This window comes from Xiphophorus maculatus, chromosome 4, assembly GCF_002775205.1.
Source record: "Xiphophorus maculatus strain JP 163 A chromosome 4, X_maculatus-5.0-male, whole genome shotgun sequence".
NCBI lineage: Eukaryota > Metazoa > Chordata > Actinopteri > Cyprinodontiformes > Poeciliidae > Xiphophorus > Xiphophorus maculatus.
Window position 1 is genome coordinate 5,160,186 of NC_036446.1, and position 72,089 is coordinate 5,232,274.

The 72,089-nt window shown below is 35.6% G+C and overlaps 3 protein-coding genes and 1 long non-coding RNA gene across 5 annotated transcripts; 3 read left to right on the plus strand and 1 right to left on the minus strand.

The window, feature by feature from the left end:
- Positions 1-6,472: 6,472 nt before the first annotated feature.
- LOC102238154 (excitatory amino acid transporter 2-like) lies at positions 6,473-19,124 on the plus strand. 2 transcript variants are annotated; one of them, XM_005809482.2, is made up of 11 exons: positions 6,473-6,659; positions 9,683-9,822; positions 11,668-11,820; positions 12,574-12,824; positions 12,929-13,037; positions 13,503-13,629; positions 13,723-13,956; positions 14,806-15,000; positions 15,332-15,466; positions 15,880-16,090; positions 17,028-19,124. In XM_005809482.2, exons 2-11 carry the CDS (start codon positions 9,693-9,695, stop codon positions 17,097-17,099), a joined length of 1,617 nt encoding a protein of 538 aa, XP_005809539.1. In that variant the 5' UTR covers positions 6,473-6,659; positions 9,683-9,692; the 3' UTR covers positions 17,100-19,124. The 2 variants fall into 2 exon arrangements, with proteins under 2 accessions (XP_005809539.1, XP_023187745.1); XM_023331977.1 differs by lacking the exon at positions 17,028-19,124 and having other exon boundaries at positions 15,880-16,333.
- Positions 19,125-19,285: 161 nt separating this feature from the next.
- On the minus strand, positions 19,286-22,776 carry LOC102238417 (mucin-5AC-like). Its single transcript, XM_005809483.2, has 5 exons — positions 22,645-22,776; positions 20,595-21,257; positions 20,443-20,487; positions 20,280-20,358; positions 19,286-20,187 (listed from the first exon to the last, which is right to left on the minus strand). The coding sequence occupies exons 1-5, from the start codon at positions 22,721-22,723 to the stop codon at positions 20,007-20,009; spliced, it is 1,047 nt and encodes a 348-aa protein (XP_005809540.2). The 5' UTR covers positions 22,724-22,776; the 3' UTR covers positions 19,286-20,006.
- Positions 21,268-27,642, plus strand: LOC111608353. The gene is made up of 3 exons (XR_002752619.1): positions 21,268-21,630; positions 24,044-24,189; positions 26,221-27,642. It is a non-coding gene; the product is annotated as an uncharacterized LOC111608353 (long non-coding RNA).
- A 5,332-nt stretch (positions 27,643-32,974) lies between these two features.
- Positions 32,975-48,939, plus strand: apip (APAF1 interacting protein). Its single transcript, XM_014472677.2, has 9 exons — positions 32,975-33,088; positions 37,380-37,448; positions 42,222-42,322; positions 43,715-43,763; positions 43,858-43,975; positions 46,420-46,555; positions 48,022-48,189; positions 48,334-48,442; positions 48,526-48,939. Exons 2-8 carry the CDS (start codon positions 37,383-37,385, stop codon positions 48,431-48,433), a joined length of 738 nt encoding a protein of 245 aa, XP_014328163.1. The 5' UTR covers positions 32,975-33,088; positions 37,380-37,382; the 3' UTR covers positions 48,434-48,442; positions 48,526-48,939.
- The last annotated feature ends 23,150 nt before the right edge of the window (positions 48,940-72,089 follow it).

A 72,089-nucleotide genomic window follows, 5' to 3' on the forward strand; every position in this document is an offset into this window, starting at 1 on the left:
AGCACTTCTCTGGTCAAACCATCCGTTCAAACAACTTAGAACTAGAACATCTCATTTCACTTGATGTTAAGTGCTTTGCCAAGAGGCACATTGACATATAACAGAAGGAAGATGAAATTGAACCCACGTCTCTACTGATCACCATGTGTCAAAATGCATCCAATTCTGACTGAGCTTGGTTTCTATCATTTGTGAAAGAATTTTGGTTCGGAAAGCTGCCAGAAGTTACTTCAACAATCTTATCAGAAGGCAAACATATTTTTATAATAATCTTATTATAAGATAATGTAAAATATACCATTGTTTTTGTTCTTGTCCTTGGCTTTCTAAGTTGTAATGCATAATTGCTTAAATTAAATTAAAAAGCATCAACAAAAAAGCAAAAACTATTTTTTTTCTGACTGTCATGAATAACTAATAATTTTGTAGTGAGTTGCTGTAGCTCCTAATTTTAATATTGAAATCAAGAGTGTCTCTGTACATATACAAATTTAAAAACACATTTTTTTGAAGTGCAGAGATACATAAATGCCCTTTTTTTTTTACTAACTTTTGATAAAACATGATTTGAAAACATCCCCATAATTTAGCTTTGTTTAGTGATATTCTGTTTCATAAGGAACAAGAGCACTGAAATGAATCGGAGTAGGAAATGCCATTTTCTGCTTCATTCTCAAGTGGAGGCATGATGGCAGAGCAAGTTAAGAGCTTCTTGTCCATATTTTTTTTTTTAAATTGTACATCTTCTGCATAAGTAAGAGCAATTATCTCCCTTAATCAGGAACTGGAGATGAGCTCCGGCTTTGAAATCCTGCTCTTCTGAGACAGATGTCGTTAAAATCAGCACTGATACATAATCATCAGTGGTGCACCGTGATTTCACTCCAAGCTCATGCAAAACATGGTTGATTGTTTTGAATGCATGACAACATTAACAGACTATGGGCAGTGGTGGGATATGCATGAGCAGTTTATAAATACTATATCAAACACCCTTAAATAAATTCAGATCTTTGTTAAATGATCTGAAGAAGGACAAATTTCTCTAAAATTGTTGAACGTTTAGCTGAATCTTCAGGATATTTAAAACAATGTATCATTTGAGCAGTGGCCCTAAAAGTCTTTGCAGAAAATCAGTGCTTATGGTCCATTTGCTGATTTGCAGTTAACTCAATTATCACTTTATGAAGTTTTTTTTTGGCTCATTTGTCTCTACCAATTAAATATTGGTATAGTGTGAAAAGTGTTTGGCCCATTTTTCAAAACCCATTCTAATTTTGGTTTTATGCCTAATTTAGATTCTACATCAGTTGCTTTGGGGATATTTTAAAAAATGACTGGATAAAAAAAGACAAGTGAGATGGAAAGGCAGAAGACAAATGACAAACACTAATTGCTTCATTAATTCTGCTGAGCGAATAAAAGACACAAAGCTCTTTGAGTTAATATTCCTTTGATTTGTAGAATAAATAGATCATGCATTCTATGAGGTCAGTAATTTACATAAAACAGCTGTCAGGATGATTTCCATCAAACATAAACCAAAGTTCCTCTGTAGTGTGTTTCTTCGATTTACTTCCTACATCTCAGATTTATTTTTTCATTCATACAGATTCAGTGTTTTTAATTAATCTAACTTTGATTTTTGTTGAAGCTTCTTAAAAACACAAACAATCAGATGAAGAGAGCAGAATACTAAATCTATTTGGAATTTAGAAAACTGTCAGCTGGTGAAGATGCTCACATGAAAACAATTTGTAGTACAAAAAAATAACATAATTTGTTATTTTTACTAACTTGATCTATTATTCCATCCATCCATCCATCCATCCATCCATCCACCCATCTCAGCATAATGAGTGCTGACTGGGAGCTAGATTCGGCTGATGCTACTTGAGTTATGGCATTCAGGTGCTTTTTTCAAATATTCATTCTAACATTGTTCAACATTTTAGACTTTTTTGCTATTTCCCATTTTAAAATGAAAAACATCAACTTCTTTCAAAATAAGGGAATAGACCAGCACAAAGGAGGGCATCATTGTAAATGATTGAAAAACTGCTTCAACCGTTAAATACTTTCTTAGCAAAAACTGACTGCTTGGATGTCTTTCAGCATGAGTTTCATGCTCACTACAGAACAAAGACTGCCGTTTGTAAAGTGTTCAATGATTTACCAATAAATACAAACTGTGGAAGAACCAGGATGTTGGTTCTGTTGGACCTCAGTGAAGCATTTGACACCGTCAATAAAATATTATTGAAGCGACTGTAGAGGTCTCTGGTACAGACCTGGACTGGTCCCAGTCTGACCTAAAGAACACTGACTTCTTTGTGTCAATAGGTAACAATTCTGGGACTCTTCTTGTTAAATTTCTGCATGCTCCCACCAGCTCAGAATATTACAAGAAATAAGTATAGTGATGGAACTTTCAGAGACACATAAAGGCAGTTACAAAGTCGATCTTCTATCACCAGAAGAATATTTCTAGGATTAAAGGACTAATGTCCCAAAAAGATCTTGAGAAATTCATCCATATCCTTATCTTGAGACAAATTGAATACTACAGCAGTGTCTTTGCAGGACTAAGTTTTTATTCACTAAAAATCCAAAACAAACTGATGGAAACCTGTAAAACAGCCAAGACACTGAGTTCCTTTAAACCAAGACTATGTTTGTAATGTTTGTTGCTTGTTTCATAACTGGCTTTCATGCTAATCACATACAATCTTTTACTTACTTAATTTACTTCTACTTTTATTTAAACACAGTTTTCTTTATTTTTCTGACCTGCTTTACTGCTGTGGTGAAAAGTGTCCCCACAGCATAACACTGCCGCAGCTTAATTTCACAGTGGCCAATTTGGTTGATGTTTAATGTTGTTTTTTCGCCACTCTGTCTCTTCCAAGTAAACCAGTTTAACATTGGTGCTATCAGAGCACCTTCTTCAACATGTCTGTTGTGTCCTCTACACAGCTTGTGGCAAACTATAGCATTCTGTCAACAATAACTTTGTTTTCTATTTTTCCATAAAGGCTAGTTATATTCATGACCAGTAATTGGCCTGTCGACATATTCCCCTGACTTATTTGGATCTCTGCAGGTCCTCAAAACTTACCATGGATCTTTTAAGCTCTTTATATGATTAATGGTCTCCTTCTCCTGCTGTGAGTTTAGATTGAGTTTCATATCTTGGAAGGTTTGCAGTTGTGCCGTCCTATTTTCCATTACTTACATAATGATTGAATTTCACAGCTTGCAAAATTGTTTTCTAAATAAACCACAATCTTTAAACTTAATCATAGCTTTATTGCTGAAGTGCTGTTTTTCTTTTTTTGTTCTTGTCCAAGACAAAATGACAAAAATTATGTGCAGAGGTAATTAAAATTACTGTAACAACAATGCTAGGCAACAAAAGGTGTTCAATTTATGAATAGAAAATAGATAGAAAAACCATTTTCTGTTTTCTTTGCACATCTTTAATAGCATTGCCAATAAATGTCAAGGTTACTGTACATGTGCAATATTATTTTGGATTTTACAGAATATAAATCCAAGCCATTGCTTTTCTGTTAAAGTTTCTATTTCTAATGGATGGATGGATGGAGGGATAGATAAATTAAGCAACTTTGTTGCCTAAGACATGAAGCAGCGTCATTTTCTTACTTTTTGATTGGGTATAGAGTGTCTTCTTTCAGATTAAACACCTTAAACACCTAGACTGTAAAAGAAATGTCTCACAATTCTGAGAGCTTTCGTCTTATAATGGTCGTTGGAATTGGTTTCCAAGGAGGTGACCCTGATAAATCCTGCAGCTATTCTTACCAAATATGACAATCTTTTCCTCGGTGGGAGTTCCATTTAAATTCTAATGTGAATGGTAACTTATCAGAATCCTCTAAATAGCATGCTCTGTAAAAGGTTAAAGAGGTGGCAAGGCTTGAGTAATGTTTTCTCACTGCAGTCTCATGAGAAGTCTGTTATTTGCTGAGCTGAAATAGTTTATGATCCTGAAAGTTTAAATGAGATCCTGAATGAATCAGACCAGAATTTTGTGCTGATCATCCTTTCTGCAGGAGTCGCGAATAGAATTTTTCTTTTCAAAGTTTAGTGTTTAGATTAAATGACAAAACATTATTCCCACACCAGCTCACTCACTGTTCCACCTCTGCTCTTCACTTTTATTGTTGAAGTATCAGCAAAACTGGAAAGTCAGCAGAATAAAGAGCAGAGACTTGAGACAAATCCCTGGGAACTCCCTGTGCTTATTTTGATAAAGTGCTGCTTCTTACCTCTTAATGTATTGCCTGCTGTGTGATGTGTAGAAAATCCCAAATCCTTTTGCAAAGTGAGGTTTTGTCCTTAAGCAGAGGAAATGTCATCATAACTGGGTTTAGGATAGCTGTGTTAAGACTTTCTGGTGATGTTAAGGAAAGGTAGAATCCACCCATGCACAGGGAATACATGCAAACGTCATGGCCTCAGGCCAGGATAGAAACCCAATGCCTTCCTGCTACAAGACATCAGTGCTAACAACTGCTCTATGAAGCCTCTTTATCCAAAAGTCTGGCATTTTACACTGTAGATTAGATTACAGCAAATTTCTCATATCCTTGACTGTGTACAGACACATGTCACTTACTGAAGGCTTAACACCAACAAGACTCCGCTTTTATTTTTTTTTCTGTTGCTCCTTCTTGATGATGATGCATCAAACAAATAGATTTGAATACTTGACTACTGTCTAGCATTTTAACCCCTGGGAAAGCAGTTGTGATGCATTTAAGTTTTCTCACTGTCTGCATGGATTTGTATAACATTGTATTATATTTATTGCGTCAATCATCTGTGGATGGAAATTTTTGTGCACAGTCATATGTAATACCTTAGAAATTTTTCTGAACTAAACTATTACTGACAAGTGACAAATAATACTTGCTGTGTATTTACAAACTGGATGACATAACCGTGAGGCCTAATGCACAGATTTACATTTCCTTCCTTAATCACACAAATTTTCAAAGTTTTGTCTACTTCAAGGATTTCACAGCTGTAGACATGTTCCCTGTTTCTGAAACATATTGGTGTAAATGTGCGCTGGAATTAGGATGGCTCAGGACAGATTAGTTAATTATAGACACCTGCTGTCTAAGCATGGCCTTGTGTTGTCAGGTGTTGCAGCATGAGGACGGCTCGTTGCAGTGGGAAGAAAAAGGTGGAGCTGCACGGACAAATGCTTTGCCATGTGCTCCGATATTGGCTTTTCCCTACCTGTGCATGCGCTGAGGTCTGCCCTGCAATAAAACTCTTCTAACATTTCAGAGCACCCAAGGATTTTAAAAGTTAATCATTTCGACCCCCACAAATTTCAGGAGAATTCAGACTGACGTACATTATTTGGAACACAGTTAATGTTCCAAATAACGTATAGCGCTTTTCCCACAAGTTACAAACAAATAAAAAATAAATGCTTTAAAAGTCAGTGGCGTAAGGTTGAACTTTTGATAGCAAATAAATAAATTACCCAGAGCCACTGAGACTAAGTGTCAAAGCCGGTTTGAGGAGATGTGACTCTGCAATGTTTGACATAAATAAGTGGTTGCACTGAGTCACTCTATTTGTTGCTGCCATGTACAAAGGGAGTATATTAATGAGCTGGGTCCATTAAAGCGATTCTGAGCTGAGAGCTGTACAAGAAGCCTTCCAGGCTTTAATGTGTGAGTACTACAAACAGTTTATTCTACTCGGTTTTAAATTGGTAAATTATTCCACAATTTGGTAACATTGAGTGTCAGATCTTACAGAGCTCTCTTACTCTCCATGGAAATCTGAAAAAAAATTATCCCAATTCAATTATGTATGTCTATTTTACTCAAAAGTAGCTGTTGTTGACATGACAGCAAAGACAATTGATTTTCAACAATTCTGAATTATGATTTAAAATGTGTTCAGTTGGTCTTTAAAAATAAATTAGAAATTCTAAGCTTCTACTTGGTTGGTGTCTTTCCTGAATCTGAATTTTATTTACATTTAGGTTTTGGAAGTGCAGAATTCATTCTCTTTACAATCTAGCATAGTATAAAATGCACATGGATATTGTGCTTCTCTTACCAATTAAATGTTCGAGCAAAACCCCAATTTTTCAAGTTTTGACCTTCTGTACAATCCAAACGTTATGCAGCTAGCTTTTCGTTATCACTTATAAGATACATGTTCAGCTTTTGGACATGCACAAATAGGTGTCAAAGGTCATCTGTGCATTATTGATTTTTAAGCAGGAACTCTGGAAAACACAAGAAACCAAACATATTCAAACTAAAGACAAAGAAGAAAAAAATGCTACCAAGGCTTTTCAGTTCTTCCCTAATCTTGGCAGGATGACTCCACCCTTCCTGTCGGGGAGCTTTCAGTCACACCTCCACTTAACCACTTTACCTCTGCACACGTCGTTGCAGCAGAAAGGGCAGGCATCTTTGACTTCGATTGTGGATTTACAACAAGAAGTGACCAGCAGATTGTTGCTGCAACTGAAAGGACTAAAATCTTTTTGACGGTTTGCTGATGATTGAGACATGACTTTGCAGAGGATTCCAAAAGTTGCATTGGTCGTGTGATATCTCCCAACAAGTGCAAACATTGTCCTGAATAACATACATCTGGTAAGTTTTATTGTTAAAATTGCAATTGCCGTTTTTACTTTGCAAATGACGACTAAACGTTGAGATGAAGCATCATTATCTGTGATGCAACTTTGATTCCCTCACCATGTGTGCTCTTGCAATGATGGTATACATCAATGTTTTTCATGCAGATATCTTGTCTTTTGTGATGCACTGGTAAATAACATGTTATTCAATCATTGTGTCCTGGACAAAGTGCATATATTATTTCCTCTTTACTCTTTACCTCTACCAAATCTGCCCTGCATGCTAATGCTTTGCTTGTGTTTCATAGTAACCCTATTGTTGCTATGCGACAATCATTTAGAAAACAGATACTACATAGACTACTGATCAATAATTAACATGTTAACTTTTTAATGTGAAGAAATGATATTTTCTATTAATGCACTGCTTGAAGTCTGTTATGCAGCTTCATGAAGTCTAATTAGCAATGTTCTGCATAAGAGATTCAGGCAGATGATGTTACCACCTTGACTTTTCATAGGAAGCCTGTTTTCTGTTACATAACTCAACCACTTGTGAGCTGGACGAGCTAATTTTATCCTTACTAAATCGCTTAAGTCTCATTACTGCCAGAGCACACTGTATCAGACAGCCTTGATTGACTTGGCAGTTGTCGTGTCCTCCCCTTATGCACTGCCTTTAAGTTTCTTTGTAAAGCAGTTATTCCAAATTATAATCATTTTGCAGTTTTCTGGAACAAACTTTCAGAAAACTGTGAAACAGCTGAAACACTGAATTTCTTTAAATCTATATTACAAACCCACCTGTTTAGAGTTGCTTCTGAACCATCATAAATGAAGCACTGACCAACATTTTAATGTGTTATGACGGCACTGGACAAATTATAATGTTTACTGACTTTCTCAATTATTGGCAGTGATGACTTCTATGACTTTGTATTTTTGTGTTTTTATGACATAAAGCACTTTAAACCGCTTTGTTGCTGAAATGTGCTATGCAAAAAAACGTTTGATTAAGTTGTTTGCAGAAGAGTGTTTTTAGTGAGCCACAACAACAGTGGTTTTATTGTAGCTTTTGTTGCTTACGTTGATGTTGCTGGTGTCATTGAGGTCAAGGTGGTTCAAGTGACCCCAGGGATTCACTGTTACATAACTGTGTACGTCTGTGTTCTCTAGGAGATTTAAAGGCTCCTCGGGGGAGTTGATCTTTAGTCAAAGAGGCTTTAGTTTAGACCACAACAAACCTTAGCTATGTGTTGCTTTAAGGACAAAATGAGGGTCAGAGAGTTAGAGAAGTACACATTAGGATGGATGAGCTTGCTAAGTGCAATTAGCATCCAGAATTTAATTTTCAGCATTCTGAATAGACTGTAGAATACTTTAGTGTTCTAAGACCTGCAAAAGACCTTTCAATAACAGTCTGGTAACACAAAATATCCTGGAGCCAGTTATTTATTCACATATTTATACATCTTTCATGATTAATTGTATATCTTCAGTACACATAATTTTCCAAATTTGCATTAATCATCATGCAAAGCTGATTAAACAAAGGCAAAGATAACATAGCCATAGGCAAGGATATCTGTGAAACTAAGCATTCTGTTTATTCAAATTGAAACATCAAACACATTATTTTGAAAGACAAATTATTAGTAACTTCTTTTCTGATATAATTCAGTTGTACTAAGTTTATTTATTCAGTGCCAATTAAAAAGAAATGTAATTTCCAGGCACTTCAAGTGGCAAAATGGTGACCTTCAATCCCTGTCATTAAGAGTCAGATTCAGTCCCCATTTAATTCATATAAATTCAGCACATTCAAACAAAGTCCATATGCAGTCATTGCATACACCTTCATTCAATCTTATAAATACTACAGTCAAATTCAGGGAACCAATGAATACTTAATGGTAAAAATATATCCAAGGCAACCTAGACAACTGCATTGTTGACTTCGCAGAGATTTGACCTCCTGACTAAGCATGTGGTGAGTGAGGGAAGAAATAACAAGAAACCAGGCTCAGTATGATGGGTTGTCAGCTGAGACTGGCTGTGAGGACTAGAATCAGAGGAAAAAAGTTCACACAAGCTTTCTATGGGAAAGTAAAAGAGAATATGTAGAGTAAATGGCAGCAATAGCTTCTGTTTGTGGCTTCATCTCAGAGGAAAGAGATAGTTCAACACAGAAACACAGGACTAGGCCTTCCTCCAGTAGCGGAAAATTAATAGCAATAATTGCAAATGACACAGAAACAGAAGGAATTATAATTATTTTATTTAATTTTTTAGAATAACAGTTGCTATATTTGAGAGCGTTCCTGAAACTTTTAAAGAGTTTGCCCAGATTAAGGAAACAAATGGCACATAGTTAAATTAATTTAGTTGTGTTTAATATTTTCATCACTTTTTCAATTATAAAATAGGGGAAATTTTAATCTAACAATTTGTCTGAGTAGCTTTAGCTTAAGATAAAGTCTAAAATCCAACCACACAACCTCTGCCATTATCTTCTATGAGCTGAAAAGAAATAATAAGTGAATAACATTGCACGAATGTTGTTAGTGTTGCAATGATTATTTAGAAGAGGACCAGAAAGCAGAACTCCAAAAGCTTTTTATGAGTCTACTGAGAAAAATAAAAAGTAGAGCCAATGGCAAACAAAACAACTGAACAGTTACTTAGCAGAACAAAGCAGCAGAAAGGCAAATATGAAGTCAACAACAATCATCTGAAAAGAACAAAGAAAAACATAGCGCACAAATACTGGAGAGAGGCTATAGTGGCTTGAATTGATTAACAAGAGACAGAACAGTTGGTAACAAGGCATTTAGAGACAAGATCAGGCACTCTAAAGACAACTTCAAATTCATATGACAACTGAGAGTCTAAACTCACATATGGATAAGAAAAAAGGAACCAAACCTCCTTGAATACAAGATTAAACCAAGAAGATGCTTCCTAAAACTGAACCAAAACCCACAGAATAATTAAAACTATCACTCCTAAATACCAACTCTTCTATGTATTTTTCAGTGCCATCAAAATGCAGAAGCAAGTGGAGGTCAGGATGAGCGAGAGCCACATAGACCCAATCGTGGAGACTCCCGAGAATCCATGCAGCAATATCTGTGAAAAGATAATGAAGAACATGGTTCTCACTCTCACAATCCTGGGTAAGTCTATTGTCCCCCTACTTCCATAAGTCTACACACAATCCATTTATCTTCAATTCTCATATATCCTGTTCAGGGACTCACAGGGGGTGGAAGCATATTTCAAACAATAGTCTGGTTTGACATGAAGTGGGTCACCAAAAAACGGGACTGGAGCAAGTGGATGGATTAAAAAGCTCCAGTGAAGATGGAGTGTTCTCTGCAGGCTTCAGAGTCTGCAGAGGATCAGTCTATGCCATCTTTTATTTATTTCATACCTGTAAATGACACGGAAGCAAACAAAAGTGCAGTAAACATTGGTGTTCATGTTTACAAATATTCAAAATATTCTACAAATATCCAAAGAGAACCCAACTATCCTGTTCACATAGGCCACTATTTCAGTTTGCGGCAGTGTATGAATTTGGTGCCCAGATGGGATTTCTTAAATTAGGACATTCAGATCATGAAATAATTGTCAAACACATGTCTGACTCACTGAGTGTGCACCATTTGTCCATCAGCAAGAAAATTGGTGCACAGGTTGGACGTGCACCAACCTGTGCCAGATGCCCCCATTTAAACCCACCGGAGAGAAAAGTTGACTCCCAGTTCAACCATATAAAGTGGGAGTTTCTATTACATCTAAGCTCTGATGTGTTCACAATGTGTGGGTGAATTTTTTTCTGATGTTCTATTCTTCAAAAAACACCTAAAAGGTTTTCTTAGAGCATCGAAAAAATATCTGAAATAATGAATAAAGTGAATGAATCAATGGGATAGGATGACTTCAGGCTGTGCCTGAGAGACTCCTGGTAGTAACTTTTATTATTTCGTGTTTATGTTATAGTGAATAATGTCATAATAAAACACAATCCTCTGAGAGGTCACCTCTGATCTTGCCCAGCCAGGAAACATTTTTCTCGCCATTTAAAAGCAAAACTCTTCCCACACTGCTTTGCCAAGGGATCTGCTTGACTATTAGGGAACATACTTTCCTAATCTAATTTGAACTTGTTAGCAAAGGTTTCGATTCAGTTCATCCTCCTTGAACATATTTTTGTGTGTTGTTTTGAAGAAGCGTCTGAAAAAAGAGAAAAGCTCCGTCAACTTTCATGATGGGAAAAATTGAAATCAATTATGAGTAAATCTCTCCTCCAGAACCAAAATCGAATTGCAGCTATTTAACATTGTGTTCATCATCTACCATCAAAAGCCACTGGCAGGATCGGGTGATAGCCATGTGTGTCCTATCATACCTACAGTACATGTGCAATCAGTGGAGAGCAACTGCTGCACCTGGCTTCAACAATTGCAGCAGCTGCTGCCTGTCTTTGGGCTCTGAGAGGAACTCGAAACATCAGAGAAAAATCCACCCACGCAGTGTGAACACACTGGAGCGTAAATATAAGAGAGTTCAACCTTTTGCATGTTGGAATCTCTTGTAAAAGAAAGAAGGTTTCAGAATTTTCTGGAGCTTATTACATTGAAATACACTGATTAATGGCCACCCTTTTCATAAGATTTCTTGCAATAATTCTTATTTATGTAGATTTCAGTGCAGGGTAGGTAGGAAAAGATCAATTAGATTAGTCACTACTGACTCACGAAATCTTCTAAATCGTTGCTCTTTGTTTATTACAAAAGCACTGCAATCACAATGTCTATGGAAGGCAAATATCTTGAAACTGCAACTATTATGCTGATTGTTAAAAGAAATATGTGAATAATATGAGATTCTGTTTGCGGAAAGGGTGTTGACATATTTCCTCTGAATATGTGTTTACATAAGGGTTCAGATGTTTTATTCCAGTCCGTAAAGTCACCAGGCTTTGTCTTTAATATGTTTCTTTCTCTCTTTTACAGGTGTGTTTCTTGGTTCCATTGCTGGAATGCTTCTACGGCACATATCACCCCTCCCTCCTGACGTTATAATGATCATTGCCTTCCCTGGGGAGATCTTAATGAGGATGCTAAAAATGCTTATTTTGCCTCTTGTTGTTTCCAGTTTGGTCACAGGTGGGTGAGATTCGGTGTCTGTGCGGCATGGAATGTTCTGCTGAATTTGCAAACAAGTGTCCTGAAATGAGGTCACACTGTACTTGCTGTAACCTGGGAGCTGGGTTGCAACAGGGAAAAAGACAGTTTGTGTTATTTTTAATTTTTAAAATTTGTGTTTGTTTCGCTAACTAAAATATTCTTACAAAGATTTTTTTTTTCTGTCTTAGGGAACTTATGAGCAATCTGTATGTTTTATAGCTGGTATTGTTTCCTCTCAGTTTGAAGATGCTTTTCCCTTTGAAACATTCGCAAGACAAAACCTGAACTGTAAAATGATTTAATTTGCAACATTAAACATAGCTCAGGGTATTGTTCTTGATGCTGCCTCTTCTATTATGACTTATGGCAGACAAAGTTTACATTGTAATTTTACTGTATGTTATAGTAACTTTAATTTGATTCATTTCATGTTGCTGATATAGTAACATATCAGCATTTAAATCAAATTATTTTCCTAGCAGCAGAGATTTAGTATTGGATGCTGATATTTGTTTTCTGTGTTGTTTCTATTGTCCTGCATGGTGCTTTATAAATAAACCTGGATTTGATTGGATGTAAAAGTTGTGACCTTGGAAAAACAGGAAAGCTGAAAAACATTTTCCAAGTATCAATTTTTCAACAAATATCTCTTAAACGTTAAAAAAAAATAAAGAAAAAAAATGTCCTGGATTTTTTTTTTTTCCTGAAATATATATTTTTTCTTTCCAACAGGACTTGCGGGCTTGGATGCCAAATCCAGTGGTCGTTTAGGCACCAGAGCGATGGTGTACTACATGTCAACAACAGTAATTGCAGCCGTCCTCGGAGTAATCTTGGTGTTGGTCATCCATCCAGGGAATCCCAAACTGAGAGCTAATCTAGGACATGGAAAAAAGAACGATGAAGTATCCAGCGTTGATGCTTTCTTCGATCTCGTTCGAAATCTTTTCCCAGAGAATCTGGTCCAGGCCTGTTTCCAGCAGGTAGGCGTCACATAAAGAATTTTCTCTCACCATATAACGTGATGTGTCAGCTGCTCCCACTTCTTTCTTTTTTTGCCTGTTTTTAAAATGTCTTTCTTGTCCAGATCCAGACAGTAACCACCAAAGTACCAGTGCCAACCAACAGGACGAGAGCACCTCCACAGTTCACAGTTAAGAGGTCACTTCAGTTCAAGAGTGGGATGAATGTCCTAGGTAGGTGCAAATTCAAAAATCCCACATTATGTCTGAAATAGGCTGACAGTGCCCTTAAAGAAAAATAAAACATTTTTCACTTAATTTTTTAGTTATATAAGAAAAGAAAAAAGCATATTTTTTAATTCAAATATTTGTAATGTATTTTATTTCTGTGTGTAAGCTTATAGCTAAGTAAGGTTTGTAAGAGCATACCAGAGAAAAACCTTTAGTCTTTTCATCACTAGTTGTTTAGATTATCTCTTTACATTTCTACATGACCTGGTTCATCCTCAGTTTAAAGATATACGAGTCTAATTAGGAGGTATGAATCAAACATAATGAACAAGAGCTATGTAGATTGAAATCCAAACCCTTTTCGGACTGACGGTTAAACTCATTATGATGAATAATGCAAGAGATAAAATGTGTTAAAAACAATCTTTCGTTCAAGCAAAATTAACATCACTATTATTCTGCATGCAGGGCTGATTGGATTCTTTGTGGCTTTTGGAGTTATAATGGGGAAAATGGGAGAGAAGGCCAAGCTGATGTTGGAGTTTTTCAACATTCTGAATGAAATTGTTATGAAGCTTGTGAATGCAATTATGTGGTGAGTGCAAGTTTTCTCTATTATTGTGTTTTGTGTGTTCATTCTGGAAAGAAGGGAAATTGCTTAACAATGTTACATTATATTTCTTTTCAGGTATTCTCCGATTGGTATCGCCTGTCTTATCTGTGGAAAAATAATCTCCATTGCTGACTTGGAGATGGTTGCAAGGCAGCTTGGGATGTACATGGTGACTGTGATAGTGGGCCTAATCATCCATGGAGGCATTTTCCTTCCGCTAATATATTTTGTGATAGTAAAACAGAATCCCTTCACCTTCTTTATGGGAATATTTCAAGCCTGGGTCACAGCACTCGGAACGGCATCTAGGTAAAATAGACTTTTGATTTTTTATGTTCTATAGTTTGAACTCTCTATCAATTGCTATAATATTGCACAACAATCATACAGTTATCTATGATAGCAAGATATGTATTTGGGAAGAAAACAATAAGGCTCTTTTCAGCAGAATACAAAAATTTTAACCTATTGCTTCAGTAAAATTGTATTTAATTAAGCTTTTTAGCATGCCTTATTTTACATAATAGTATCATAAACTTTTACCTACATAAATTCAACTTTGCTTCTAATTGTTTAGGAATGTAAACCATTTTGTTCCCTCTTGATGTGAGCTTAAGTTTCTAACTACCCACTCTTTGCCAAATATACAAAAAACAGTTAATTCTAAACAAGCTATTGTACTTTTTCTTTGGTAAATTTAATATCAAGGTTTAAACTGCGATTTTTATGCACTATAATAGTTTAGACTGAGATTTTATGAGAATCAACAGACTTATAGAGAATATGACCTGTGTAGAGATACAACAAACCACATTTTGGTGTTAGTTTCTGATTTCAGGCTTTTTCTTCGAACTCTTACTTTCAGAAACTGATTTTAGCAGAATCCAATTATTCTTTAAGAAATACAGTACATGAACATCTAATAACAACCTACCAGGGATCAATAATTATTTACAGCTGAAATATACGTAGATCAAGTCACTATAAAACTAAACAGACATTTCAGTTGAATTATACAATTTTATGTGGCCCTCTAGATAATTTCACATATTTTTTGTAATGGCTCTCTGTTCTAGACCTGATTAAAAATATATATGGAGTATAAAACCTAAATATCACTGTCGTCATGGAGAATGTTTTTGTCGTTTGATTGAACAGTGCTGGTACCTTGCCTGTCACATTCCGATGCTTAGAGGAAAACCTGGGCATTGACAAGAGGGTCACACGCTTTGTCCTCCCTGTGGGGGCCACCATCAACATGGACGGTACGGCGCTCTACGAGGCAGTGGCGGCCATCTTTATCGCTCAAATGAATGGGATTGAGCTGGACTGGGGCCAGATAGTCACTGTGAGGTGAGAATGTGGCTAGAGATAAATGTTACAGTTGGATTGTATTTTTTTTTTCCTTGAGTTTTTAAAATTGTCAAATCATGAATACCATTCATCATATTTTAATTTATTCTTCACTAAACTTACAATGTTCTCAAATAATTTAAACCAAGCAACCTTTAATTCTTCAAGGATTGGTTTGTTTATTTATTTATCTCTAGAATGTCCAGACTTTAGTTGTGAATCTGTTATTTATGGTATTTCTACTGCATTTACATTCAATACATGCAAGGAAAAATGAAAACATTCAGCCTTTGGCTTCACCTGCTAAGAAATAAATTTGTCTCCTGTTTAGCATGACAGCCACCTTGGCCAGTGTTGGAGCTGCCAGTATTCCCAGTGCAGGACTTGTGACCATGCTTCTGATTCTCACAGCAGTGGGGCTCCCCACTCAGGACATAAGCCTCCTGGTCGCTGTTGATTGGCTGCTGTGAGTTGTACACAAACACTGATTTCATTATTGAAAACTTAAGGGCTCAAGACCATGTTAGCATTAGTTTGATTCAAAAACTTAGGATTTTATAAGCAATGTAAACAGTTAGGTAATTTTAGAAAATCACATCACTATGATAAACATCACAATCATTGTGACTGATTTTTTTTAAAATATCAATTTAATGATGATATATAATGTTTATGACATCAAAACTTCAAAAAAGAGACATGAAGAGAAAAGAGAAAACCAACTGAAGATCAAAAAATAAGTGTTCAATATTTAGAACCAAATAATACAATTTTGGAGAGTTTGAACCATATCTATCTAATAGAACAACACTAATGTTTGTAGTTTGTTGTGATAATTTGCTCATATATTTTTTCTTTCTATCATTTATCAACATGCAGAGATCGTTTCCGCACCTCCGTTAATGTGGTCGGGGACTCCTACGGTGCCGGGATTGTTTACCACCTTTCCAAAGACGAACTAGACATGTATGATGCCCAGCAGAGTCGGATGGATGACTTTGAGATGGCAAAGACACAGTCTTTTTTTGAAAACAACACCAACCAGAATATGTATGCTCACCACAACTCAATTCTGATAGACGACTGCAAGGTACATTTCACATTAACGGACATAGAGACTTGCATGTAGAGAAGCCCCTCAGCTTTGTGTTTGTCCTATTGGTGTGCTTTCTTCTTTTCTTTTTTTAATTGATCCCTATATGTGTCTTTGGTCATAGCACTTGTGATATTTTCATTCATGAAAATATATTTATAAGTGGTGAAACTCTAAAATAAATATGTCCATATTTATTTGTTCACCCATAAATGGAACGAAAAAGCAGTTTTTGTGATACCAGGTTCAGCAAAAGCAAAGTCTGTACTTTTTCATTTTATTAATCAAGAAGTCTCATAAATACTAAAAATATATATATTTTTTAAACTTTAACAACACTGTGTTTTCTTGTGAATGCTTACATTTTACTTTTATTTATTTATTTTTTGTGGTGTCATTTTTATTTGCTTTGTCTAATTGGACATGTATTTATGGCAACCCTAACCAAATTACACTCGTCAATCAACAGACAGCGTTTTAAATTCTTTTGCAGCCAGTGGTATGCATAAAGACTGCTGATTCACCATATGTCATCGCTAGCGATGCACTACATTCATAAATGCCTCTCAGACTTATTTTTGTAGTTCTGTTTGTGTACAAACAGCAGATTTTGTTGACATTTCACTGCCTGTGTTTTACTATCAGTATTGTAATTCGGTTGGGGAGAGAATCCATAAGATACATGACCAACTTTGGAGAACGGTTTTGGTGTTCTCAGTTAGAGGAACATGTAAACAGAACCTCTGTATCATTCCATTTGTTTGTTTATGGCATATTTGACTTTCTTGGGGGGGGATTTGTAAACTAAAGTCTGTCAACCGGTTAACGCTTTGAATGTAATGAAGGAATGGCTTCTCTTCCCACAACCACTAAGTATTTGTTAATGATGGTGCCTTGGCCCAAATAGTTAGCTGTTCTTGATAATTGCTTGCAGGTCAAAAACGGCAAAAATGGCAACACTCCAGAGTTCTCTATTGTTGAGGAGGATCCATGGAATTTCAAGTAATGCAGATTCAGCACTTTAGCCTGAATTTGACCAGCTGTAACTTTCTGCGGACACTAACTTAATAAAAATAAACAAATAAAAAAAAGCATATATATTTTGTGAAAGGACACAGAGAGTGCAATGAGATGACACAGAATGGAAACTCTTCTGCAAGTCAACAAAGGGTTCCCTTTCTCTCCTGGGTAACCGCTGGAGGACGCTATGCTTTTGCATCTTAAATTTGATCTTACGTCTGCAAATCTATGCATGCACATAAACTGGAATGAACTTTTCTGCTTCAAGCAATTCTTCGGATGAGTCAAATAGCTGGCTGACAACACTCAGGACCTTACTCAGGGTTGCTGCATTCTTCCTTTCTTGTCAAGACGACTGATTTCTTTATTGTTGTGTTTAAGCACTTGCTTCATGGCCTAAGGGACAAAGACATGAAAATGGTGGAGAAATTGCCTTGGCAGTCAAGATTGTAACAAAGAATCAGAATGAAGTAAGAAATTTGCTGGCGAAATGCGAGCTCCGTCATGAAATATTTGACATTCACAAATGTGTAACTTTCATTGCTGTTTGATTTATCCAAAGGCTAAAAAGAACGTAGCCAAAATGAAGCCCTGCTTCTGCTGGCATTAACTTGAAGTACAGGACTGTAAAGCATTGCATTACCTCTGACTGTTTGATTTATGGGATTATACCTTCAGACACGTGGTCAAGCCTAAGAAGTGAAGCTTAAGACTTAAGACAGGGAGTGGCTTCTAAAAGTGGCAACAAACAGAACAGAATGTGTTGCGGAGAGGAAATCGGTTCCTGTGTTTATTTATTTATCTATTTCTACTTTATGTGTCTGTTCTTACATATGAACCAATGAGTGTCTGCTTGCCTGTGACCTCGGAAGGATGTTTGATTATTTCGGTGCATTTTGGGGCTGAAAAGAGCAAAGATTAAAAGGAAAAGAAAGCTAGTGGTTCAACAAGAGAAAACAAACAAACAAAGATTTTCTCTGAAAATCTAAGCAGGACATAGTTTTGTGTATTTTATTACAAACTGTTCTTTTTTCTGTGCTATATAACAACTTTGCCTTGAAGATGTCACATTCAGAGTGTGATCACTTTGACTAAAATATTTCTGGACTGACGTTGCTAAGCTTTTTATTGGACTTAAGTTCACCCGATACATTTGCAGAGAAAATACAGCATCTGAGGATGGCTGGGCCTTCTCACAAGATTGTATTAGATTTTGTAGATTTTTCACATCAGATTTGCATATAAATAACAAGCTTGTAATTGGATCTAGACTTAATTATCTATGGTCACATCTGTTTAGCAAGTGCACACTAAATTCTGCCTCCAGCACTTTAATACATCCAGCACTGTAACAACAAGGTCACTGAATGTTGTTTTCACGTTTTTGAGTATCACAGGCTAAAAAACTTTAATTGATCCTAGCAAACAAATGGATTATTTTTTATAAGCAGCAGCTTATACATCCTTGTTTAAAGTGCCTGCTTGCACTTTGTGTATATATTCACTTTTAGAGATATACAAATCAAATGTATAGACTTGACTTTTTTTGTCACAAGTGTTTTTGCTATTCTAAATATTTCTAAAAAAAATACTATTCTTATTAACAGTGTTAAGCAACAATAGAGCAATACTATTTCTGTACTTATTTATTGGCCTAATAGACGTTTTGATGGGCTGTGAAAGAGTAAGATAAAGACGTACTCAAACTATAACTTTTTTTTTATAAAAAAGAGCAAATTTTATGACAATCCCATGAAGACTGTATTTTTAGGTTCTGATTCTGCTGAGGTGGCTTTGAGTGTGTGTTCAACTTAATGTTGGCAGCTATATTATGCCTACATGAATAAAACCATCAAGCCCTCTGATTTGTATGGCTTTGTCACCTTGAAAGACTAACTGCATAATTTTATTTATATTTTTAAAATCAGCCATATGTGAAATGCATCAAAGTTCATTTTTCATTGGTTTTCTGATTTGAAATATACATTATTAGTGAGTTGGACTCATTTTGTTTTTGTTTACTTTTATCATGTAAAATTTCAGATATATGTTTTCATTTTTATTCAATGCATATATTGAAGAATAAATAACATTTTCCCTGTTCATAACATTGGCTGACTACATGCAAACAGAACTGAATGGACTTGTACTGAAGGATTTGTCCAGAAAATAGTGTGCGTAAATCTTTTAATACATGTGTGTACATATTAAATAAAAACACAGATAAATATTTACCGATGTGTTTCTGTTGTGTTTATTTCCTGTTTGACGTGGGATGCAATGAATATTCTGCAAGTGCATTTCACAACCTTTGAAGTGCTGTGTGGGAGAAGGAAGAGCAGTGGAGTTAGCAAGCTGAGCTCCCAGCTTGCAAAATGAAAATGGGAAAGCAGCAGAGCAGTTTCATATAAGTTAGAACTCACAATACATTATTCAATAAGATTACTGTCAAGACTCTCAAATAATATTAAAACAAATACACATTTAAAAAAATAAAATTGTAAGAAAGTAAAAAAAAAGAGGAAAAAAATAATATACATTGTAAAATCTTTCCTTGTTGAAATGAAATAAACTATATTTGTGCACCACACATGAACGGTTGTCTATCTTACAAGTAATAAAAAAAGTTGAATATGGCAATAAATATCTCAGCAATTTTTCTTTTTTTTTACGTTTCAAGAACAGATCTCATTAAAGCTTTTGAAAGGCATCATTAAAAAATAAGAAAAAAGAAAAACAGAACACAATTTTGACTGCCAGATAAAGTCCAGAAAAAAAATTCTGATCAAAAAAACAATTCTGTCAAGTTTTGTTCCTCTGTTCAAATTTTATATTCTTTAAGAAACAGTCTTATGATTAACAGCTGAGTCTGCATAGGGTTGGTCTCTCAAACTCAGTCTTGTGAATAATGGTCAGCAAGATCGTCCAGTGGAATAACCGTGTACTCAGTTTCCATTCCATTCTCTTTGGGCTCTTCTTTGTGCAGGAAAGTCTGCATCTCCTGCTCCCTCTTCTGGTTCGAAGCATTAGTTTTCTTCTCAGTTGTCTCAGATGTCTGCTGTGGACCATTCCATCTACACATTAGGAAGTCAACAAAAAATTAGTTCAGCACTTAAAGAGTGTAGAAGTAAAAATAGTGATTGGTATTCTAACAATTAGGTCTTACTTCTCTCTGGTAGCAATGGCAGCGCAAAGAGCTATAAGTGCAGCCAGAGCAACTAGAAATGCAAGGATGATGATCCAACCTGTACAAATGGGAAAATTGGTTATTTTAATAGCATTAATGAGCCACAAATATATTATATATTACAAACTATGCCTAAACTTACCAGGTGTGCTGTGTCCTTTGTGCATGCTTTCATCTTCTGTTGATTCTTAAGAAACAGAACAACTTAGAATTAAACACTCTCTAGGACAATACAATGCTGTTCTATCAAATATTTAATTTATGTATAATCATAATTATTTACAGAAAATTTACCATGGGGGCGATGAACTTGTTCTGTTGAAACTCCATCGGTAAAGACCTCATCTTGATTTGTTCTCAATATTCTGTTAAAGTTACTGCCTATTGGCCTTATAGAATCTTCAATGGATGGTGATTCCACAGACTCCATTGTGGAGGTAGGGGTTGATGCAGTTGAAGCACTCGGAGATGTTGTTGTGGGACCTAAACTGAAAACTGAACTCTCCCCATCAACATCTGCTAGGAAATCTGTGCTCGTCTGTTGAATCATTGTAGATAGCTTCGATGATTCTGTTGTAGGGGATTCAGTGAAGCTACTTCCCTCAACTGGGGTTTCTAAGGTCACTTGTGGAGATGGAGAAATAGTTCTAGTGATTTCAGGTGTTTCAGTTGTTGGTGACGTAGGTGTCCCGAGGAAACCACTGCCCTCGCTTGGGTCAACAAAGAATGTCTGCAAGTTGTTTGTGGTCGTTTTGTGTGAGTCAGTTGTAGAAGTAGGGTAGAAACCGCTGCCCTCAGGTAAGATTTCCAAAGATGCCTGGGATGCCTGAACTGTTGTATTTATTTTGGGTGGCTCAGTTGTGAATGAGGGGCCAGCAAAGTGTTCAACAAGGAACCCATCAGTCATGGCCTCTTCTAGAACGTCCTCCTCTGGCCTGGCAGGGATCTGGGTCATAGCTAGAACAAAGAGAAAAATCTATGGATAAACTGATATATTTATAAACTGGTCCTGACATGAATGGAAAGGAAAGTTAATAAGCTCTTTTATGTATTACAACCTTGAACCATGAGTTCTAGTGTTAGCTTGTTTTACACTCTTCTTTGACATGAGGTGTGGTGGGAACTAGTCACACAGGTTAATGGTGATTAACCTGTGTGACTAATATCTGGGTAACAAAAGAGACTGGCGCTTTGACAAAGCATCATTCTGAAAATTTGACACACCTACTTCATCGGTACAATAATGACTAATGAAGTTACTTGACTTTTACTAGAAAAGCATAATTGTTAAAGAGAAGGCAATAGGACAAATAATGGAGCAAGCTCACTGGTAAGCATGCTAATGTTTGTTTTGTCCTTACAAATGTAAATTTGTGAATTATTACATGCTATTTACATTTTTAGAAGATAAAAGTTTGCTTCTCATTTATATGGATTTCTTTGTTTAAGTTGCAAAAGTGACATTTCAATTTGTGTTTAATAATGTCTTATTGTTGCAACATTTCAGAGATTATTTTTTGGCAACAGACAATTGTCTCACCATACCCTGACTCATAGTCACTGATGGTGAGGAGTCAGAATTCACATTTATGACATTTTTATTTATTTTGTTTGTTCTCTTCATTGCTCATTTTTACATAGCTAAAAGGTTGAAGGATTATTTTACATCAATTGTTTTATCAACAAATTGATGGTAAAATTTAAAAGATATTGCATTAATACTTTTAGATATTAGATAACAATACCTATACTAATGCAAAAAAGGTAGGAAACTCTCCATCACTGAAAACAATAACCTGGTCTGTTACATTAAAAAATAAATGAAAGTTAAGGGCCTTAACTTTAAATAGTGCTCTTTTTCTTTTTTTGCTCAGTCATGTTCAGATAAGGTGTATCCCCCCTCTGAGATTAGTTGTTGCCCAAACTCGTGTAACAACTATTTTCTGATATTTGGTTTCACAGTAATCAAGATCAACACATAAATGCACCTCCTAGAGCAGCTCACAATTTTTTTTTACAAAGCCCTCTGTGTGTTCTCTGGGGGTGGCGTTGAGATTTGAGCAGCAGCTAAGAAATATGACTCGTGCAGGAGTTAGAGCTAAAATACACAGAGAATTCTGGCTACATGCTGAGTCACAGTGTAAAGTTAAAAGACTACCTACTATAGAATAAAAAAATTTATTTGCTTTGGCATACTAAAGCATGTTCAGAATTAAGTGACAATCTCTTAAAGCTATTTTTTTTTACTTCTCAATGAATTGTTACAATTTTATCATCAACAATATTCTAATAATATATTATTGATTTGAAAATTAAATATTATAGAAAGAAATATATATCTTACAGTCGATAGGTGAGGAGTGGATCAAGGCAAGAAGTCCAAAAAAAACAGCTGGAAGAAGATTCCTCATCTTCATGTTCATGAAGTCAACAATTAGCAAGCTTGAACTTTGTAAGTGTGAATCTGAAGCGAATGTATCAAGCCTCTGCTTTATATACTAGCAGATGGTATCACGTCAGAGATAAGGTAACAGACAAGCACTCAGGAAGGTAGACACACCTGTTTATGAAAGCACCTCCTCCACTCACTTTCTCACGCTTTTTCCTTCCTCCTTAGGCAGAACATGACAAAATGCACATGATAAAAAATTCCTGTTTCCTTTTGGTTGTACAACATTAAAGAATATGCAAAGAAACACCACAAAACATGCCGTAAGGCTTTGTCATCTTTCATATAGGAAAAATTACTTCAAAAAAGATAAGTTAAACAGCTCTTTGATCTGTTTTTGTATTCTTAATGGTAGTTAATAAAATAAATATATATTTATTATACTCCTTTTTCTGATGTATGTCGCATATAGTCCCAAGTTTAAAACAGCTGTGAATAACAATGAAAAGTGATATAATACACTAACGTTTTGGACTTAAAACAGGTTCAACACCCAGATTGTCTTTAAACAATAGTGTCAGAGACAAAAACAAAACTGAAATTACACAAAGGACAAAAAGGAACAGGAACTAACACATACAGGCACTGTGGTGATCACATAATATTGGAGTTGGAAAGTACATTTACGCTTATAAAGGGAGTTTGCTGAGATGATACAAGCAGCAGCATACTTCAAGATTTCTTCCTGTCCACTCTTCTTCAGCAAATTAGCTTTTGTGAACAAGCTTATCTCTTCTTCCAATTTTTTTTCTGACGAATTGGAAAAACCCATTGCATAATTTGGCAAACAAGAATGTAATCTTACAATAAAAACTGTTTATGCTAAAATCATGATGCATGTTGCCTTTGTTGTCACCGTAGAAACTGGCAACAAGATTCAGCTGCAAGTTAGGCTTGACATAAGAAAATATATTTGCATATTTAGCGACCTGATGAGTGATGATAAGTACTCCACTTTATGTAGCATTTTAATTAGGGTATGGGAAACACATTGAAACTATGCCTGAAACTGTGTGAAACTGCTTTAACAAAAGTGCATGCTCTCTCTATATTGACTGTTCAAGTCTTCAGCACATCATAAATTATGTTCAGTTTTGGAGACACATCAAACAACACACCCATCTCATTGCATTTTCTTATTATTCCGTCTTCTGTCCTTCTCATGTCACAGAAGACACAGGAACTTAAATTCCCCATTTTCCCTTGCCTTTGCTTCTAACCCTTTAAAGCTGTGATTTTTGACTTAGCTTGAAAAGTTTTGCCACAAACTCAGCTCTTTATCATCCCCCTGCAGGTTGTGTGTACTGTATACTACATAATGGCTGTTGTGATACGCTTGCACTTGACAAAACTGAAGCGTCACAGAAGAGCTGCAGCTTCAGGCTATCTGGCTCATACATGAAGTTGCGACATGCGTCATGAATTACTCAGCATGAGTGGGTGAGTGCTTGTCCAAGCTTGTATTCCACACCCAGCACAGGCTCTGCTTTCTGCCACCGGAAAGAATGGAATTTTACAGCATATTAGCTGTGATGCACAACATAATGAATAGGTTCAGGCGCAATACTCGCCTTTACATGGGTGTAATGGTAAGTTCTCTGTGGCTAGACTCTGCTGTGATTCTCAGTCAGGCTCACTTCATGGTTGTCTAGTCAGTATGTAATACAAGATAGATTTCAAATTACGTCACACAGGAAAAAAATAAGTCCTGTGATGTAAAGCATGAGGAAATAGAGTAATGTTACATTCAACGCAGGCGCTTGTGGAATTCTTTTGTTTTAGCTTTGTTCCGCACTTAAATGTTTCAGAACAATGATATGTTATAAAGAAAGAAAAAGACAAACCTGGAAGTAATTGCCTTCTGTTAAATACCCATACGCAGGCCTGCTTTCTGCCAGACAGTTAGAATAAAGCGATCGATTAAACTGAACTTGTGATACAATAAGGATAAAATATGTAAACACATTATGCCTTGATCTGACGGCCTTCATGAACAGATGAGAAACAAAGTCACTGTCGCATTTATCGGATTAGAAGGACCCAAGTACTCATTAGGTTTGGGCAGTAGTTCCATTTTCTTGTTGCCCTATGAAGGTGCAGCTAACTTTTCACCATTAAAAAATGGAATTATTATTTATAAAATAAAAATAACTTCTTATTTCCTCAACATAGTGAATATTTTGTGGATTAAATATGTTTATTTTATAATTTTATTTCTTTGATGATGATCTACAATATTCAAGTTAAAACACGGCATTGTGATGGATAAACTGACCATTGCATTACTTAAACAAGTACATTGTGTAGAAATGTCAGAATTGTAAGAATTTAAAACATCAGAAGGTTGATCCATTTGAGATGTAACCTCAAGACCCAAACTTCAAAGGTTCATCTGAGATTTGGGTGAAATGGTAATGGCACAATCCTTTTTCTACAGACTTCAGATGTTTGGACTTGAAGCAGTATTTAATTTTGCCTGAACAGTTTTTTCAGTTTTCAAAAGCAGGCTTGGATCTGAAGCAGCAAACACATAGCCCCCCGGGTTATGATGTTTTTCATTAAAAATTCATTATATTTAAGCGATGGAAAGCAAAAAGCCAGTTTCTCAAAAGCAGTGTCTGTCCACAAGCACATTTGGCCAAACAGCTTATTTTTAAGGGTCTACATTTTAGCATACACATCATTTTCTCATGTGAATTCTTCTAGCCATTATCATAAAGTTTCAGACTGAATATAGAAGATAAGACGAAAAAAGTCCCTTTTCCCGTTCTTGCATAATGAATTATATGAATTGATAAACACTTGCAGGAACCCTTCAAGGGCATGTCCAATGGCCTTTCCAAGCCAATTAGCAGCTGTCCTCCCTCATCCTCTGCTTCACCGTTATCTCATGTTTCATGGAAGCTAACATTGTTCCAATGTCCAAAATCCCGAGGCAACTGAGCCCAGTGACCTGTGAACAGCAGCACTCAAATTTGCTACCACTGTGAAAAAGAGGGAGAAATATTAGGGGTCCAGTTTGTCAGTGACCTGCATTAAAAATCAGAGGCAGCATGCAAATCCTGGATCACTGTAAACATTTCTGAAAAATAAGAGCTTGTAATAACTGTTTTACATATAAGGTTATACAAAAAAATACTTGAATGTCTCACCTCTGTGCTTTCAAAAAGTTTAATCCATTAGTACTGTAGCTACAGGAGAGTGGGAGGAAAGGGAACGAGTGTAAACAGAAACCACAAAATAAAATACAGCACTTTATTAGATCCACGTCCTTCCATTTCACTCAGTTGTGTCAGCTGCTGGATGCAATTTTAACTTGCCAAATCATCCCGCGCTGCCTGGCAGCAAAGAAAATGATCTGTTTACATGGGAGGCAAATGACAGGGATTACCCTTAATGATTTATGTTGGCAACCATATGGTGTGTCTTGACTATGTTTAAAATATCACTGCCTCTTTCTAATTCTCCCAGATGGTGAAAAGCTGAGTGTGAATGCTACATCGGAGGAAATCCAGCTGACTGCATCAAGCGCTGCCTTTACAGCAATTTCTCGCTCTGGACAAACATGCTGTGTGTTTCATCTATAAAAACCGACCGTAAATAATGGCCACAATAGTTGGCCACCCTCCAGGAAGGTGCCACCTTTAAGGAGAAAAAACAGGCCAAGTGAAACTTCTTTGAACAGACAAAATAAACAGAGCGAAAACAAACAATCAAAGTTAATGGACTTGATAGATGTAGATGATGCATAAAAGGTGTGAGGCTTAGAAGTAGAAGAACCTTCTCTAAATCCGAGAAATGTCTCCTGATGAGCACAATTATCATGTCATTGTGACTTCTAGTGTTATAACAATAAATGTCACAAAACACTGTAATAAAATTTTAAGTCTTTATTACTCATCCTTGGCAATAAAAATGACATGCAGTTTCTATCTGCAGATGGAAACCAGACTACCCACTCACGCAGAGGGAAAAAAATGAACTTTATGCAGAAAGTTCCTGGTTGAGAGGTGAACCCAGAAACTTCCTGTTGTGAAACAATGCAGCCAGCAGCTGCAAAGCTCCCATATCAGTCCTCAGCACATTATTCCAAAAGAAGCATCCTTTATAATCTTTAACCATGCATCCCCTTCTAGAGATATTAGTGACTGGCTAATTAGTGACTAAGTGAGAATCACATACCAAGATTGTGATAAACCTTTCTTTCTTATAAGTCTTAATTTTTAAATATATAAATCTGTCCCTTTAAATTGATTTCTAAGTCATCATGTTGGAATGGTTTATTTTTAGTGATTTTGTTCTGACTCATCCATTAAAAATCTAATAAATATAGGTTTGGTGAGCTCTTAAGATCTCTATAGCTATAAGGAATTCATGAGAACACCAGACGCTGAATATTCCAATTTAAAAGGTATGGCTTTTACCCTGCCAATGCTTATTAAGGACCAGATGAGTAACATCCAGTCTAATAGCCCAAGTTCTAGTATTTGCACATTAACATGATCTTAGAATCACAAAGAATAAATTGTGTTTTATAAAAAGAAATTAGTAAAACTTATAAAACTTAAATTTTATTAGTGTTACATAAACAATAAAATGTAGACTCAAGGAAAACAATGCTTCTCTTGTTGATGGCAAACACTGATTAGACTACAGTGTCTAGAATAAATCAAACTAGGAGAGATGACGTGTGCACAGGTGAATGAATGATTGTAGTGTCAACCAGATTGGAGTTCTCAGATTAGATAAAGCCTAAACAAGTGCTGGCTATTCTACCTTTTATCATGCTGCAGCTGAGTTTTTTTTTTGTTTATGTGTTGTTTCCTCAAGAAATGGCCTCTATCAGTTGTACTGAACTCAGAGGTTTCAGAAAACACTTCTTGTAACAAGCTGACTTAAAAGCCAATGAGGAAAAGAAAGCTTGCTTTCAGTAACATTTTCCTTTTACTGATGAAATAATTATTAGCTTTTAAAAAATTTCTCAGTTTATCTTTGTCTGAATTTAAAATTAGTTTGGTGATCTGGAACATGCTAAAACAGAAGAAATTCCATAAGACAGCATTTATTATTTTTAAAGATTTTTACTGACAGCAATCAGGCAGAAAATGGGCAGAGAGAGGAAGGTGGGGGCGACATGCGGCACAGATCGAAAGGTTAGGAAGTGAATCCCAGATGGCTGTGTCAGGCACTTATAGCCTCGTTATATGGGGCGTAGGCTCCACCACTACACCACAGGCTGCCAGAGAGGGCAAATACTTCTGCGCAGCGCTTTAGCTTTCCCTCAGCATGAAGGATCACTGCTAAATCTGTGCATTACAATGTTTTTTTAATGGATGGATGGATGGATGGACAACATGTTTCAGAAATCAAATTCAAGCAACAAAAATCATGGTGAAATGAATTTTGTTTTAAAATAATACCTGATTTGACTCCTGCTGAGAGTAGAGCTTGATTAATTCTGGCAAAGTCTCTATGTTCTGCTGAAGGAAGTGTCAACTTTTGCTCACAAGCATTGCAGTTGATTAGTTTCAATAAATCAAAAACACCACACCTAAAGAAACATTTAACTTTTAATCTTAATGCAGAATCTAGACCTTCTGTGGGAAAGTACAACTTAAGGAAAACAAGTTGAGATTGATAAAGCACGATACTTTGTTTAATTCAACAGAGCTCAATGACATCAAGACTGATGTAACTCTTGGCTTCAGGAACAGTCAGGGTTTAAATCAGGCAAAAGCGCAGCAGACAGTTTTTTTTAACCATGTGTTATGGCTCCAAAGGTAGCTTGCAGACATTGCTCTGTAGATAAAATGACAGCTCTATTAGAGAAGGTTTATCTTTGAAAAGTCAAAGATGAAGGAGCATTGCCAATGGAAAAAAGAACTAGAGTAAGTTATCTTTCTCGCTATGACTACCTGATGTAATAACTTTAAACAACTTAAAACCAAAAAGAAAAAGCTCAACAGCCTTTAAAGTTGGTGCTGCACCACCTCAAATCCCCAGGTATGGATTAGCAGCATGGATTTCCAATAAAAGTGACAAACACACTGTCACACACATATATTCAGACTTTTGTCTGATTTGTGTGTTTTCTTTGAAAAATATATTATAGCATTTTTTTGTATCTTTTGTTGTTTTTTGTTATCAACTTTATACATTAAGACCGTTTCTGAGTCAATTAACATTTTTCTCATTTTAATGTTTTTCTTTTTCTTTGTCGTATTTGTGTGGTCATTTTTCCTACAACAGTATTCTTATTGGCAAGCTTCCGTGTCATGACATTTTCCAAACTTGTTCTGCATTGTTTGTATTTTCGGTCAAATCTGGAATCTCTTCCTCATATTCTCCAGATGAATAGATGTCTGTAGAATTTGTTCTACATGATTTCCCTTGAATAACTTCATTTTCCACGGAGAACATGTTCCATGTAGATGCAGAATTGTGCGTTTACAATTTCCTTGTTCCGGCTAAAGTTAGAAGTATCTTTCCCATGCATCCTAATCCATGATGACAGATATGATGAGATATGCATTGTCTTTTCTTGTGATCTAGTTATTCGGTGTTTTGTCTTTGGTCACTTCAAAGTATTTACATGTAATTTGCAATATTAGTTTTTTTCTCTCTCAGATTGTTACTGATTCCATTTTACTCCACACAAAATGTAGAATCATCAGTCATTGTAAACTGTATGAAACCTATTGTATCATCATGTGCTACCAAAACACAAAAAGACCAATACTTATGTCACTAATGCAACTTGGTAAAATCTTAACTCTTATTTTGCCAATGGCCTGACCTTATTTGACTTCTGTCAGAAAAAAAAAATATTGCTGTGATGGTTCTCACTGCTTACAATGTTTTTTGGAGCTATTATTTCTACAGTCAACCACAGTTGGAGTCATGCCATCAGGAAACAAAGTAAACAATAAGAGGAGTGCCTGATCAGAGCGCACGTCAGCCATTTAAGAAAGAGGTCCCACAGTTAGCATGTCAAGGCAAGTGTGCATGAAACAAACCTGTTTAAATGTGTAATAAAAAGAAATGGTTTGCATTTGGTTGCATGCATATACAGTACAGACCAAACGTTTGGACACACCTTCTAATTAAAATGGGTTTTCTTTATTTTCATGACTATTTATAAGGCAATAAATCCCACTTATTAACCTGACAGAGCACACCTATGAAGTGAAAACTATTTCAGGTGACTACCTCTTGAAGCTCATCAAGAAAATTCAGAGTGTGTGCAAAGCAGTGATCACAGCAAAAGGTTGCTACTTTGAAGAAACTAGAATATAAGGGGTATTTTCAGTTGTTTTACACTTTTTTGTTTAGTGCATATTTCCACATGTGTTATTCATAGTTTTGATGCCTTCAGTGTGAATCTACAATGTCAGTAGTCATGAAAATAAAGGAAACTCATTGAATTAAAAGGTGTGTCCAAACTTTTGGTCTGTACTGAATGTTTTACAAGTACAACAAGCATGCCTGTATTTTCTTAGAAGATGTCTGTGTGACTTCAGTAGTGATTTCAGAAAATACAGTTGAAACCAGATATTTACATACACTCAATAAAAAAAAGATATACATATTTTTTTCTCACTGAAGGTAAATCAAATTAAACATTTCCTGTTTTAAGGTCAGTTACAATTACCAAAATTATTTCTATTTGCTTAATGCCAGAAATAATCAGCAAAAACATTTTGTAGTGATTTCTTTGTAGCTTTCTACTAATTCAGAAGTTGACACAGATTTGTTTAGAATCACGCATAACTGTCTTTTAAACTGTCTGACTTGTTTCAAACCTTTTGAATTTACTTCCAGAAGCATCTCACACTAGTGTTTATGTCCCAATTATTCCATCAATTTTATGAAAATAACAGTCTCACATTATCATGCTGTCACTCCCATGCTTCACAGACAATACAAGCATCCCTGTTTTATTTCCAAATGTAATGATGACCATTTTTGTTAAACAGTTCCACTTTAATTTCATCAGACTAGAGAATATGTCTCCAAAAGTGAGAAATATTCTGAAAGCAGCGTGCTTCAGGTGTGGCCCTTAAAAAATCCACAGGTGTGCCTCCAATTATCTCAAATGTCTCAGATAATCTATTAGAAATTCCCAAAGCCATGATATCATCATCTGGGCTTTCTCTCATTGTGTAAAGAGATATTAATCATTCTGTATATAAACTTCTGCTTTTGAAGCCATTAATAAATAATTACGTGACATTCCTTCTTTCATTATTGTGGCATTTAGCAAATAGAAAATATTTTGGAAATTGTAACTGATCTAAAACAAGAGACGTTTGGTGTAATTTATCTTCAGACATTGTGAAAACAAAAGTGTATGCATCCTTATATTCTGTGTATATCTGGTATAAACTGAAAAAAAACAGCCATGTTATGACATTGTAAAAAGAACTTGGAAAACCTAAATAAACCAGGTAGTCAATTACCATCTTGTTCTGAAACCAATAGTCTGCTTTGTGTACAATAAAGCCTTCTCTTAGCTGCCTTAAGCTCCCGTTTAGTTACTTGTTCAGTTCCTTGGCGTCTACTTTAATTATCAAAAGTAAATCTCTCTGAACACTTCTTAAATATATTTCCTAACTCTCATTAAAATCCAACACCTTTTTCAATCAGTAACTGAAAAAAGGGAAGACTTGTTTAAGACCTCAAAGTCTGAACAGAAATATTTACATCATGTCTTTGAGAAGAATTTATTTGATCATTTTTCTTTCTTTTCATGAGATGCTGACTGAAGTGTAACCATTCTTTTTTTCAAAAACCTTCAGATTTGGTTTATTTCAGACAACATCAAATGTTCCAACATCTCATTATAATGATTTATAAGAATTCCAAGTGATTTTTCAAAATACAGATGTAAATATTTAAGCTGTCAGGTTAAATGAGTTGTGTCCAAGGCGAAAACAAAAACTGTTCACTTTTGACTGCTGCAGTGATGATAAATAGTATTTCTATCTTGCTCAGTATGTTCGTAACTCAGTAAAATCAAACAGAAAAAAAAGACAAAAAACAATTTGAAACTGACAGAAGCTTGTCTGTTCTGAGGCATTGAATTACCTATATATCTGTCTTTGTCACAATGATTTCTGTATTCAGTAGATTAGTGAGCTTTTAGATGTCTGTTGTCTTAACTAAAGTTACATGCTGTACTTAAGCTGCTTTTAAATGTGCCTTAACATCTATCTTTGCAGTGCCAATAAAAGACTTGAATGACACAGATTGAAAGCATATAATTGTAACTATAACACATGTGCCAAGAAAACTGTGGAAAAAAAATTATGGTCTTTTCAAGCAAGAAAAGCATGGTGGAGTGCTTCATTAGACCACATTGTTCTATGCCAAACCACTTTTTTGTGGGTTGGCACAAAAAGGTGCCAAACCACCCCTGGCAATCTGCTATTTACCATCAAATTTGCTTGGCAAATAGCAAAAAAGATAAATAATACATATAGATAGGTTATTATGGACATTTAGTTGCAACCTTTTGTGTGTCCTGTGTGTTTTCTATAACCTAGATGAATAAACATAAAGCAGTAAAGGGGCCAACACTATTCTTATCTTTTGTATTTGATGTAAATTAAGAATATTCTGATACATAATCTTGCAAAAAGTAATTTTTACCCCTTGAACTTTTCACATTTGTCATGTTACAATCACAAGCATTGCAGTGTTTTTATTATTTTATTTTTTTTCACTTTATGTGATGAACCAACACAAAGTAGTGTATGTTTATGAAGTGGTTGTTGTTTTTTTACAACTACAACTAAGAAAATTGCATGTTTTGAAGTGCATATCCATCTCCTTTTGATACTCCTACACAAAATCCAGTAGAGCCAAAGGTGAACATTTCAGATCAAATACTTTCAAGTCTCTCTTAAAGAAACACAATCTGAAAGTCTTGTAAAACAGTCCTGTTCCTGAACACATACGGCATCACAATACCAGGCTGGAGTGATGTAGCGATGTCCTATGGAAGCTGAAGCTGGGTCAAATCTCTTATTTCACATCAGGCAATAGGCTCGTTGTTGTATCCCCCAGGAGCAGGTTTTGGTTTTCTAAAACACACCCCTTGTTACAGATTCAGGTCTACGGAATGGAACACCGTAAAAAAGGGAGAATGTGTTGGAAGAGAGCGCTAGATTGCCTCAGTTGTACTGATTGACCATCCCACCTCGTCCCCTGTAAGCAATCTGTTGCGCAAGAAGACCACACGCGTCATCGACATGTTTGGATGTCGCACGTGAATGACGTCAGTATAATCAGTTTGTAACTTCGTAAATTTAATCGTAGATTTAAAAACCAAATTGCGGTAAGTATCTGTCCCGTTTATGTATTTTTAAAGTATTTTTTTACCACAATCTAAACAGCTGTGGTGAACTGCGTCATAATGAAGTTTCGCAAACCGAACGTATAATACCAGGATGTTAGCCTCGGCTGTTAGCCGCTATATAGCATCAAACTTAGTGGAAGGACAAAAAAGTCTGCTTTAAAGTGGGGACCAGCTGGTATATTACAGGGCTCTTGTACGTAAATTAGTTAAAAGCGTAATTCGAGGGAAAGCGTAATTCTTATTCAATAAAAATGGAAAAAGTATGCTTTGTTTTCGCTCCTTAGCCTAGCCACCTAAAGCACTATGATTATGCACCATTTGCAGCTGCTCTAATTTAGCCGGTGATATATTTTGTAAAAATGCAGCCATTGTAGTTTAATTGTCTGCTTTCGTGTGCTAAAAGTTAAGTGACCATAGTTTAATGGATTTGAGGAAAGGCAAGTTTATTTGTATAGGACATTACAGTTAAAACAAGCAAATTCAAAGTGGGTTAACAGCGCATATAAAGCAATAGGTAAAGATTATTTTACCTATTGAAGTTTTCAGTATCTCAATTTCAGGCAGATTGAGATATTTGCTCAATCTGTAATGCTTACGTCGTTTATTAAGTAAAATAAGACAAAAACAAACAAAACATATTACATTGCAGTGGCAAAACAATGATCAGTTGGAACACATATTAAAGGTAAAGGTAATTTTATTTATATAGCACATTTTCAGCAACAAGGCAATACAAAGTGCTTTAATTAAAAGGAAACACAAATAAAATAAAAAACCAAAAGAAAGCGCAAAAGAAGAAAAAGCTAATCCAAAGTAAGTAAACTAGATACTCCTATTCAGGGTTGCTAGATAAGTATAAGTAAGTATCCTCTGGTCTAATTCCTGTTCTAATTGTTCTGGTTTGGAAAAATAGGAGTCTAAAAGTAGTTGTTAAGGTAGTTTTTCTGGTTCCCAAGTACTAATCCCTGTTCTGGGTTGCTAAATAAGTGTAAGTAATCAATGATATTAAAGGCAACCCCAAGCAGTTTTGCTTTGTGGAAATTCACTGTTTAAACAGGTTTGTGAAATTTGTTCCAGATTGGAGGAGCAAAAAAACTAAATGCTGCTTCTCCATGTTAGGTTTTCTGGTTCAAGTCTGCTCTGCATCCCCAGAATCCGAACCAGAGTGGTTTGGAAAGTTGATACGACAACAGATCTTTAATGTATTGTGGTGCTAAGCCTTTCATTGATTAGCTACAGAGAGACAATCTAAGCACCAGAACTGGGGTGATGTGCTCTATTTTCGCAGTTTTAGTGAGAACAGCAGCTGCAGCATTTTGGATTAGCTGCAGCTGTCTAATTGACTTTTTAGGGAAACCTTGTAATTATATGAGGGCTGAATTTAGAATGATCCAGGAATGAGGACAGATAAAATAACTACCAAAAGAGAGTATATAAAAACTACCAAAAAGAAAAAAAATATTAAAATGCAAACCTAACAATAAAGACCAAGAAAAGCTGGCCCTTTATCCGCACACAGTCATTGCAAGATTCCCTTTATAGTAACAAATTGGAGTAAACATAAGTTTAGAATAATATACACGATTGCTTCTATATTATGAATCTAAAATGGAACGTTTATTTCAGCCAACACCAGATGTTGCAGTTATCATTTTGCCATGGCTACATTAGCATTTAATTTATTCTAGTTGTTCAGCTTAAATTGAATTCACAAGAGCTTTCTTAATTAGGAAATCCAGTAAAATAAACCATCCAAATATATCTGCATAGGCTATTATCAGATTTATGGAGCACTATTCCAGAGCAGTGTTGAATGTTTCTAACTTACATTTTCCTTCTTTCTCCTTTTATTTTTCATCATCACAATTTAAAAAATACTTCTAATGAGTTTAACCATTTTGGACACTAATTTCCATATTATGTTTGGACATCTAGGACAGTAATATCAACAAAACTTGATAATTAGTGTCTAAAGTTTTTTACAGCAATAATCAAAGTCCTCTTAAGTTATTTTGTGTTTACCATAAATACCATGTGGCGTTTATCCTACAGTGGATTTGCACACTAAAGTGAATTAGCAGTCATTATCGCAACGCCTGTGTCCACAATATTACTGTAACAAAGGGTAGCTTGGATGCAATATTTGGCAGACTAATATTTCAGGCGCCATGTATTAAATAAATCTGTGTTTTTCATTAGTATATTTGGCCATTTGTATAGTCTCATATCCCCACAGTAGATATGAATCCTAGTTGCCAAGATCAGAACTCTTTGGTATTTCTGTGGCATTGTGTGTGTCGCTGGAAATGAGAAGAGTGAGAGAAATGTGGGATAATTGTTTAATATTCAGCAATATTTGCTTTTGTTTTCCTAATATCATGCCGCCCTCTTCCTGAGCAGGTAGGATTAATCAGATGCAATTACATTTTATTTGCTGCAAGTTAATTTGTTTTATGGACCGAATTCAGTTATGCCAGTCATTTATATTAAGCTCCATGTTCTCTTCAGGTATGTGTCAGTTGGTAGTCCTTAAACTAGGATCTCCTTATTAAAGTTTCACCTCATGGTCATATTTCACCCTCTATAAAGATTTGCATACTATGTTTAATGTTGGCATGGCTTATCAAAGAGTGTATGTTCTGACACGTAGAGTCAGAAATCTTTCGTTGGAAACAATTCAGTTGTAAAACTATATAAGTAATAGATTCTCAGCAAGTGAAAACTGGCTTTTTATTAGAGCTGAAGGGCTCCACCTGCTTTTGACAGAGATCCAAGTTGGACCGAAACTCCCATTAGTTACACATTTCTGATGCAAGAAGAATGTTGGATTGCATTTTTCTCAAGTCACAATGATAGAGACAACTACTTACAACAAAGCATACATGGTCACTGTTTTGGATCCTTTAGTGTTTTAGAAATATATTATTCCAATCCAGATTTGTAATAAAAAGTAAATAACTTCATACAAGTCAGAGCAAAGAAGTTATATATTTTTAATCTCCCTTTAAACTACCTGCCATTTACAATTGATTGAACTTTGACTGGCCCTGACCCACACGATAGATTGTAGTGGCTGAACTAACATTAATTATTTTTTGTTTTCTTTTAGGTTATAAATTGTTGTACATATGAAATCATTAGATGCTATATGTTTAACTTTTGTTTCCTTTCACATTATTAGTTGAAAAGTTTGTAATGTATGGAAGACTGTTTCCGCCACTCTGGTTAAAAAAAAAAAAAAAAAAAAAATTATCTCGAAATTTCGATATACTATTGCGCGCACTCGAGCACACACACATTTCTTCTGTGGACAGTTAGAATATATGTACCGTAAGTTAGTTTAGAACCAAAATTTGTAATTAGTTTATATGTTTGGAATTGTTTAGATTACTTTGGTAACTGCTAGACCCTTCCATTTATTTGAGTAATTAAGAACACACCGGGTGCTTGATGGAGGTTTATTGTTTTGGGCAAATGTCCGGTGTGATGACGGGAGGTTTTTGTAAAATTATCTTTTTGACCACTTTTTGAACTTGAAACGTCAGATTAAGTTAACTTTCTTTTTCAACTAAGTTGTGAGAGATTTGTAGTAATTATTTTGTCGATATTTTAACAAGAAATAAAGCTTTTTTTTTTTTTTTTTAAATAATGAAGTCGAAAGTGTGTGCAAGAATCAAACCACCTGTTACCACCCACAGAACTGGGGGGTCCAGAGACGCAGCAGGAACCATATCTGATGGGGAAACGCGGATCGAGAGGGGATGCTTTATCCTGGATCTTGATAGTATCTTGAAATTTTGAGATACTATCTCATTATTTCGAGATGATTATTTATTTATTTATTTTTACCAGAGGTGGCAGAAACAGACCTCCATAGTAATCAAATACGAGATATTTTCTCTAGAAAAAAAAAAAAAGAGTACAAGTTTTCACTGTTGAGACTGATTTAAAATAACAGTGGGCATTTGCCAGTGGTGCACAATTGTCTGTCAGTTTAATACGAAACTACAGTTTCTGTCTTGTAGTGGAAAACAATGGAAGTTATAAGGAATTCAGATCTCCACCTCCCAGCTCTTCCTTGTTATTTCCACAGAATGTTTCCACTGGGTAATTAGTTGACATCAAGATGCTAAGTATAATAGAAGAATATTTCCTTGTTACTCAAGAGTGCTAATCCTGTTTTATTTGACATAAAAATTGCACAGACGTTTTCTAATGAGGTACTGAATTGTCATCTAATGCATTTAATGGTTTTTTTATTTTCTCACAGGAGATGTCGGCCTTGTGTGGGCCTAGCAACGGCTCTTCAGATGTGTGTCAAGATGCCGCAGAGAAACAAGCAAGTATAATATTACTCATAAGCACAATAGGCTTTGAAGCTTATAAAAAGAGAAACTAGAGAGTGGAGTAAAGAACAAAAGTTTATTTTTTATCCTTTGTCTACTTTTTAGCAAATAAAAGGTGAATGCTGTCTCAGCTTTTTTTATATAGCTGAATATATATAAACAGCAAATAGAGCATTTTCTTTTTTAAGCTAGCTAACAAAATAAAACAAAAAGGAAAAAGAGGAAATATGAGAATAAAAAAGGTAATAATATTAATGCAGAGTTGAGAACAAATGTGATTTTTAAATAACAGCTTGGAGATGTAGAGTACATTTTAAACAACAAATCCTTGCTACTATGAGTGTGTTGCCTGCATGCGGAAAGTAAAAGATGAAATACTAAGTGTGATCACAGTGATTGGAAAAACTAAAGGATACCAGAAGATGATAGAATGCTGTAACATAGTCCATTCAAAGCTGCAAAATAAATCAGGCTGTTAGAAACAAGCTTTATGTTCTAATAAGCTAGACACTAGCAAACATACAAGTGTTCCAGGATTGGCACAAGGATTATGAGTGGAAATCCAAGTTTACTTGACACCTAATTCAGTGTCAGGGATATACCATCAACCTCTGTAGACATGATTCCAAAGCAGACAAATATGTCTATTTGAGTTTCGCAACACATTTTCTGGTCAGATGTGACCAGTCTTAGTATATTATTATTAGGGGTCTATGAAGGAGTTAAGTAATTCTAGCCAAGCCGACCACAGTTCGCATGTTTGCATGAGAAAATGCCAAAATTCTGTCTGACAAGATGACTTCCAGTCTGCAGAAGCTTGGCAGAAGAGCTGCATGCCAGCATGTTAACGCCTCAAAGTACGGTGCCAAAATTACGTAAGAGCTTCTAAAGAACCTTACCTAAAAAAAGAAAAGAAGGAAAAATCACATCTCAGCCAAAATCTCAGCATAAACTGCAACACTAAAATTGTGCATGCCAAAGAGTAGTGAGAAGGGGGGAAAAAAAATCATTTCCTGCTAATAACCGGTTTACTGACCTTGGCTGCACTAACCGTCTCATGAGTCTGTAATTTTTTAGTGTAGTCAATTTGTTAACTTGTTATAGGAACAAACACACAAATGTCGAGAGATGTACTTACAAGTGTTTTGCTGCTACATCAACTGCTAATTAAGAAATGAGACAGCTGCGCTAGTTTCTGATGTACATTTTATGTTGTGAATGTAGATTATAGTAAGAAGATATTAGTAATTTTTCAGTCAGTTTAATCATCCTGATTAGTGTGTTTTTTTGTTGTTTTATTATCTTAACAAATACCCAAATTGAGATTCTTGTGATTTCAGTCTTCAAATTTGATTAAAGTTTTACTTTTAGCTACTTTTTGCAAATCCAGTCAGGTTACCAATTTTTTATTGTTTTACTACATCAATGCATAGTTGGGCTCTCTTTTGCCTTTAAAACTCTATTAACATTTTTTGGTATAGATTTAGTTGAGTGTTGGACACATTTGTCAGAGATTTTTTTCTATATTAACTTGACAACATCACAGAGTTTCTGCAGATTTTTCAGCTGCACCACATCCCAAAGGCACTTTGTTGTAATGAGATCTTGGCTTGTTTATGTGGATACCACTGGAGGAGTCATCCGTATGTCCCAAAAAGTGGTTTGAGTTTATTTTAACTTTGTTCCATGGTGTTTTATCCTGCTGGAAGTTTTAGAACAGAAATTCCAAATGTAATTCCAGTCCTCAAGGGCCAGAGTTGTGCAACTTTTAGATGTCTGTCTGCTTCAACACATCTCATCCTAGTGCCAAAACTTTGTATAAAAAAACAAGAGTTTGAAATGGCCATGTATTTTAAGCAAATTTATTTTCGGTTTGTCAAATTACGCAATTATCTGGTCAATGGAAACACAGCTAATGGCCCCTCAGGACTAGAGCAGGGATGTTCAAACCTTTTGTAACATGGACCAAGAGTTCTCAAAGGGCAAAAATAAATAAATAAAAAAAACCTATTTTAAAAACTGAAATCACAAAAAGCTTTATTGAGATATTTTTTTCTTTCCGTTCTGAACAATAATTTAAACATGGAATCTTTTCCTACAACAGGTTTAAATTGAATGCATCCAGACTTTTGTGTGGGTTTCCTGAAAACGTTTCAACACTCGTCTGTGATTCTTTGTCAATTTTGGAGGCTTGAAGTTGAGCAACTTGCTGTTTTGTAAGCACATGGAGGCCCATCTTCCTTGAAGCATTCGCCTTAATCAACAGCCCGCTCATTCCTCACCTGGCTCGTTTGGGTCTTTTGTTTGGAGTGGGTTGTGTGCTTGGTCACTTGAATCAAGATGGGATTGCTTATGTAATTTCTATGGAATGAGTTTCAAAACAGGGTTGCAGATTCTTGAAAGCTGAAACTGCAACCCTCCTCCTCAGTTCAGTGTTAAATTTTGTCTTTTGACTAAAATGGATTTCTTTATCTCTCTCTCAAGCTAACTGCTCTTTTTGTCCAGAATCTGGACTTTTGTCATAAAAGGTGTCTGCTTTACTCTTGAGGTACAACTGAAATAAAATGGTCTGATTTTTATTTTTTTGGAAATAAATGTGTAAATGGTTGTAGTCCAAAACTTCTAGAACATTTGGCATGTTTTCCTTATTAAGAGAAAGTGAACCAATTTACTAATTTAATTTGGACTTGATAGAAGAAAACTCAAAAGGATTGTCTATTTTCAGCAATAAAGACATGATTTAGTTGATTCTTTATTTGAAAACAGTTACTGTATTTAGCCAAATTTTATTAATTTAAATAAACGCAGATTTGGGTGTGCCAAGATCTGCTTTAATGTACTAGTCAGTGGAAAGATGTGGTATTATTTACTATGGAAAGGGAAAGCAGAAATCTAGATTATGAAAAGATTAATATTTTGTGCTAACATTTTTGCAAGAAGATTTTTTAGATGTGAGCCATAGTTTTGCCCTAATTAAAAACAAAAAAAAAAATCTGTGTCTTTATCAACTACCTTCACTGATGGGACCAATTTGTATCATTTAGGGGCTGCACTTTGGGCCCCCCTGGTGAAGAGTTTAATCCCATAAATTAGAAGATGAAAGAGTAGAAATGTTCAACACCAATCTTTAGGTACGCTGTCATGTTTAATTGATTATCAATTAGTAATAAACCCCTGAGTGGATCAAGAAAATGTTCTCCACATTTTTACACACCCAGCAGCCTGAATTGATTTAGAGCATATTAAATTCTTGTTTTCACGTTGTTTATGCCAGATTCTGACCTTCCTGTCTGAATGGTACAACTGAAATCCAGACTCAACGAAGTTGATGTATTTCCAATCTGTTATTGTCCAGTTTTGGTCAGCTGCCTATCTGTCTCATCACACCAGTCTGCTAATTCTCCTCTGACATCAATAGGGTATTTTTGTTCACACAACTGCTACTCACTGGATATTTTTTCTATTTCTGATCGCTCTCGTAAACCCCACTGATGGATGTTCCTGAAAATCCTAGCAGATCAGCAGTCTTTGAAACACTCAGAGCAGACTGTTAGGCCTTTAAAACGCTATTCAAAGTCCTTTAAATCTCCTTTATTTCTCTTTTTTGTACTCAAGTTGGACTTCAGCAAGTTGTCCCTGCTGTGTCTAAATGCCTAAATTCATTGAGTTTCTTGTAAAGCAAATGAAAAGGTGCACCAAGAAAGTGTCTCTTGAAGGTAGATTATGTTTTATTCTGTCTTTTTAGACAAAGTGAAGCATTTTCTACATAGTTAGTCTGGAATATAGTTTTCATAAATTATGAGCACAGAGTTCAGGAGTTCTTTATTACATATGCACTGATCAAATCATATGTAAAGTTGGGGTATTATGTATGTTTGAGAAATCCTTTAATCACCTATGGCCATGGCAGCCATAACCCCCTTTTCCACACATTTCCTCCTCAGAACTTCAGTCTCCGAACCAATTTTCTGCCTCACAGACCACACCTCCCCTGCCACGTCCCCACTCTACTCCTTCAGACTAGTGGCATCAGCAATCAGCAAACACCTGGTGGAGCTGCACATATGCCGAGCTCATCATATAAGCTACTTCTCGGCACAACGCTCCCAAGAACAATATTAAAGATTTAATGGAGAAATATTGTTGTGATGACATGCTGAAGGCGGAGTCTCTGAAAGAGCAGGAGTTTCTTAAAGCAACAGAGATCCAATTTCAAGGTGTTAAATTGCAAAGTCCAGTTTCTTTTAAGTCATGTTTGATTATAGCATTTTTATAACAATAGAAGTAAGGATGACCTGTTCCATTTTTTTCACTTCTGATACCAATGCAGATATCTGAGGTTTAGTATCGACCAATACTGATCAGATTCAGAAAATTGGTGCTGAATCGACTTAAATACACTAATTACTTCAAAAGCTTGGTCCAACATGTAAAAACAGAACTTTACTTTGTTCAGTCAGTGGAATTAGGAGTATAACAGTCAATTTAAAATAAATAAAGTGAAACTGAAAAAAACAATATGTTGATTTACTCTCTAAATTAAATGTATTAGTTGCTGGATTGTGCTATTAAATGGCACGCTGTGCCTGGAAAATAAATACTATCTCTTTGAAATGTGTTATTTGTCTATAAAAACAACTTACAAAAATATGTTAGATGTTATTGCTGCCATTTCTGCTGTTATGGCACCTCTGAAATGACATGAAATGACATTGTTCAGCCATAATTCCCGTATTCCTTAGTGAGCGGTTGTGTGTGTGTTGCAGGAGAAGGCACATCCCCGTGTTCTCATTCCCGAGTTATGCCGGCTCTTCTACCAGCTTGGATGGGTGACAGGGACTGGTGGTGGGATCAGTTTGAGACGAGGGTTCGTATATGGATATATTTTTTGTTCTGATGTCATATAACTTGTTGCAAATATCCAACAGTGCCAAATATCAAGTTCTATTTATGAATTAGCTGTATAAAGTTCAGTAGGAGGTCAGCTGTACCAAGGCAGCGTTTGCAAATTGAAGGTAAAAGCAACAAATCTGTCACAACAAACTGGAATTGAAATTGAAGGCATTGACAGGTTATTACTTACTTGAATGAAATCTGTGGTTTTGGCTGCTACAAAGAAAGTACCGCCCATTAGCAAATCTCTGTTTGAAATGTACAATTGCAGACATTTATTGAAGTCAACAAGGGATCATGATGAAACCTCCAATAAGCTAAATAAGACTCGCTGACTGCCGCTCTATGTGCATTGGTATTTCAGTCAGACAGAAAAACACTGAAACGCTAAAATGAGTCAAAGAAGAATTTCCCTTTCATCTTGTTTAATGACTATGCCTGAGATTCCCATATAAAATTCCTAGTCCCTCTGCAGCATAGACCATGTGCAGAGGATGTTTTTTCATCCTCTTCAAAAAAATAAAATAAATTAAATTTGAAATAACTCTGCCTTTAAAGAATGAGTCTGGGCCCAACATTTATTATCTCCTCATTGTGTTTTCAGATGATAAACAATTGGTTTCAAACAAGATTTTCACAAGCAGAGGTTAAATTGATCAAGCAATTGAGTGCATATTATCCTAATGTTATAGGATGATATTAAAAAAATGCTTTTTCTTTTGTATTGTGAGTGCAGGCTTGAATTTTAAGTCTCGATCCCCCAGCTGCAGTTTTGGTTTGACTCAGAAATGAGTCACAAACTAAGGCAGCCTTGTCAAACCATCCTATCAAAATCAATAAAATGGATCTTTATCTGGACACGTTTGCTCGATAGATTTCACTATAATAGCTTCATCCTTTGCATTCTATTTGGAAACTTAACATTCTACAAGATTATTTCAGAGATTTAGAGAAGATCATCTAGCACCTTTGATTTAATGCTGCAGTTCTGCATTTATTTACATTTCATTGCAGACTCTCTTCTATTAGGTGCTGCCACCGAGCCTGCGTAATTTTCGCAGCAAATTCAATGCAGTAGTGGGAGAATAAGATCTGTTGACATGCATAGTAATCATATTTATCTTCTATGTCAGTTGTTGACAGAAATTCAAATCGAATGTAACAGAGAAGCGAGAGTTAACATAATTTAGGATGTGGGGTTTGTAATGGGAGATTTATTTTTTTTCCACGTTTTATGATGGCATTTTTTTACAAGGCAGGGGAAACACAAGCTTAGTTCAAAGAAATCTTCATGCTCTTGGCAATGTTGCAGCTTTTTCTTTCTTCACCTGACAATAATGTTTAACCACTTCTCTATAAATCACAGTGATCAGATCTACATTGCACCATCAGGCGTTCAGAAGGAGAGAATACAGGTGAGCAGTTTTCAACCTGTTCATAATAAAGATGACTCACATTTCTCAGTAGTTCTGTGCCTGTTTCTCATGCTTTATCTCTGGTTGTATTCAGCCAGAGGATATGTTTGTGTGTGACGTAGAAGAGAGAGACATCAGTTGTCCTCCTGCTTGGAAGAAGTTAAAGAAAAGCCAGTGTACTCCACTTTTTATGAACGCCTACACCATGAGAGGTTAGTCACTCCTCAAACATGGCGTCCAACTAATGCTAACCTGTTTCTACCCATTTGTACCTTTTAATATGAACGTTACAAGTCATCCACTTTGTGAGTGCAATCATTCATTTTAAAGTTCCATAAACTTTAAACTTCAGCAAAAGACTGGAGGAGAATTTAAATTATAGGGTGTGAGGAATGGACCAGTCTGTGTCTGAACTGCAATTTGAGTTTGTCAGCGGTCATCTTATTCTCTTTTTTTTCTTACCAAAAGAGAGCATACTTTAAGAAGAGAAGGAAACTGGAGATTAAAATTGTATGAATTTTCTTTAAAGCTTGTTACAGATTTAACCCTAAAGGTTAGGGTCTATAGCAAACACATTGAGGGCTTCATTTGTAAATGAAAATATGGTAAGTGAAAGTTGTATTGATATAATATTTTGTGCCTAAAGTGAGTTATTTTGAATGAGAGCTGTGCGTTGCAATGAGTTGTCCCTCACTGTTATATTATTTATGAAATGGACAAGAGCCAGTTGCAGTTATTGAAGTATATAAAAGCTTTAAAGTGTTAGTTTCAACCGAATAACTTTCTTTCCTGCTTTTCTTACAGATTAAAGTTCTTTTAATGAGATGTCAGAGAAATTTCCGTAGTGATCAGTTTTCTCTGGTTGCATGGAGCATAGAGTAATGCAGCACTGCCTGTCAACTGGCAAAATGAAGGGTACTACGCTTTTTCTTTGTAACAAAAAAAACAAAGTCAGGCCTTGAAAAATGTTTCAGATGGTAAGAAGATTAAAAGACCTCACATATCACTGTTTTTAAAACTACAGTGGTAAGCCATGAGCAGCATATCTGTTAAAAAAACAACTGCATGCTGGCTACCTGAGCAGATAGCTTGGCAAATTAACCATGTAATGTCAGCCTATTATGCTTCTGCTGTTATTCTACAAAGAGACACAAAATTATTTGTGAAGCTGTTCTAATTTTTGGAATGTTTGTAGCTCAAAATACATGTCAGATAAATTTATATTTTTTCATTGGTAGGAATAATATTGTCATTTTCAGATCATGCTATGCTAGGCCTGTCGTGATAAACAATACATCAATTAATCGCACAATAAATGAAAGTTATCAGCCTCATTTTAATTTATCGCCTTTATCGTTTCTTCTGGCCTTTTTCTCGTTCTATTGATGACACTGGATGAAAAAAGGCTAAACTCCGGTGCTCTCCACTGACCCCTCCCTTCCTCATTTGCTTAGTGTAATGCCCAGTTCACACTACACAATTTTAGAATGGGCCGAACGTCGGCCTATTTTCAAAACCTGAGAGACCACATATTAACCACATAAAATAAAAATTGTAGGTGTAAGGGGTTCGAGCGTGCCGTGTGGTGTCCAACCACACCGCAAGAGCAACACACCACACAAGAACCGATTTCTCTCACCGACATTCAGATTTCAGACAGAAAATCCCGTCAAACCCACTATATCACACGTGAATTTACAGTGAACAAACACAGCTCATGACGTAGACGCAATAGTGATTGTGAGCTTATTTTAAGCGATAACAGATTTAACAAAAAGATTAATTAATTACTCAGCCAAATTTCGTGACAGGCCTATGCTATACATTTTTATTTTAAAGTTTTGTACAAATGCTGTGACATCGCAAAACAGTGTTTAGTCTAACCAAGGTTATAGTGCAATGAGGATCTCATATTAAATCATGTCCAATATCCACTGAAAATAAAATCACATCAGATGAGGTAAATGGAAGCTGCTACAAGTTGCCTGTTTATTATACAACTATGTAGGCTTAATGTTAGTGATCAGATAAATAAAATGTGCTGAAGGGAGTTTGAGTCAGACTGGTTTTGGATCCTGTTTTTTGCTGGTTCATTTTAGACTGAACTTGTAGCAACAATGTTCATGCTTGAAGACATGTTGCTTAAGTTTCCCTACCATTTGCCTGTATCACTTATCCTTTCCCTCTCCCAGCTGTGTCTTTGCTTGGGTTCAGAACGTTTGGGGAAAAACAGACGATTTAGAAGCAGTTGTCTTGCCCACGGCTAACCTGTATGATAATCACATGATAGCTAGCAAAAATCTCCAGGAAATGTTTAATAAGACCATAGGTTAATCTCACATATCTTACATGTGGAAGTTGTGATTTTAAGAAATGTCACAGTTTTCATAAAAAAGCATTAAAAACATTAAAGAATGTCCACTAATAAAGATAAAGTCAGCAATGCTCAGTATTTCAAAAAATCTCTCACTTCAAATTGACGGTCAGTCATTACAATTAGAATCTATCAACACACACAACTTAGCTTTTTCTTTCATATTTCACCATGTGCTATATTTTATTCCTTAAGTTGGACCATAAATAACATTTAAGAGAGAATATACCAGAGTACAACACTTAAAAACCTGAAATTGTTTTTCCCTTTGCTAAAACTCAGGGGCACAGGCAGTTATACACACCCACTCCAAGGCTGCTGTCATGACAACGCTGCTGTATCCTGGCAAAGAATTCAGGATAACACACCAAGAGATGATAAAGGGGATTCGTAAGGGCACCTCAGGCACAAACTATCGGTATGTAATCAAGCAGCAAGCATTGGTGAAGTCAGGAGGAAGGTTTAATCTCCTGGTAAAAGATTCGGCTCATCGGCAAATATTTGTAATTTAAATGAAAACGTGCCCTCCAAAGTTAATTTATCAATGTGTTGCTCTGAAGAAGCAACACATCTGCTGTGAAATTTTATGGTGGAAACTTTCACCATCCTGTGTTTATTTAGCTTTTTTTTTTTATTTTCTTTTGAAATCAATGGACTTGGCTTTTTGTCTTTCACCACTGCTGGGAAAAGCATAAATCACTGTACATCTGATTCACTGCATGCACATACTATTTCCCCATAATAAGTGTTTGCCAGAATTTTTTCTGACAGTGTGCCTATATGGGCCCGGTCTTGCCATATTTTTCCCAGTGAACCTGACGCACACTCATCTGATGGTTGATTGGATTTGTCAACATTTAAGACTTGTCTGCACTGCTTCTGTAATGTCCATATTGTGGTTTCCCACAGTTAGTGTTACCATTACGAAGATTTTAACCAAAATGAACTACTCAACTACCCAATTTGTTTTGTCTTTAACATAATGAAAATGATTGTTTAGCTTCACTTATTGCCTGGAACAAAAAATGCAGCAGACAACACAGGAAAAGAGAGATGTATATTTCTAATGACTGTTTAAGAGCAAAGCCAGAATTATATGTTTCTTGTATCAAAGAAATGTTATGGTAGTTAACATAACATTTCATTCACATAACATTCACAGTTAACAGTGAATTGTAAAAAAGTGCATGCCCTTTAACTTTCTTACATCTTGTCATGTCACAAACCAAAAAGTTTCATGTACTTTATGTGCTTTTCCAAACAAAGTAATAACAATTGTTATGCTATGAGACAATGCACAGTTTTTGAAATTTTTATAAAGATTCTGAAAAGTGTATCGGGCATTTATATCCAGCTCCCATGAGTCAAAACTTTGTGCAACTACATTTCTCTTTCACAGGTTTTTTTCTAGGTTTGTATTCTAATTAGCACAGTTTGGGAGAATGTTTTATGACTTGACCCTGCTGATATACCCAGGACTTTTTCTCATTCCTCTCTGGTGTGCTTCCTGGTCTTCATGATTCATTGTTCATTCATCCTTTTTTTCTAACAAACCTCTGAGGCTTTTCCAGAACAGCTTTATGTGTATAGAAATTAAACTATATGCAGTTGCCTCTCTATTTAGAAATGAGGTGGTTCCTGAAGAAATATAGACTTGATTTTAATCAGGAATATCAGATTCAAAGAGGCTAAATAGCAACACACTTTGCTCTTTTCAGATTGTTATAAGTGTATTGAAGTTTGTGGTTGTAACAGCCTGGGTTGTGGAACATTTCAAGGTGTGATGATGCTTTGCAAGGGACTGAGATTCTTGCTATAAAATGTACAGCTTCAGAAGGTTTCAATAATGCGTGCCTTTTTGGTTTTGATACTTGGCTTTTGTAGGTATGATGACATGCTGGTAGTTCCTATTATTGAAAACACACCAGAGGAGAAGGACTTGAAGGACAGGATGGCCCGAGCGATGGACGAATACCCGGATTCATGTGCAGTTCTTGTTCGCCGGCATGGCGTCTATGTTTGGGGAGAGTCTTGGGAAAAAGCAAAAACAATGTAAGCATTTATTTTTTCCAGCAAGTGTATCCCTAATAAATCAAATCTAGCATATACAATGTATTTGTCTTACTGTAGTTAAGCAAACACATTCAAATTCTGCTTTTTATGTTAATTATTTCCTTAAATCATTGTGTTTTTCAGGTGTGAATGCTATGATTACCTGTTTGATATTGCTGTCCAGATGAAGCAGTGTGGTTTGGACCCCTCAGCCCTTCCGGTGGAAGAAAAGGGAATAGTGTGACATTTACTGGTGCTTATTTTTGAGACATTTGTTACAGAAAGGTTAGTCGAGTTCAATCAGGGGAGCAGATTGTAATCATTTGCCTTTCACAGCAGCCCGCCTCAAAATGGATGAAATGTGATGGTAAGGGCAAATTCGGGGTTGAAGATCGAATGCCTGCAATCTGGAGGTAGCTGCAGGTACACTGTAAAGCACTGTGGGACAACTCACAAGAGAGTAGCTGTCAAACCAATGTCCTCAGGTTCAAATGCCTTTCTGTTCAAGCCTGGCTGCACTGAAATCAAGGAATTGCTGTATGTCAGAGAGAACTAGAGCACAGATCTCACTTAATCTGTAATACTTTTAACTTTGCCTCGGCGAATAAAACATGAGATGTCAGTTGTGACTTGATGTTTTTTTGTTTACTTATCTGTCCCTTTCATTTTTGTAAGCCACATTTCATATTAAACAACTCATTTACAAATGACACAAAACTTTGACCGGTGGAATAAAAATCACAGCGTACACTCGAGTGCCTGTGGTCATTTTGTCAAACATCTTTTACAGAAAATAACTTTCTGTGGCACGAAAGAACTCGTGCTGTGTTCGTGGACATCCTTTCAGTCCCGCTCCACCATCCCAGCAGCAGGGAAGCATGTTTAGCGCAAAACTTGTGCAGTGCCTGTAGATCCTTGCACAGCATGCGTTAAGTTGTGTGCACACTTATTTCTCATGAAAGGCAGAGCTGTCATTTTTTTAACAAGCTCCCTTTGCTGCCACTATCCCAGCGCTTCCACAACTTTACTCACTCAAAACAGAGCGCTGTCAAATGTGCCGCAGGCTTATTGGAGTGGTGGGTGGGGTTGGGTGAAGTGAAACCAAAGTCTTTTTTGTGCTGCCAAGATTTCTCACCTCCTAATGAAGAATTTAGATAAAGCGTCTTCCTAAACAAGTCCAAAAGATGCAAAAGACCGTCTGAACATCATAAGTATCTGGAAAAAAAATAATAAGTTTTAGATATTTTTGGTAGTCTAGAAGCATATTCACATTCAAGGCATTAAAAAATAAAAACATGCAAATACTCTGTACTCTCAAATGTCAGACTGGGGGGAAAAATGTCTTAATACTGGCAAATGTTGCATATTTCGTATTTCCAAATACTTGTTTTATTATGCATTTATATTAATATTTATGGCCTGAATGAAAAGTTTACTTACAGTCACATCAAGACTACAATATGAGCGCTCTGGAGGGACACCGGCACATCAATCACACATGGAACGAGGCCAGCTTGGCACAGAAATCTTTGTCACAGATACCTTATGATTTAGTTGAACTGCTGGACAGGTACTGTCATACAGTAGAAAAATGACCCACTATGTCTTTTTCTAAACTTGACCTGGTTTGAACATGACATTAAGTCAAGGAAAGATGGGGGTGGGTTTTATTGAGAGCTCAAGACAAACTGAGGTACAAAGTGAATCTGACTGCACTGTGGCTGCACTATGCTTCTGAAGATAAACCACTAATTCAATCTTAATGTGTGGTTTCAGGCTTAAGATGTTACAGTATTGGAAAGGTGTGTAACTAAAACAGTCAGTGATTTTAGAGGGGGAATTATGGGCATTTTCCAGCTGATGGATGACACACAACTTAAAATCAGTTACATTTGATGTTTACATTTTTATTAAAGGATATAAATTTTATTGTTTAATATTCACAAACTGATTTTAAGGAGAGAAAACAGTTTTCAGCTTCTGAAAATTACACAAGAAAGGAACAGAACCTGCATTGGAATTGATTATTGATGAAGCTGATATTTCAGGAATTATGTTAAGTGTTTGTATAATAATAATCAGTATGGCTGTGATTTTACTCACCATTTTTATTGTGAATGCCTTGGTTGTAGTGATCTAGGATAGTTCTTCAGCATAAAGCACATACATACCTGAACTAGGGTGCTTTTTATTCGTAATTTCCGTCTGAAGTTACCATTCCATCATTTTAATTTAGTAAAAAATAATACAGCAATTACAGTTCATAGGTAGATTTGTTAGAAGACTGGGACTAGTCTAGCCTACCTTTACTGTCACTGAGAATTAAAAAGTATTAACAATATTTTCTCGAATGCAATATGGGTTATTAAAAAACATTTACTTTTAGAAATTGCCTCTGTATGGAGAATCCCACAAATCCCCTTAGCAAAGATACAGACATTCAAGCTATGTAAAAACTACACAGAAAAGTTTCTTCTTTGTGCCACAAAACTGTAAAAATAACTTTATAAAGAAAATTTATTTGTCTTTTCTGTTAATTGTAATTTCCATCTTTTATGGGGAGACTGAGCTTCTGTATTTCCCAGAAGCCAAATCTCTGGGAAATACTTGGCTTCTTAGGACCTATCAAACTCTGCATTTTCTATATTTGCATGTTGGTTTAAACTCTCACAAAAACCTTCTTTGATGGTTATGTTTATTGAGAAAAGCTTGAAGCTTGCACCGAATAGCCACAAAATCAAATTAATGTTTTGGATCCTCTTCTGCTTTATTACTGTACCCATTAAATGTCCTTCTTGGAACACATTATCAGCTTCTGCACAGAGTATCTCATTAAAAGCATTGCAGAAAATGTTATTTTCACCAGTGTTTTCAATCAGCTGAGGGATGTATAACAGCTCAAGTGCTGTAGTGGCGCCTCTCCACCCATAAATTATGTTCAAGTTGTATTAACGTGTTTGGCACCCATGTCTCAGGAGAAGAGGAACATTCATTGCTGCCCCATATTTTGTACAATATTGATTAAAGTGTAAATGTGTTTATGATTTTTAGCTCCAGTAAAAGCGTTGTGACAGGCCAAATGGTGATATGAATTAATATTATTGACGTTCAGACCAAAGTACTGTAATTCTGTGTGTATCAGCTGCTCAGCGCACACATCCAAATAGAAAACAATGGAATCTCAAGAATGATCAACATATCATATACCACTTTTAGGCCCTCTGATGCTCTGGTCTATTTTATCTTTATTACAGAAAGATGTCAAAAGCTAGAGTGAGAGAGGAGACACCTGTAGTTTTTCATTTTTAACAAGGAAATAGAGGTTTAGTGACAGTTTTTGCCCTCCAGTTTGAAGGTTGGGTTTTTTGAGATATCAGCACTGCTTTTGCGATTGAATTGGGAATAATTTATCCCTAAAGCCTCTAAAGAACTTCTGTATCTTGTTTTTTTTTCTTCCCGGTACCCTTGACAGATGTGTTGAGTATGCATTTCATACAATAACACAAGAAGTTGAAATCTATGACCTTTTTATTCAGTGACCGGCAACAAAGCGGTGTGGATTTTAATGCGCGCACCTTTTCTTTACAAGAGGAGGATTAAGCATGAGGCCCTTATCCGTGTGACTCAAAGGGCAGAAGTGCAGCATACTGCAGTGTTTTGTTTAGGTAGCTGATGAATTTTTAAAATGAATGGGCAAATTTGGACTTGTTACCTAGTAAGCAGAAAGAAAATGTGAAGATTTACTAAGAAAGTCTTTTTTTTATTTTTTTTTTTATCACAAGCCATGTCTTCTTAACCCCAAATCTGAATTGGATTAAATTGAATCCGGGGCTTATACCAAACCAAAGGTAATGTAGGAAAGTGAAAGTAAACATTTACATTCAACAGTCAAGAATAACATTAGCCAGTAGTAACATGAAGCCAATAAAAACAATATAGCTTTTGGTTGACACAGGTTTTTGTTTTCATCATGCTGAAAGTTACTGCAAATGTTGCTACATGTTTCTCCTTGCCTACTAGGTGTTTGCTTACATGACCACCACACCATGAAGATCACGTTACAAAAGAGTTTTTTTCTTTTTTTAAATTTTGTTTCGAAACCGCTTTATGCTCTGCTAGTTGACAGCCTCTTATTACACTGACTAGTGTGAAATGTTAATGGATGTAAAAGGTAATAGAGATAAGAAAAAACCTTTTAAAACACAATAAATGTGTAGGACATGTGCATTAAGTGCCAGCTAATTAAAGTTTTTAAATTGGCTCTTTAAATCTATTATCCAGGTAGTGTCATTAAGTTTTCTATGTGTAACTTGAACAGAAATGGGAATTTAGTTAATGGAACAAAGAAACAGTAAATTAATTTTTATATGATGCTGACAAAAGCCAGTGAATTATTTAATTAGAGACAATTTTTGTGATACAACAGAATACTGATTGATGTTCCTCTCTGCAAGTAAAGTCTTAGCCTGTATTTATGAGTGAGATTGGATTAGATTTGCATAGTTTATTAACAGTAGAGAAACTAGTATAGAAACCTGGCTTACCATTGACACCATTAAACATTTCTAAAATTATTACTTTATTGAACCAAGTGAGAAAAATAAGCATATATGGCTTGGTAGATAAAGGTAGTAACTTATACAGGTCAAATAAAGTACCAGATGTGATTAGTGCTAGAAAAACATCAAGGTCTCCTGCCAGCTACTATGTTTACTGATACATGTTTCTAGCTACAGTCTGTGAAAAACAGATGGTGTACTTTTACTTACACCGTGTGTAAAGGTTTGATATCTGCTGAATTCCAATGGAAATCGACCTCCTCAGCCGACTTATCAAACCAGCAGCAGCACTTGGCTGTGAGCCCTCTTCTGCCCTTAATCCATTCACCCGGGTCTCACTTTTGTCTTCTTGTCAGCTCTGACTTTGTTGATAGTGATGCAAACAACCTTAGCTATACTTCCCCCAAAAGCTAAAGTCTGAGCTGTAAAATCAGTATTGTTTTTCTAAAATAGCTTTTGCAATGTATGTATGTCATTCTAGCCCATTAGTTACCTGCACTACAAGCTGGTTGTGGTTATATTATGACCGCAGAGAGAATAGTATATACTATGTAGTTTCTTTGGAGCCTAAATTGACTATTACAGCAATTGGCATTTCCATGGTTGTTGACTTAAGATGTTTCGCTTTGAATCTGAGAAGTGTTTCACAATTGTGATATATAAAATTGTGCAAAAATATCCATATCCATTTTCACATGTAGTCTTGTTGGTCTCTGCTGAATTTTATTGTAATATTTTTTGATGGAAAAAAAATCTGAAAAAGTTAGTCCAGCCTCCTGCTCTTTCAAGTTTCTCGATCATATCTAACTGAGCTTGAGCTATTTTTTGAAGAGTTGGCAATGTGTGAAGCTGGTAGAGAAATACTTTAGCAATCTTGCAGCTGCTGCTTTGTGGAAAAGTGGTTCCAAAAAGTGTTGACTTTGACTTTGCGGAAAACCAATCTTTTCAGATTTTTATTTGTGAAAAGAATTTGAAAACCATCCGTCTAATTTCAGTTCATAGTCAAGCATTACTTTGCTTTGATCTATCACTTAAAATCCAGATAAAATACACTGATGTTTATGGTTTTCAGATAACAAATTGTGGTAGAATCCAAGAGATATGAATACTCTTGTGACTTCTTCAAAATAAGATCATTGTTATTGTAAAACAACATGTGCATTTAGTAATAAAGCAGTGAATATGCTTGCCAAATACTTCATACAAGTTCATAACTAACGTCAAGGTTGTTTTATATATTACATTTAATAATAATTTCACCTATATCTACTTAGAGGAACAGGTGGAAACTTCCTTGTTGGTTTTGGAAACCAAAACCAACAAGGATGCCATATGTAGGAAAACAATATTTAAGCAATTACTAAATATAGGAAATATGATAAAAACAAAAGCATATTTAAAACCATAGCAGTGTAAACACAGTGTGGTACAGCCCTGCTAACTTTATAAAAACCTCCAATGGCATCAAAGGTATTGAATGTGGGCTGCTGAAATAGTTTAAGAATTTTGTAACAACTATTTATATATCCATATATTTTTTTCTTTTACTGACAGGCTGGCATGCTACTATTATGTTAGGGCAAAGACATTTGAGATACATTAATTATATTAAAACAAAAATAGTGTTGAATTTTCTATATTAGTCTGGTTCTGTTAACGTCGCCTGGATTATAACTGATCTGATTTTATAGTCTTTGCAGCAGTGAGGATTTTAACAAATTAAACTTGTTAGTTGGGGATTTATCTTTGCCTCAAGCAAACAAGTGCATTCATACCGCTGATCAAATTCTAACACTGGCAAAGAAATTACAAATATTCACATTTCATGCTGTTAGGTGGGAGCCAGCTTATAACTAGAACTTCGAAATGCAAAAGAAAGAAACAGGAGCAAGAGGCCAAATAAAATAAAATGAACAAAAACAAATAGGTCACTCATGAAATTATTAAAAATATTTTAGACCATAAGTCTACCCTGATTCATATTATTTTGTCAGGCATTTACACTTCTTTTGCCCTCTTCCCTCCTGTATCCACATGCCAAAGTCTTTGAAAGTGGCAGGATTGAAAACATTAAAGTCTACCTGCAAAAGGTTTGACCTGCACTGCATGGAATTATGATCCTTCCTGAATCTGACTGCAGCCCAACAATCACAAAACAGCCTGCAAGAGAAGGGATCAATGAACAAAGACAGTAGAATCCACAAGAGTTCTTACTCCAAATGGTTTCTGTACGGCACAGGGGAGAAGGCTCCATCATGGTCTGGGAGGTGTGTCTTTCAGTGGAACAATGTTACTACCACACCTGGCTGTGTGGAGATGTTGCAGGAATCATTCCTCTAGACTTGACATAATGTTTATAAAACCTACTATAGCTTTAAAGCTGTAGTATGTAACTTTTATATAAAAAAATATGTTTTTCACCTGTAACTATCGCTATGTTTGGACAGTTTAATATAAGACATCATTTATGAAAAAATCAAGCTTTCCACTTCCTCTCTGAGCTATCATTGCTGTCTTAAGAAATGCACCACCTCTGGTCAAAAATAATCAATCAAATCCACAAATTTGTTTCACAAATTATGTGTCTTATCAGGTAAAGAAGAAAAAAATCATAAAATCATACTGCATCTTTAAGACAAAGTTAAAAAGGAAAGCTCTTTATGCTACTTCCCATTAATGTTGCTAACCTTAGCTATGGTTATGCGATTTTTCTGGTGAGTGAAAGGATGGGAGTTCAGCAGTCGGGTTATTGAAATAAGTTGATTTCAGAGAGAGATGAGTTTGGACTTCTAGAGAGAAGTTGGAGTGGAGCAAAGGGTCATCTAAATCAAAAGGAGTTAGTCAAGGCGGTACGTCGCATTTGATCAGGATTTCTCCCAGCTGCCTACCTTAAGAGGATCCTTAATTATGCACCTCATGTGAATAGGACTTGACTGGCCTCAGCAGATAAACTTTTTAATAAGTAGAACAAAATTAAATGAATTGAACCAAATTTCTTATGTTTCATGCAACTTTTCACGTTTTTTTTTTCCCCCTCCTGCAGTATATACATTGAAATAACACTATTGACGAAAACAAATATTCCTTACTATTACATTTTAATGCTTCTGAGTGGTTGATTTACTTAATATAACGAATAGAAATTAAATCAACTACATCATCAAATTATATATCTGAGTGTGACATTTTCTGTGGAGATTCCTGCTTTCCTCGATTTCAAATACACAACTTTAGTTTTGAGCGCAGCCTCGGTTTCCCTCAGAGCAGAGGTGCTTTTCCCATGGGCTCTGATCAATCTTTCTGATCCTCAGAAAGATTGAACAAGAAAGATGTTTTAAAATATACAGGATTTTTTTCATGTGCAAATGTGAAACCACTGCTGCTTTAAACTTTTGCTTCATGTTAATTATTTATGATTGATATATATATGATGTGATGCTTTTTTTTCCAAACTTTATAGCAAATCAAAAAGAAGTTCAACCTATCAGATTGCGAAGAGGCCAGACTGCTCATCGACTGATAAGCAAGAGCTCAGCACAGTTGAAAGACAGAGAATTACTTTGATCTTGTGTAAGAGAAATGAATGTAGTTCCTAATATATGTCTGAAATATATAAATGATAAAAATTCTACAATAAACTAACAGGTGTAAATTATCAAATTAAGCTGATTTAAAAAAAAACGGTTTGCAATAGATAGCCCATACTAGAAAGTCAAAGCTGACACACCAGCACATCTATAAAAGTTACTTGATTGAAAGCCGTTATATACAGAGTTATGATGTTAAATTGTCCTTCAAACTGTCAAGGCACAGTGAATAATGTCCCTAACTTCACAAATATTAAATGGATTATGATAATAAATCGCTGTCATGGATCCTTTCATACCTCCCATGAGAGCAGTCAAGACAGCAGTCACCAAGGTAATGATGGGCCAAGGAAAAGTGCTGGCGTCATTTTTTAAAATTCTAATTATTAAAACAAAAACGTTGCAAGAACTCATAAGACAAAGATATTCTAAATTCAACTGCAAAAAATAGTTCTTCACCTTTAATGGCAGCTACACTAAACCTCTTCAGTCAGAAAAAAAGTAAGGCATTTTTGTATCAGTTGCCAAAACTGTTCTCTACTATTGCTTGGAAATTTTTATTGTTTGTTAAAGGAACAGAAATAATGAGGTAGTTTACAATGACAAGTAAACTTTGCGTGAAATATTAGTTACTTCAAATTCAAAGAGAGAATGATGAGCAATTTACAAAAAGGCACTGAGCTAATGATAAAACGTTCCTTTCAAGATGAGAAGCTGGATTAGTATATCACGTTCTCAGCTTTGAATAATTTGGAAGGAAGAAAAAAGTGGAAATAAGCACAAAACAAAGTTTGGTGAACATACTTCCTACATCTACTTTATAGTCCTTAACTACAAGGCTGGGATTTATACAATCATTATAATAATGATGATCCAAACTTGAGTATTTTGTCATGTTTTCAGCACTGAACAAAAATCCTAAACAATAATGAGATTAATATATATGTATATTTGTTCATCAATTTGATGTTTCTTCTCTTCATTATTATTCTGCATGTCTCAGGTTTAGTCACACATATGCAGCATTCTGAGCAGAGGAAGTGAGGAATCAACATTAACAGCTTTAGCCATTGGTTCACATATTATGATCCATGTTGATGTTTCAGAAAATATATGAGACGTAGCATTGCTTGATGATAGGTGTGTGTGTAAATGCAGGATACGTTTTGGTAATGTTGCATTTAAGTTGATCCATGATTTTTATTCTTCATTTTGTCATTTATTATTGTTTATTAATTTATATATTTACGGCCAGTGAAACACAGGGCAGATCCCTTTGCCATTTTACAGAAGGTAAACATAAGTGTTCCTCTCTTACAGTTAATCCAACAAACATCCTTGTTCTTGCAGGTACTAATGAAAAGCTAACATATCCTTCCTTTCCAAACATTTTACTGAGATTAATTTTCTGCTTATAACAGAGGGACAGTTGAGTGTAGAGAAAACATAAAACAGCAGTGGAGAGAAGCTTACTTCAAATTTTCTTTGCCTGCTTAATTCTAACAACGTCTGGGTCTACTGGTCTTTACTTGTCAATGGTCCTCTATATGGCAACACAGAGACAGATAACACTGACAACCACACACACACACACACACGCTTACACTCCTATGGTCAAGTATGTACAGTAGGCACATTTGTTTTGCATAAAAAGCAAATGTGAATTAACCGATCAGGAAATTATTTCATGCCTGTTAGTTTATTGAAAGCCTGCAGTTTTAAGATGGTTTCATTCTTGTTGTACCAGAAAAATGTTTAATTGAATTTGCATTAACATCTTTCACTTCTTTACTATTTGCTATTCTATAGATGATGATGAGCAGATGGTGTGTTAAGTGTTTTTTGAGTGTTCTTTCATTCTGATTAGGCAGAAACATTCTTTTTTATGTATTTTGTTTATTTTTTACAGTTTTGATTTTATTGGTGACCTCTAGTAGACCTATCATTAACTTTTTTTAAAAAAAATAAAATTATCTATTTTAAAATAATGAACTCTAATTTGTAAAACACATAGGTGATACCCTGAAGTATCAATATGAGCTGACGCGGTGTCCCTTTTCTAGTATCCACACTTCAAATTTGGAATGACACGAGAACATGCCATTTAAATAAAGCAGATATGTGCTGATAAGGTAAGGGATGACAACTAGAAAATAGCTATTCTCCTAAACTTACCCACACTATCTGGAAAGTTCAAGCCAACTCGGCAGGACAAGGAGGCACATTTGATTTGGTGATTGAAGAGGAAGAAGTAAAAGCCACATAAAATGTCCAAAACTCACCGTCATAGAACTGCAATAAAAATGACAACTTTTGGAGTCATCAGTTCTCCACTCTGCTACATACTTTAAGTCTTTTGTGTGCTCTCTGTAATTGTGGATTAGGCTTCAGGTTGTTCCTGGAACCTCTTGCATGTCATAAACCAAACAAGTTCCATTTTAGAAGAACTGGAGATCAACTTCCAGCCTTCTTATTGAGAGACAATCAACCTCTTCACCAGATTGCAGCTGTACCAAAAATAACAGACTGGACAGTGATGACTAATTGTTTGTTGCATGTCACCTCTCACCTTACTCTATTCAGCTTTTCCACCATCTATTCATCTTGGAAGGGTTGACACATATAATCACTCACACACAGACAGGAAGGACGTACAAAATACACAAAGAGAGACGCCATGCAGCCAGGGGTTTTGAGCTTTGGGTCTTTTTTGCAGAGGAATGCTCATCTATCTACTGTATACCCTGAAGTAAATCTATCAGACTGTGTCCTCACTATAAAAAAACCTGCCATTTCAAAACAGGGTATTAAATTTATCAACCAAGTGTATTATATGTGAACTGCTATCCTCTGCTTGACTCATTTAGCTCCCTGGGTTTTATGCGTCATTCCATTCCCCCTCATCACCTCCTCAAATTGAAGCTCAAGGTTCTTTCATGCAAACTACTTTTTGCCAAATCAAATTTGAATGGATTGGAGGAATGACAACCATACTCAGTGAATGGATTTGCAAGGAACTTAGTTCCTTCTTGGCACACATGCCGGCTTCAAGAGGCATAGACGTGTGCCAAGAGGCAGGCACACGATCGCCTGTGCAGCTGCCACCAAACATCTCCGGTTATCTGCAGAGCAGTACTCCATATTTCTATGATTCATGCATAAAGTGATTTGATACATACAGAGAAGATACAACATGCTTGTCCCTACTTTAGTTATTTTCACACTCATTAAAGGAGCTGCAAGCCAAGTTGATTACTAGAGCTGAATCTTCTAGATCTGAATTCTAAGGAATAAAGGCTGCTCCCACTCATAAAATGATTGGTCCTTGCTTTTAACCTGTAACGTATAATGGTTTACTTAGTGATTTTGAAAAATGGCTGCATTTTGAGAGATTTAACAACTCTGCAAAAAGAACATGATTTTAAAAAGCAGAATCTGACTTCTTCTGACGTCTGTGCTTTTGTGAGAGCCAGTACTGTCCGGTTACTTCTACGTTTAGGTTTGCACATGCTGACAGCTTCCCTGATGCTCCACAGCATAAAATGACAGCAATAAGTAAGATCAGAGAAGTTGTCAAAGACAGATCCCAGAAGAACTTGGCTTCCCACATGGTTTCAGTGTTTGATTTTTTCTTGTTAAAAGAAGCTGTTGGAGGTGTCCTACATAGAGCTAGCAAAGGAGACGATGATTTTTTGTTGCCCTCTGCTGGTACCCTGCTGTTGCTAATCGCTCATGGAACAATAATTACAACTTTTTTACATTTTTTTTTCAGTTCAGATGTATAACGAAGACATATTTTTGTCTGACTACAGAATAGGTGTCTAAAATATATATATATATATATATATATATATATATATATATATATATATATTTTTTTTTTTTTTTAATGATCTTTTAGTGGTCAGATATGCAGACACATTTAAGAACAATATAAACTTTAATGGTGAGAGAAAAGTTTTAAGAAAAATCTAAGCTGAGGATTTTTTTGTAATTTTCAAACAACAGAATCAGAAAAATAAATCTTAGTTTTAATTTTGTTAAGCGTTCATGACTAAGTTAAAATTTAACTCATCCCTGCTGTTGCCATAGAGCCTCATGCTCTTCACTGAGGGAGATTTAGACAATCAAATGTGAGTCTCCACTCCTTGGATCTGTGCATTATCATACTTCACTGCCCACAGCTTGTCAGTGTAAATCCTTCTCCAAGTGATTTACAGAAACACATAAACTGTTTTTCCCTTTGTCTGAGATGAGAAAAATGGTGGCTCCACCACAGTTTGTAAATTATGTTCATGTTAAGGTTCAGGTTAAGTATTTATCCTTCAAATGTTGCCCTGTACAATAATTAGCCTGCTCACTGTTTATAGGTTCCTGTAAAAGCAAATGAGCAATGGAAGAACAGTCAATCCTAGAATTAAACTGGCACAAAATGTACATTTTAATTCATTATGTTGGGCACCTTGTGTACCCATCAAAAAGACCAACTTCTCAGGATTTTATTTTGTTTAATGTTTGTTTTTGTGCAAACTTTCTGACTAAAATATACAGTTAAACTAAATGTTTATAAGTCCCATATTTTTTCTTTCTTCTCACTCTCTGATGCCAAATTATACAAATCTCTTATTGTTTTGATTGTGCAATGATTAGCCAAGTTATTTCTATTTACTGTATTTCAGAATAACCAGAAAGGGAATATTTAAATGATTTGTTTAATCAGTGTCATCAAAGTCAGAAGTTGACACAGATTAAGATTATTATGCTTTTAAACATTTGAATAACCTCAGATGATGTCAAGACTCTGTAAGCTTTTGATACATAAATATAGAACATTTCAGCTAAATAGAGGCACACCTATGAGCCTTATTCTATTGAAGACAGCACCTCAAACTCACTGCTTATTTACCTGACATTATGAAAGAAGAAGAAAAAAAAATCCAAAGTAGACGTCAGGAAGAGAATTGTGGACATCCTCAAGTCTGCGTCATTCTTGGATACAATTTGCAGATGCTTGAAGATGCCACATTCAAAAGACGTCATGCAAGCATGAGCTCCATGCAAATGTCCAGCGATCTTTCCATTCAGGAAAGAGACGGGTTCTTTGCCCCAGAGATGGACATGATTTGATATCAAATGTGCAAATGAAACCCAGAACTAAAGCAAAGGACTTTGTGAAAATGCTTGATGGAGCTATTAAGGGAAAATATTTTTCAACAGGAAAGACTCTGTATTGTTATGGACTGAAAAGTCATTCATTGAGAAAGAGGTCACCACTTTGAAAGCAACAGAAAAGGGTTACAGTTTGCAAATGTACTCAGATTCAAAGATTCTGGATTTAGTAGATTTGTGTTTTGATGAAAACTAAAATTGAAGTGTTTGGCTGTGATAACATTGCAATTGTTGAAAGAAAATGGAACTTTGTAAGCCTTACAAACACCCTCTGAACGGTTAAATGTAGAGGCGGCAGAATCATATTATGTGATCTTGCTGCATAGTGGGCACAACACAATGTAGATGACCTAAAGAAACAAAACATGTAAAATATTGAAGCAAAATTTCAAGACATCACTCAGGAAGGTAAAGTTTGGGTACAGTTGGGTCTTCCAAATGGACAATGCTTTGGAGTGTGTGTTAAAGAGCCCTGATCTCAACCCCATATTTATGGGCAGGACAGAAAAGTGTGTCATAGCCAGGTCTCCTACAAACCTGCATTTAGTTACATTGGTGTAACTAAATGCACCATGCTTGTGGAAGAATAAGCTTCCACAACCGAAAACTTCTATATGTGAAAAATGTAAAAGAAAATCTGATTTATATAATGTCTGACCTTTTTCATCCAGGATTTTAGCTGTGTTTTACACATGTTTATGTAAATTTCATTTGTTGTCAATATTAAGCAGTCACATTAAGCTATGGGCAGGACAGAAAAGTGTTTCAGAGCTGTTCAGTGCCAGCTCTGAAACAATCATTTAAAACAGCATTGAAAAGGAATTTGAATCAGAACAATTCTGTTAACTAGTTAGAAGAAAATAAACGGTCAAGATCAATTTCTTATTGTAGTAGAAGGTGTCTGCTTAGGCTATTGTTCCCTGTGATTTTATTTCAGAAGAAGAAGCTGTCTGATTCAAAAACAGAGATCTGGAAAAAGAAAAGAAAAATGAGAAAGATTGGACAGCGTGCTCTTCTTCAGCAATTACTTTAATCTCAGGGGCTAGCAGGGTTATTATATATCTGGGAAACTGCTGGTCAGTGCCAGCTCAGACAAGAAACAGCTTGTGACTCACACCATTTTAATCTTTGCCAGGTAAAATGCATTTCAGCCAAAACTGGCACCCATCCAAGGCATGCATGTGTTCTCACAGAGAACATCCACATTGAGCCAGGGATACACTTGTTTTTTTTTTTAGTAATTATTCTATTTTGCTTTTATACTACTTAAATGTAATTCTTATTGCATTTGCCTTTATCATAATTACAAAATTTATTGCCATGGAAACCTTGCCTTTGTGTTAAAAAGCCATTTTGACTTCATGCTTGGTCAACAAGCTTAGCTTCTGTTGACTGAAATGTGAGAGCAATTGGAGTGTCTCTCGTGTGTATCAGCGAACGCTACTTGGCTGTCGGGAACACAGGACATGTACAAATTGCTTTGCTTTGAGCACAGGAGCACAAATTGTTCTTACAATTGTTGCAATTCCAGCACACTCTGTTCCCAATAATTTGTCATTAAAAACATCACGCTCATTTCACTTATTTCTAAGAAACCAGTCTGAGAGTCTGCAGCATTTTATTTTGGGCTTGGTAGTTCTAAAAATGTCCGATCGATCAATCAATCAATCAGAATATGTTATATTATTCACAATACTGCAATCCAAACTACTTTCAAGCAGGAGGCAATAAAAAAACACATCAAAACGAAAAAAAGGGGTAAACAACAGTTAACATGGGAATGATAATTAAATATAATAACTGTTGATGTAAGTGAAGGGCTGAGAAAATCGCATGCATTCTAAGGAGAATCACTTATATACTCTTCATTATTTTTTTTTTCATTTCAGACACAATAAAAGATCAGAGGAACGGAGAATAGCAAGAACACAGAGTTAAAACCTGTTTCTATTGTGGCTCAAATGCCACTGAGTCCATAAAATAGATACAATATAATACTAAAATATCCAGAGATTACTTACTTACACTTATTTAGCAACCCAGAACAGGGATTAGAACTTGGAACCCAGAAAAACTGCCTTAGCAACTACTTTTTAGACTCCTATTCCCCCAACCCAGAAAAGGAATTAGACCAGAGGATACCTATTTATACTTATCTACCAACCCTAAATAGGAGTATCTACACCGTGTTCCAAATTATTATGCAAGTGATATTTTCTCAGATTTTCTTAGATGGTCAATGCAAATGATGGTCAGTATATATATATTTTTTTTCTATGATGTTGAGTCTCTTTACACCAAGTTGTGGTAAAAACCTGCTTGGAAACAAAAGTGTATTAAATTGTCCTGGCTGATGTAGATAGAGCTTATTTATCCCTTAGCTCTACATAAACAAAAATCAAGACTATATATATATATATATATATATATATATATCAGTAGATATTTTTCATATTCTTTATAGAAAGTTAACATTTCCTGTTTTTCTAGCAAAAGAATTGCACAGTCTATTCCTGTGTAGCTCTGTTAGAAAGAGCAACATAATTTAATGCTTATAACGTTTTGCTAAAAAAACCTCCTAAACAATATTACTTTCATAGATTTTATGAATAATAATTAACTTTGCAATTTTCAAGGATTATTTTGATTCTATTCTATTCTAATCTATTCTATTCTATTGAGCCTTTCTTTCGAAGGTTGAAGTGGGCCTATACTGAAAAAAAAGAAAGAAATGGGCTTATTTTTTAAAACAAAGAACTACAGGAACATTTCATAAAACTTAGTTTCAGTTTGAAGAAAAGGTTTAGTAAAAGGGTGGAGCAGAGTGCAGGCTCTCGAGCTGTCAAACCAAAACAGGACGATTTCAATCAAACAGCATAATTTTGGTCCACAATGAGGCACATTGTTTTAATAATAAATGGAGAAAAAAAATGCAGTTAAGCTATTTTAAAAAGCGACTTACAAAGAACACAAAAGATGCCTCCTATGACATGAAAAGCATTTCAGTGCTCTGCTTTTAGCTTCTGCAAGGGAGTGTAATTAATGAAAATATTAAAGCTAAATTTTCACAACAGACATGACTAAGTTGATGAGTCAGAGCAGGATCTTGTATAAAAGAGTGAGGGGGTGAAAACATCTTTGTATTACACCTTCAATGAAAGAAAATTCAGAGACCTTTACATAATCTTGTATGTAATTTGTACCTAGAAATTTACTCTTCACTCATAGAACTCGACAAGATACAGTTCACTGCCCCGGGTAATGCCCGGGCCGTGGCATGGGACTGCAGAGAAGCTCCACTTACTGGAAAAAGGTCTTCTTACTGCTATTTTGTTCTGTAAATATGTGCAAATCTTGTTAATACTTCATATTTGTGTAATTGCTCTGCATAAGAATGCATCCACTTTGTTGTCTTTTGGAATTCATTGTTTGCCCTACTTTCCTCCACATCAATTTGGCATGCTAGAGCTCCCACTCAGCACAAGCCCATAGTGTCTGGCAGATACGTGTGTGTAGTTTCACATTTCTGCGAGCGTCCTTTGCCAGATTTTTTTCTTTTTTTTTTTTTTTTTTTGTTCTGGGGCCACAGTCAAACCTAGTGGAATGAGGCCCTCACCATCCAAGCTCACAGCAAGAGAGTCTGCCTGCAGGGAGCGGATCAGACTCATGCATGTTTTTTTTTTAAGTCTTGAATTAATGAGTTTGCAGCAGGATTTATCATTAGGGCTTGTTTGTGTCAAGTATTTTATAATGGAAGTAATCGCTTGAGACCAGCTGTTCCAGAAGCGTGAAAATGAGTTTTATATACAAACTTTATATATATTGAGTCCATACTGCGCTGCAAAATTAGGAAATATGCACATATTCAGTACAATCATTACAGTTTCTGAGAAAAAGCAGGTGCTGGTTACAGCAAGAGGTATGTTGATAATTATCTTATTTCCCAACTGATTGAAACAAACGCTTGAGCCAAGAAAAGCTAAAGGTCTGCTGCTTCAACTGGATAATGCACAACGGGGCTGAGCACTACAAATGGCACTGAAGCTGAGGTAATAATTTAGATGTGTGCTGGACGACAGCTCTTACTGAGCTTGTAGGAAACCATGACGGCACCTCATCTGTCATCTGTCATCTTCACTTCAGCCCCATCTCCTGGGCTCGACTGGAGAGCATCCTCCATCTCTCCTTGGCCACATAGCCGAGACACAGGCACCCTCAAATATGATGGATGAGAGTAGAGCACACACAAGCCTTACTGTTTCAACAGAGCATGACTCCATTTACACCCACAGCATTACCAGCGAAAGTCGGGCTGGTGGTTCCCAGTGTTGTCCTTAACCTCACCAGCTTTGCGAACAAATACAGACAGATATAGGTCACCCTTTGCTCCAGTTTCACCCTTTTTCTCCTCAAAATGTTTAAATGCAAGCTCATATCAGAGAGTTAAGTGACACTAGAAGGGGAAAAACATCTATTATTAAAATAATCCTTCTGGTGTATGAAAACAGAAGATAAAAACAAGGAGTCAATGTCATGTCAGCAGTTTTGCATATATTTGACCTAAACTTTAGGTATTATTTTTTATGTTAATGTGTGTGTTTGTATAGCTATGAGAGAGCTTCAAGTATTTGAACCGTCATTTAATACGCTCCATATGAACAAACATCTATGTGTCTCTGGAGTAGTTGATCCCAACACTTTGCATTTGGTCCAAGCATGCTGATTAAATTTGGAACTATTGCTTTATTTTATCAAACGCGCTTTCTTTCTTTCTTCCCTTATGTGTTTTCACCAAGCAGATGTTCTTATTTACCTCCAGGACGAAGCCATTTCGTCATATATACTATCTATCTATCTATCTATCTATCTATCTATCTATATATATATATATATATATATATATATATATATATATATATATCTATCTATCTATCTATATATATATATATATATATATATATATATATATATATATATATATATATATATATATATATATATATATATATATATATATACTGTATATGTCCTTGTTGTGGGGGCCCTTGTGGGGACAAATCCTGGTCCACATGTGGGGAATTGTGGGGGTTTTTTTTGTTAGGGGTTAGGTTTTGGACTAAGGTGTGAATTGAGGTTTGGATTGGGTTATTGTTGGGCTGTAGAAATGAATGGAAGTCATTGGGAAGTCCCAACAAAGATTGACAGACACGACTGTGTGGGCATGTGTGTGTGTGTGTGTCAAAGGGAGAGTATTGGACCACAAAGTTTTCCTACAAATTTTACTTCTTATAATTTGCACTTTAAAACATGGATATACAGTATGTTTGCCTTAACCTGGAGTTAAATTTATTGAAGTTGTTTTGTTTTATCTTCAGATTCATAATTGCACATTTTTTTTATTTGACATTCTGGAATTCAGACAGTTATGAATGTTGTCCACTGTAAAAGTCCAATTTGAAATGTCTACTATACAACATTTTCTCCAAATAATGGTTTTAAGAACATAGGACCTGAAGAAACACATGCTTCATTTAGATCTCTAAAATGCTCAGTTACAGGTCAAACCTTTTTGTTATTTTGTCAGGAGGAAAATAAATAATAATTAAGCTAACTCTGTATGCAGTTTAATGTATTTTTAATACACATGTGGCATCGAAATAAAATGTACGAAAATATACTTTTTAAAACTGCTTTTTATTTGTGCGTCTTATCAGAAATAAGGTGAAGAAAATGTGAATCATCAAAACTGCAGCACAAGTATGCTGTGTCTGTATTTTCTTCTCTGCTCGCTGAAAGGCTCAGCAGGTCTTGAGCTGATAAAAAAAATACTGTCACATCTTTTGGTTTATTTATTCAGAAGCAAATAAAACACTATTGCGCTGTGTCATCAACAGCAGGCAGTGAAGGAAATCAAGAATACACACAAATCTCATCAAACAGTTGCACATAAATCTGTGTCCAACTGTGAGTCAAATCTTTTTCCGTCCTGAGAATTTGTTACTAGTGCAATGTATGACTTCATTTTTGAATTAATAAAGATGTATTAACAAAGTGGTTTTCTTTTTTGTATCTGTGTTCCATTTAACTTGTTTTTTTTTAATTAAATGTTTATTGAGATTAAAACCTGCTTTGTTCAGCATGTCTACATCTGCAGGAATTTGCAGACCTCACAAGCTCAAATGTCAGCTAATTCATTTCGATTAAGAAAATCAATGAACACTATGTTAAACAAAAGTTTTGTTCTTTTTCTTTTTTTCTCATGGTGTGCTTGTTTATATATATTGAGTCAAAGATATGATGCATATACAAACAGAAGGTGTGACTCATTGTGACCTGAGCAAAATATGTCAGGTGGTGCAGTTACGCAATGTTGACTCTCGGCTAATTCCTCGGGTATTCAAGCAAAGCAGTCTGTTTGTGTTTTTATGTATATTTCCCAATGTGGACCATTTCAGGAGAATAATATTGAGGCTTGATTGTGGCATAAAAACAGAAAATGTAGTTGTACTGTGTGTACTGTGAACTCTGTGTGCTCTATATTAAATTCAATGATTAAATCAAGTGGAAAGAGATTTTAATTCCATATTTGCATCTTTTATTTTAGAAGCTATTAGGTATACAAAATCAATTGAGTAAATATCTGTTTCTCACTGGGTGGCTTAGGAGAACTCTTATTAATCTGAGAACCTTTTTCCATCTTGTTATGGTAAAAACACAGAGATTAGTACTGATTCAGGGTTAACCAATACTGCTTCTTTGATTATATAGCATAATTAAAAATACCAGATCAGCTGTGACTGGAAAAATTCAAATCAACATGGTGGAGTTTATTATCATTTGAACTGTCATGGATTTGAATATTGCTTCCCTTGTTTATTTAGATATTTATTTTCTGACTGTAGTTTATTTATTTATTTTTTGCTGATCCCGCTCTCATCGATCGGCTGCCCTCTGTTGTAGCTGAGAGGATGGGTAGGTGGTGTGTGGGCGTTTTATGATCCGTCCTCATCCTCTTTCCATCCTGTAAAGTGCTTAACGACAATCAATCTTAACGCCCCTCCTTAGGAGATAACGTCGACCATGAGGTTGTATTGATCTGAGAAGAGGCCTCCAGGTGATCTTTAGTCATTCCACAAACCTCACCTATCTGTCGACAGTAGAAAATACTGATTTAGAGTGAAGGAAGTATCTGTGAATTGTTGAGCATGGAAGTACTGACACTGCTATTACATCTGCAATGGTAATCTATAGTGGACTCTATTATTTCAAGTATCTGCTTGCTGAATAGGTCAGTTATTTTATTTAACATGATAATGACCTGTGGCCCCTGTCTGATTAATGCACCCATCCTACTGCCACTCCAGTGCATACATATTCTTTGAAATAAGGAAGAATCACTACATCTGTATTTTTTACGCTATCACTAAACATTTACGCTAAATGTCTATTGCAGGTAAAACATAATTTGCTTACACAATTTGCCACTTACCTTTGCAGAAGTATTGCAGTATTTTTTTGCATTAAAAAAAAATTTGGCATCACATAATTTTCTTAACATAAATAATCTTTGCACTACAAGGTTATTGGGAAAACATCTTAAGTGTATATTTCATCTAAAGGGTTTTATGCAATTCAAGGCATAATTCATGCTTTATTATAGTTTCCTTGATATATTTAGGTCTCAAAATCATCTAGATGGTTAAAGTCTGGCTCACAGGAATGAGCCCCACAGATCAGGTTTGACATCATGTGTCAAATAAAGTTATGAGAATGCACTCTGACTCTGATGCTTTCTTCATTTTGACACTCTTGTAAGATGAAAAATGTCTGGCTGCTGCTCTTGTTCAAATTCTGAATCATTGCATTAAGCATCCTCTTGTATGCATTTACTTTTCCTGAGCATTAGGTTCATGTGAGGTGGTAAAACTGTCAAAAGCTTGGAGACAGAAGATAAAGCACTCAGGCCCATTTTAGAAGCTTCCCTCTGTCTTCATGTTTATGCTAATAGCTCCATTATCATGCTTTATAGAAATCTAGGTACCATACAGGAAGTCACATGACTAAGACTTTGTATACTCATTTGGAGGTCATTCAAATTCAATGGGGACTGGGTGTAATTAATCAAAATAATGTATTCTGGAGAAGCAAGGCCTGTTGGACAGCAGTATTCGATAATAACATGGACATGGATCATATTTGACCATGTTCCAGCACATCCATATTAGACTGGCAGAGAAGGCACTGCAGCCTAATGTTCTATTGTTTCTAAATTCCTAAAATAACCAGAAAGTGTGTAAGACAATGAGACTTTTTTAAAGTCATAATTCTTTGCATTTCAGAATTTTCTCATTACAGAATATATTATTTAAAAAAAATAATAATTAAAGTCACATGGTAGAGTTAGGTATGATACTTGGTGTGTGAATTTTTACAATACAGATGGTCAGACAAACAGAGACAAAAAACTAAGTTTCCCTTATGCTAAAATACAATGTAACTTTTATTTAGCATTTTTTGAGGATGGTCAACATGACGTTTCAACCATCACAAAGTATCTTAAATGTTGAAAAGCTGTGCATGATGGACTTGCAGCATATTCTCTTTGTTTGGAGCCTCTCACACAAACCCTTGTGGGTGAACGGTAGAGCTTATTCTGTGACCTGTTAGCAGACAGGCTGTAACGAAGGCCACTGCTCTCTTTCCTGACGACACCTATGCTCTACATTCTGTGCTCCAGCTCTTGCCCTCTGGCTCTGAACAGGGGATACGTCTTTCTAGGAGCAATAGATTCAAAAGACCCTTTTATTCCGAAAGGGATCTGTTTCATGAATGCATAAAGGCAGAGTTTTAATTCTGTTTTTGATTTTTTTCAGATTATAGTTTTTCTTATAGGCATTGGTTATTTTGATGTTTTGATAATTTGTCTGTGCATTGTTTGTATGTTGTATATGTAAATTACATATTTTTTATACATATACTGTACATTAGGCTTTACAAATGTTAATACCATCAGAGATTAAAATTTAAGGCAATATTTTAACTTTACCAATAAGCTTTTTCTGACTGTGAGTCATATTTCTGTTCTGTCACATTGTTCCAGCTGGATTTCCAACCTGAATCTGATAGAAAATTTGTGGGGTAAAAATTTTAATCTTTCAACCTTAGAACCTTCCAGTTCAATACCAAAGATAAACTGTCATAATACCAATTGAAAATGGGAAAAAAATAAATGAGAGCTTAATTGATATAATGCCAATGAAGATTTCTCCATTGTTTTGTGAAAAAGGTATGAATAATTTCCAACTTCCCATTTACAATTAGATTGTTTCTGGACATGATACTGTAGCTGAAACACCAGAAGAAATATTTTTATTTTTCTATATCGCTCTTGAACCATTCTGACCCAATAAAACCTGCATCATCCACAACAAATGTAGAGGTACAACATCCCAATGTTTAGTTTTGGCTTTTGCTCTGCTGAAATTTTCACTCTGGTTTACAAGGACTAGAAGATGTTCTTCCCTAACAGCTCTGCCTTCCTTGAGCTGTCAGTCAATGACCCCTGGTGATTCCATAGATGAGCCAACAGGACGTGCTGCACCTGGCATAAACAACAACTGTTGCACAGTGCCTGAACACGGCCACAGGTTTATTCGTTGTCAGTGCTTGCTCAATAATAGCCCTATACTAAATATGAAAAATTTGGAAATGGACAAATATTATTTTTGATAAAACCAGGGGAATCTCATAGCTACATTTCACAATAGTAGCAGTACTGGTTTGCGTTATTATGTGGGCTTGTGTTTAAATTAGTGTGACCTACTGTGACTGTGATAGTAAACGAGGTGAATGTATGTTGGCTAAATAAAAAAAAAAAAGTAGATAAATCATACATCTGTGATCCCAGTCGAGCTATGGCACGCCAAGTAAATAACCGCTCATTCTACAACTTGGTACACAAAATATGGTTTAATGCTATTCTTTCTGAAAAATACCACAGTAGAAGCTAACAGAAACGTAAAACATTATCTAGTTATTGCTTTAGATTTGTATTTTAAGACAAGCATTTGCTGTGAACAGAAGTGCAATTGTCTGCAAGCATCATGCAATATGTCTGTCTCATGCTAGCAGCAACATATCAAATATGTTGGCTCACTTCTGAATATGCAAGGCTTGCTTATCGATTGACCGCGCAAAGGATAAGAGTCAAGCGAGAAAGAACAACTTCAGTCTGCAACTTCTAAACAGAGTTTCAGTGAAACACGAGACTGGGCAAAAGGCGTAGAGAAAACAGTGTCACATCTTGGGAATTTATGAAGTAGAGTAATCCACTGTTTTGCAAAACAGTTTATTTTTTCATCTGATTATTGAAGCAGATTAGGCTAGATGCATGAAGATACAAAAATGCCTTTTAAGTTATGCAGTTTAGTAATATTTGCCCTTATTTTGCGACAGGTTGGATTTTTTAAATTTTTTGGCCACAATAACAAACGATGCAGAAATTATCTAAGTGAAATGTTTAGACAAAAATCAGTTAAGGAAAATTTTTTGCACTGTATAATCAATAAATTTGTACATTGATATT

Bases quoted from the DNA above. Each gene is read 5' to 3' on its own strand.
- LOC102238417 (XM_005809483.2), bottom strand. From the start codon at position 22,723: ATGAACATGAAGATGAGGAATCTTCTTCCAGCTGTTTTTTTTGGACTT. The intron at 21,258-22,644 runs GTAAGATATATA...TCTTTGTTCTAG, and splicing joins CCACTCCTCACCTATCGACT to CTATGACCCAGATCCCTGCC. The intron at 20,488-20,594 runs GTAAATTTTCTG...CTGTTTCTTAAG, and splicing joins ACAAGTTCATCGCCCCCATG to AATCAACAGAAGATGAAAGC.
- LOC102238154 (XM_005809482.2), top strand. From the start codon at position 9,693: ATGCAGAAGCAAGTGGAGGTCAGGATGAGCGAGAGCCACATAGACCCA. The intron at 13,957-14,805 runs GTAAAATAGACT...TTGATTGAACAG, and splicing joins GCACTCGGAACGGCATCTAG to TGCTGGTACCTTGCCTGTCA. The intron at 16,091-17,027 runs GTACATTTCACA...AATTGCTTGCAG, and splicing joins TTCTGATAGACGACTGCAAG to GTCAAAAACGGCAAAAATGG.
- apip (XM_014472677.2), top strand. From the start codon at position 37,383: ATGTCGGCCTTGTGTGGGCCTAGCAACGGCTCTTCAGATGTGTGTCAA. The intron at 37,449-42,221 runs GCAAGTATAATA...TGTGTGTTGCAG, and splicing joins AAGATGCCGCAGAGAAACAA to GAGAAGGCACATCCCCGTGT. The intron at 42,323-43,714 runs GTTCGTATATGG...TATAAATCACAG, and splicing joins GGGATCAGTTTGAGACGAGG to TGATCAGATCTACATTGCAC.